Here is a 72,089-nt window from a genome sequence, read left to right on the forward strand (position 1 = left end):
TTCATCCAAGTTTCTTAGATAAATTCTTAGAAACTCAGCCCCAAATATAAGATTCCCTTTATAACTTCCTTTATTCTTTATACCTTAATCAGACACTCTTCTTTTTTTTCCATCATTCCACTTATTAAAGCAACCAAAAGGTTTATGGAGGGAAATAAAAAAAGCAATAATTTAAGTACAAATGACTGAATTGCCTGGGTGGAAAAATCTTGTTTATCTAAGCTAAAACTTCTTACAGATGAAGAGCCTGAAAGGCAGAGGTAAAGTGACTTACCCAAGGATGTAAAAGAAAGTAAGCAGCAAAGCCAAGATTCAAACCCCAGGTGACCTCAGTCAAATCGTTTCACTGTTTCCTTTAGTCTAACTTAAACCCCATGTGCTAGACAATTTGGAATTGTGAATGTGCTACTCAGGATTCTGTAGTCATGCAGGCAATAAAAGGACTGAACCAGCCAGTGATCACTTTTGAACACATTACAATGGAGAACCATTTACTGTAGTTTCATTCTATTCCTTATTCAGTCAGGTGCCTATCTTAAGGTAACTTGGGAATAGTTGACTTGCCTACTCACTCACCCCTAACCCACTCGTTTCCCATAAAAACTTGCATTTCCTCCTTCAAAGGGATCCAGAGATCAAACTGTATGGATATATAAACTAGGTCTTGATAGTAGATATTTTTATGATGGTAAAAGTGGAGATGGATGATTGAGGACTCCAAAATGACATAAAATCAAGTATTTGTAGGGCCTACAGATAGAGTATTTCTTCTACAGGATTATTTTATATTGATATATTTACATGAAATTCAAAGTATTATGGCCCTATTATAAACTGTGATTACATCTAAACTAAACCAAACTAATTATTGAAGATCAAGAATGAGAACAAATGGCAATTTCACCAATGTTTCTTATTTAAGATCAAAATCTACTCTAGACTTTACTGTTTATGCTTAAAAATAAACGGATTGCTATATTTTTGTCTTTCCCTGATATAAAATTACTATGCGATTTTTGAAAATGCATTTACTAATTACTCAAGTTTTCTAATTTAGCTTAGAACTCTTAAATCAGGTATAGTTCATATGCATGCTAAGAGACTGTCTAGTTGCAAATATGACTGGTTCATCTAAAAAAATAGCAAGCAGAACCCCAAGTTGCTCAAAATTAATAATGATACTAACTTGTCTTCCTATGCTGCATAAAAAGCACATTTTAAAATAATCTTTTCTATGATTATGGGCAAGCAAGTCACATGACAAATACATAATTTAGTTATGGCATTGTACTATGTTAAAATCTTCCATTAGTTTAAGTAACAGTATACTTCAAATATAGATCTAGAAGTGATAGATTTCAAGAAAAAATTATGCCCCCATCCAGTGATAAATCCAAACTTCTGTAACAGGACCTTCATGGAAACACCTAAATTTTCATGGCAAATTATAAAGGAAATAGGATAGTGGGTGGTAATTTATTAAATTTCAGATTTTAAGAAGAGGGGAAAGAATGAAATCCCCCCCCCGCCCCCTTTTAAGTTCTCAAAATTTTAAATATGCTTTCCCAAGGCAGCTTGGTAAAGCAAAGAGCAAGCCTCTAAAGCCATTTAAATGGGTTCAAGTCCACTTTCTGACATGTTCTGAGCAAACCTGATAAAGTAATTTCACTTGACCTTGGTAACTGTCATAATCAAAGGGGAATAGCTTTGCATTATGTATTCCCTATACCAATGAAATCTTATTTTTTAACCTATATATGCATACCTAATTTTTAAAAAATAGTAGTCTAATTCCATAAAATCAAAGAAAGTGTTCATATTTTACCCCTACAGTTCAAAGTGCTTTTAATAATTGCATGTTTTTACTAAATTCTATTACAGACACTAATTTTTAGATTTATAGACTTACATGGATCCAAGTCCCCCTAAAATCTTCAAGCAGACTACAGAAGAAGGCAACAGGCCAATTGCAAAATAAACGAAGGAAACTGATTGGGTTTACTGTGGTACTGGGAAATTCAAATATTTTGTTTCAAAGATAAAAGGAAAAGTTTTCTATTTTAAATGGGCAGTTATAATAAACTGGTCAGTCATTTAAATAAATTTAAATGGACTTTTCAGACTTTTGCTGAGGTATAAATCTCTCCCACATTTAAAGCAGAAAATGTATGACAAAAAAACATAACATTAAGCATTAGCAAATTAAAACATCCATATTCTAAAGTGCTATCTTTGATAGCTCAGTAAAAGATTAGCCTGTCTAGGTAGGTTCCAGATTCCCTCTCCCCCAACACAAAAAATAAAACCATGGAATTATTTCATAGGAATGATCACACAAAAAATATGGTGGTATTCTGTGTGGGGGATTATGGAAAACAAAAATATTAATTTGAATTATTTTTAAACATGTGAATGGTGATGAGAAAATTAGCATAGTGTAACTACAATTCACTGAAAAGCAATGAGCTGAGGTAGCATGAGGAAGGATATGACTACCTATACAAAACACTAATTTATTCCAGTGGCAAACATGAAACTCAAGACTTTATGAATTTCAATATAATTCTAAAAAGTTAAATCTCAAGTGAGGCACATGACTAATTCATCGATTTATAACTGAATAAAATCCTACCACTTACAGTAAAAAAAAATTATTTGTGTTCCAATAAAAAAAAAGTTATATTAATTTACCATAAGGTAACCTAAATTAAAGTTTTAAATTTCTATACATATGTTTATTTTGAAAAATATACAAGCACGTTGGATGATTCAAATCAGACCTGGTTACTTACAGTTGGGGCACTGCAAATTGTGAACTAATGAGCCAATGCCCTAATAAGGGAAAATAACTGGATTTAACTGTGGGGTTTGTTTTTTTTTTTAAATTTAAAACCAACAGCAGGTTTCAGTTTTCTTGCCTCCTTGAGGTTCATCCTGTTAATGAGCCACAAATTAAACCCATTTTATCACAAGATACTTGCATTTGAGAATTATGGATATTACTAGAGCTTTGTTATTATAATGGGACATAGGACAGCATAATTAATTAATGTCAGTATGTCAGAAACAATAGAGTAATAGAATCTCAATCAAATTTTAAAAACTTACCAGTGGTAAACTTACAGTTAAAAACAACCCCTTTAAAAAGGCATTTGTAGGCCATCAGATCATATCCACAATAATATGGGGAAGAGATAACCAGACTCTCCCTCCACTTTTATTTGTTATTTCTTCCCAAACAGACATTCAAACAATAGTTAGAATGGCCACCTCCCAACATTTTTTAAACAGCACCTCCAATGGGTGAACAAAGTAAGAATAACCTAGAGTTCAGTTGAGTAAGCCACTGTGGAGCCTTAAGTGGTCAGGTTGTCCAATTTCAGAGTGTCTTGTCTTCAACTTGTACCATCATTTTAGTGGAAAAGTATAATTTTTATTTTGTTCAAATGAGATTCCTCTCCAGTCAGGATTTGTTAGTGCATTCACTGAATTTCAAATTCTTCTTTTGTCAAACTGTGAAGAAAAGGAATGGTAGCTAGAAGATGAATGAGATTCCAGCTCCAGCTGCAGATGGAATGACAATACACTCAGGACAAATACCTACATTTTGATTTACAAAGCTAAACAATCTTAAATCTGTAACTTAATTACAAATGGACTACACCACAACCTTTTCAAATGGCAAAAATACAAAAAGGTTTAAGTGTTACAAAAATATTTCAGAAAAAGTGCATAGTCTAAGTGCATAGTAAATGAAAGCACTGGAAAATATTTGCCAGAAGCTCAACTTGGTAAAATCTTTAACCAAGCCAAACTTTTTTTCTTTCCTTTTCGTTTCTTTTACACAAACCATACTTAAAAATAGCTTTATGAGAATGATTTCTAATTAAAGGACCAAAGAAAGGGTTTATTAAAGCAACTAACACCATAACAAGATTAGAAAGGGGGGAAGGGAGAGGAGAAGGAATCATTACAATAAGCTGACTACCCCCAAGAGCTCATTTATTAAGATGTTTGCAGTATTGAAGTTCTGATTTTATATATATATATATATATATATATATATATATATATATATATATATATATGTATATATGTATATATATATATATATCTTAATGGCTGAATGTGGCAATCATGAAATTATTGCTAAGGCAGTTTTCAAATTAAAAAAAATGGAATTAAAGGGCACAAAATTATACCTTAACGTGTGTAATTTACAGTCTTAACAAACTTAATGTACAAAACACCACATTTACACATAGGCATCTGGTAGCATTTTCAGACAATTTTTTTTTAATTTATTCTGACATGCTATATAAATGAATAAATTACACTGTTTAAAGGATTACCAGCAATCAGTTTTTTTTTTTTTTTTCTTTCCGCTGGGTCAGATAAAGTGAAAAAGAAAACACGCAAATAAGCTGGAAAATGCACTCACACAGGTTGCCTTGGAGGGCTAGGGATAGTAATCATCAGAATACCACAGTGTGAGGCAATCTAAGAACAAGAAACAATCTGGTCATAGCCACTTCACAAGAATTTGAAAGAAAATCTCCTTTGTTTGCAAAACCCTTTAACACTTCCATTCTTATTTTCAAAAGGAACAACACAAATCAGTCCAGCTGTTTAGTCAATGGCAACACTAGAGCTACCAACACCAGTCCTGCAGTTGCGCTACTAGGCATTGATGCAAGAACTTAAAAAAAAAAAATTAAGAATGCCTTCTCCCTTGAGGAAAAAAAAAATACAAAATTTATTTAAAAAAAAAAAAAAGAAGAAGAAATACAACACTAAATCTAAAATGATTTGCAAAGGAATATGACTTAACAATGGCCATCAAGTAGTCTGTTAAAAAAAAATTGGGGAGATGTTGATTCTATCAATGAATTAGCCAGGCATTTCTTTAAAAAAAATTTTTTTACAGAAACATTTTTTTTTTAGTTTTTAATGAACTTGTAAACAAAAAAAGCTCCCATTTCGAAATAAAAACAAAATCCCAGGTCATATAGATGTTTACAGTGATTACATTGATCTAAGCAACTTACATACAAGTTTAGTTGTAAGATGTTAACTAAATTTCTGTGACGAATATGTTTTTCTTTTTATACCAAGAACATTATAGAGTTAATGCAGAGTCCTAAAGATAATCTAGTAGTCACTAAGTTTTTCTTATGTCTTCACTTTTAGATGCTGTTTAATTCTAGCACAGTAAGCAGGCAGAGTCTTTCATATGCTTAAAAACTGGAATCTTTGGTTGCTACCATGTCAGCTGACTTGCACACAGAAGCCAACAATTTTAAGAATGTGTAAGTTTACAACTTTCAAACCCTAGGAAGGGGGGAAAAACACAATTGTGAACATTTACAATTATCACAACTGTGGTTGAAAACTGTTCATGCCGTTCTTCTGAAACGAGATCTCAAAGCAGTGTAGTTCAAAAAAAAAAAAAAAAGGTAACAAAAAATTGGCATATGCACAATTTCTCCACCACTTGTGTGTCAACCATTTAGTTAACTTTTCCACTTGAAAAAATGCAATAGAAAACTGGACACCATGTTTCACTATCTCAGTTAATATTCACAATTACAGCGGCTACAACTCAGGATGCAGCATCACCAACGCTGACCAGAGCCAGTTTATACTGAAATTAAGTTCTTTACACCAAATAAATGGTTGCCCACAACCACTGGTACGTGTACATATGAACTAAAATTTCTAGATTTGGGGAGTAACAAGTCCTGCTCTGATCATCTGCTCTGCTTCATCTGTTCCTCTTCATGTTTAGAAACCTGCCCAAAAGAGACAGAGAAAAGAAAAACAAGAGTTAATTCAAACTGGAAAAAAAAAGAAAATATATTGAGAACAGGGGAAATGAGCCACACGAATAAGTATTAGAGAGACCCTCTTGTATTCTAAAAGTTAAGAATACCCTGCTCTAATTGGAGGGATGTTTTATCTATTGCATATTAAATTTTGTGGCTTTATATAGCTTTTCAAATTTACTTTAAAGTTACTCAGAGGTCAACACACAATTGTTTAGTAGTGGCCAATCCTCAAACCAAAGGGATTTTTTGATTAGGGTTTAGCCTAAATTATACATTGCTCTAAGAACTGTAGATTAGCTACTTTTCATCAAACTGGAATAAATCAGTTTTAATAAATAAAAAAACTCATTACTTGTAATTTCTGTTTTTTTTCCCCTCATTGAATTTGGTCCAAGGGATCTGGTCAAGAAAGTTTGGGTTGCATCCTTGAAGATTGTTGGACAACATAGGTCTTCCAATTAGTTAGTTTCAAAACCTATTATGAACACGTTGCTTAAATTTAACTAATTACCTAAAGAATTTCTCCAATCTTACAATGACCAAAGAACCAGATTTTTACGTCTTTTATGTCTCTAAACAAAATTTATTCTAGCACTAGAAGCCAAACAAACCAGGTAAACGAGCTAACCTGTCACTTGGCCTAAAGGTGCAGCTATTTTTTGATCAACAACTGACACTTGAATTACCTCTTAAGTTCTTAGATTTTCACTTTATAAAAAATTTTTTTCTTTATACTTGATACACTTTATGGAAGTCAAATTAGATTCTATTTTAGAAGCAATAAATTCCAACATTTTTGTTTAAAGGTCTCACTTGCCTTTAAAAATGACCACTAAAAGAAGCTGTATCAACTGTCAGTGATACTCAAAAATCTATTTTAGCAAAAATAAAGACCCCACATTTTCCAAAATCATGTTTAGAAATACTAAAAACTTTCATAACATACAATTATTTTTATTTATACTAGAAGAAACTGTGAGGCAAGAAGCACTGTGAAACATCAATCAAATATCACCTTAGTGGTTATTTGCTCCACATAAAAGAAAAAAGCTGGCATTAAGAAGAAATGATGGAAAAAGAAGATCTGGCACTCTTTCCAGACACCAGCATTTGAAAACATTGCATGAGGATAGAGACAAAGTTTACACTTTCTCCACAATACAATAAAACTAGAACTTCTAAGAAAGGGAAAGGAAGGAAACCCCAAATGCCTATTACTGTTAAATTTGTACAACTCCATAGAATAATCTCTTACCTCCACTTAACTTGAAAAACATCATCAACTCCTGCCCTTAACCCTTTCTTCACACTTAAGTAAACATTCTGCTTATTTATAAATTTTTTACATAGGCCCTACCTCCTCTTCCAGGAAATCTTCCTCAAATTCACCCTTCCTCTACACTCTTACTAATTTCTGTCTTACTATTCACTTGCTTAGCAACCATGTGCTTCTATGTGACATCTCTTAATCAGTTATGTATCTAACTGCTACCTATCTCTGGAACTATTTATCCATCCAAAATTTTATGTGTTTTATATTAAGATTATTGAGGGAAGAAATAGTGTCTTATACTACTTGAAATGTATGTACTTTACCAGTATGATTGGTACATACAAAAATTTGTTGTTCTTTAAATTAAGAATTTACTTGGGATAACCCAGACATGAATTATTAAAAAATAAAGCCTGTAGATTAATTCCCAAACCAATAATACATTTAAAATGGCCATGCTTAATGACCTAATTTCAAAGAATTAGAAACTGTACAATTCAAGGTGAACCCAATTCTTTCATGGCCAGCCCCCAAACTACAAGTTAATTAACTGGAAATGGCATGGATTTTCTTTTTGAATCATAAAGCCTGCAGTCATTCTTGAAAATTTTGTTATAACCAATAAATTTTTAAAAAGAAGCCTTGTGAAAATGTGAAGAAATCTATATATTTAAACAAGACTCTAACATTAAACTAGAAAGGGGGTTATACTTTCTTTTGTTGACAAAATAACTTTGCAGTGTTTTAAGGGTTAAATGTTGCTCCATTTTTTTAAAGAGGGGGAGGATAAAGAGGTAGGCCAATCTTGCTTCCCTTAAAAGCATGGCAAGCTATAATTATACAAGAATTCTGTTCATTTAATCTGATCTATTTTGAAAATTAGTCTGTGCAAATTAAACCACTTTCTTGAGAGATAAATATTTAAGAAGGGGCCACTGGGTCAATGTTGTTAGAAGGAGTGGCAAGTTAATTCCAGATTCAACTCTTCAAAAGGGTCAACAGTAAGATACTCCACCCAAGGATGATTATTTCTCTAGTAAATTATCCTAGGATTTCAGTGGAGCTCAATAAACATTTATTTGGATGGGAAGGGAGATGAGAAGGATAGGGGAGGAAAGGAGAACCAATACGCATATCCACCATATATATAACATTTGGGCTTTGCATCTCATCTTCCAAGCATTAAATACTCTCTTGAATTCTTTTCCCAGTTAGCATAATCCTTTATTCCTTGGCTTTTATCTTTCAGTCCAGATGAAGCCAGGATCCTCCTGGCTTCCAAAAAATAAAGGTTGTTTAAAGATGCCATCTTCACAGAAACTTCAGCTAAACTAGGAGCTAAATCCTTTCCCTCCTGGAAACAGTAAAATCAGAGCTTGAAGTTAAGGTGATAGATAATCCAGACGTCAGTGGTATGCATCTGGCTATTTCTCTATTTTGAAGTTTTTCCCAAATCTGTAAATAAATATTAAAAAAAATTATTAAGTTCTATAAGTTAATACAGCCCCCTAAATTTAAATACACACACACACACACACACACACACACACACACACACACACACACACACACACACAAATTAGCCCATACCTACTCTATAAATTTCCACATTTCTCACTTAAATAAAAACAATGACCAAATTTAGCATCAACTGATCCTTACTTATCTAGTATAGGAATCAAGGTCTTTTATACATATATACCTTAAAAGTTTAGGATACCCTGATGAAAGATAAAGTACAAACTCATTAAAAACACAAGAGTTTTCTACTCTTCATTATTTAACTCTTTCAGTTTCTAATAATACAAAATTTAAAATAAACTATGAAAATTCTATAATTTAAACTACAAGATAGCAGCATACAAAAGTGAATTAATAACAGCAATGCTGCCTTCCCACAGAAACTTAAAAATATATCAAGTGGGAAGAAACGAAAAGAAATAATCTTATTCTTATCTTCACAGCAAAAACAAATAAAATACAGCAAATACATTTATTTTATTTAGCTCAAGATGACCACAATAAAACTTAAATGAACTTAAATGCTTTCAAAGCTTTACTAACAAAGGTCTTTATTTTACAGATATTTGTTAAGTTTTTTTTATTTGAAAGTGTAATACCTGTTGTACTGACTCCTCTCCCAATAGGAAGACTCTCTGTCTGATAAATCGTTGGACTGATTCCTCTCCCAACTGGAAGTTACTCCACATCGTCACTGTTACCCCAACATCGTACTCCAGTTAGGTATTCACAAGGCCTTCTCACTTGCTATAGAGCTACTCAGAAATATAGCAATGCCAAGAGTATGAACGATTCGGTGAGTTTTTGGAAAAGATGAGTTCAAATCACAATAGATTCTTTGACATTTATCTTCTTTCTTGCTGGTTTATTTTTAATTCTTTGCAATCCAACTTTATTGTTCAATTTTTCTAGATTCCAGTAGGTAGTCACAGTTCTTCTGGCACACCTCATTAGATTCAAGAGATTTTTTTTTCCTGAGTAGATTAGCACTTCCAGATCTTCATTCAAGATCTTCGCCTGTGATTTGCATTATGTTGCTGAGTAACCAGACATGTTCCTAGCAGTAATTGGTGAAGTCAGAAAAGGTTATGCTAGACAAAAACTGAAGCTGAAGTCCAATAAACATTGGAGGGTAAGAAAAGAAACTGGTAAGGTAGGTATGATGAAATAGTATCATTCCATTTGTTCTGAATGCCAATATCCTCCCAATATAGAGAAAAATCACCTCAAGTCAAACTATATTATATACTGGCTTTGCTATCTAGATTATAGCTGTTTTCTAGCATAAATGCTAAGCATATTTAAACATTACACTGGAAAGTCTGGGAGCTAAACATACTTTTATATATAATTTTTTCACACTTGAAATATTACTTAAAACACATTTTTGCCTTTAATCTCTACCAAAAGATATTAATGGCATTACTTTATAATACAATGCAAACTCAAATGAATTATATATTCCATTCCAGAATCCAGTTGAAATATACCTAACACAAGGCATTAGATGACTCTCTCAACCACTTCAGGGATTTCCTTTATCATCATAACCTGTAACAACACTTTGTTACCTCAAGCACACTCCATTTTTATCAGCTCTAATTTATCTTTAAGTTCTTTCTTATAACATATGCCTGAAATATGTTTATCTATTGTCTATCTATAGGTTCAGTTCTGTTCTCTGGAACAAAGACAATCTACTTTCTCTTTCATAGGATAACTTCTCACGCAATTCAAGTTATATTCACTATATCATCTTGCCCACACTTCCATCTCATGTACTCTTTTCTAGGCAAAAACACCCCCAGATTCCTTCAAAAGACTTCATGTGACACAACCAAAAGACCTACCCTGCCTACCACTCTTAAAAAACACTATTATAGCATCAAGTTGATCAGGAGAGGATACTAAAAATTTATATTACCTCACTTGAATTCTGAGGACAAACTTCTATTAATTCAGTTGAAAAGTACATTCTCAAACTTATACTAAGCCTAAAGATAACACAAATTCTAAATTCAATTTCATATTAAAAATTTATTTTAAGCCAGGTTTTTCTAAACCTGTATCTGTATGATGGATTTTTAAATCTAAATTTCAACCTTACATTTACAACTATTATTTTTATGTTGCTAATTACTAAAGATATTTTTGAATCCAGACTTTGCCAATCCAGAATATTACCTGTTCCTTCTAGATTTTAAGATGCAAACTTAATGAGTGTTTCATCAATGTCTTCAAGTTGTTCATAAAAAAGTTGAAAAGGATCCTATCTGTGACATGCATTAAAAAAGGGTATTCCAAAAAGTTTTAAAGCTTTGTTTCTAGAACACCCTTTATGTGTTATTTTTAAAAAACGTTAGATATCTTATTTGCTTACTTTATAGGTTCAACTCATGTTATCTTTCTAAAAATCAATATTAACTGATCTTGATAACACCATTTTGTGTATTTATTTAAGCACTCATTGTTAAAAATTAATGCCTGTCAAAATTAAGTTAAGCTCATATAGCCCTTATAAATCAAAAGCCCCAGTAAACAACAAATGGTTCTTGATTGGCAAAATCAAAAAGCATTCTCTAATATAAGGACAAAAGTTGTATTTGTTTCTACTCTACTAAGTCCCTGAATTTTTCTTTTCCAGTTTCTAAGAGGGAAATGAATTATTTAGTCCCTTAGAATTAAATAGTTTTATCCTGTACCTTCTCTCAGTAAACTTCATTACTTCAAGAGTTAGACCCTTATTTACTCAGGTTAATTGGAACAGATCTCCTAATTTTTCCTTTCCTTTAATAAACTCAAGTTCTCAAAATATAATTCACTATTACTACGGTAGATATTCAAAGAGAAAACCAAGTAGTGTCTTCACTGGGTATAGGACAACATAGGCAGTTTCACTTCATTATTTAGTTACAATATTAATATGACAACCCAGCATTCTTGTCTTAAGAACTAAGGAGGAAAGTTAAGAAGGGTTGACAGTTGACTAAAGAATAAATGACCAGACAACAGAAAGTTTCATTTAGTAACTTGTAAAAATACTTGTTAAAGATCTGTTCACTTAGAAGGTTCTGTCTCTGTCATAATTAGTTTCAAAGTAGAAAAAAAAAGAATAGTTTGCTTAAGAGAAAACATTTTTTCTACAAATTAAAAATGGAGAAAAATGAATACATACTAAATTAGGATTTGTTTGGTACTTGGGTTTTACAGGATCCAAACAAAAGAAAAGAAATATTGGATACTTAATCTTTAAAGGTTAATTCTGAAGGCTGATGAGCTTTGTTATAAGCACAACTTTCAGAAAAGGCAAGCAAAGTTCAGTAGCTAGAAAACAAATAGTATTCCCCATTTTAAAAAAAAAGCTAATACTGCAAGAACAGTTTTAGGCTTTGAATTTTCTTTAGCTAGTCTATATTCGTTTTGGTTTTAAGCAATTCAACTTCATTTAGAAAATGTGAAACAGAATTTGGAAGCAACCAAAAATGTTACCAATTTTTAATCACAGAAAAATGACTAAAACCCTCAGATTTACAGTCTTAAAAATTCTAGGAAAATATTGTTGAGAAAAGACTATCTTCAACAGTTATCTGTCATTTCTTGGTACTCCGATTCTCTAATTATAAAAGCAAAAGATCTTGTAATGCCAATAAAAGATTTCCCTAGTTGCCAGCCCACAGAAACTACTGCATGTCAGCACCTGGCATAAAAGAGATTTCAAGTAACAGCTGTTTTGTCATTTGGGATGTGAGGGCATTTTGAGCACAAGTAATATTTTACATGAGGGCCAAATATTTTTTTCTCCTAGACTGCCTTTTTGAAGGGACAGGCAATGAAATGTGAGCTCCTTCAGTTAAAACAAAAAACAATTAAAAAAAAAAAAAAAAACAAAACAAAACCTGGGGCAGCTAGATGATGTAATGAATAGAACATCAGCCCTAGAATCAGAAGGCTCTAAATTCATAATCTGATTTCAGGCACTTAACACTTACTACCAGCTATGTGACCCTGGGCAAGTGTATACACATTCTCCCTTATTTTATAAATAGAGAGAGGCCCCATCTTTTTTTGTTAAGATGAAAGAATAAATCTGTCAGAAAAATATCACTGTACATGAATTTTCTGCAAAAGTTAAAGAAGTTTATTAGAAAAATCTCCATCACAAAAAAGTTTAAACAACTTTTCATATTTTTTGCAAGGAAATATGAATTCAAAATGCTCAAATCTTTTTTTTTTTTTTTTTTTGAGTTCTGGAAACAAAAGGTCTTATTTTTGTTTGTTTATTGGCAAAGAAACCCACATTATATGTAGCACAGAAAGGACATTAGATTTACAGCTGGGAAAAAAGCAGAACTGGGCCCAATTCCCTAATAATAAGAGTTGTCCCAGAGTGGAGTAGTGGACTTGCATTAAGGTTCCTTTGTCACTAAAACAGTAACAGTGTTAAACGGTTTACTTCCCAGGAATATTTCAGGAAACTCAACCTTTAAGTAGTGACTGTATCCAGTGGTCTCTACAATAATAAAATCTTTAGCTCGGAAAGCCAATGTTTTATACTAAGTCTTTTAAAAAGTTACCCAGATTCCTGAATTAAAATGCTCTAGTGTTGATATCCCAAATTAATTTGTAGTATATTCAGTTTCCAGAAAAGATGTTAACTATAGCTTTTGAAATTTCCTTTGTTTATTTAAGTAACAAATTATTTCATTTTTAAGGAAAATTACACCGTAACTTCCCCATCTTAATAATGAGTCCTAAGTCATGGACATCAGTTATTTCCTTCAACATTACTAATACAATCAGTATTAATCTAATACATGGAATGTTTAAGAGAATAATGAAATCTACTTCATATTAGTCATATAAAGACTAAATCAAATTATTAACTATTTCTTCAAACCTGCATTACTAACTCTATTTGTAGAAATAAGTATGGAATAAGTAAGAAATATATTAATTTCATTGAATCTCAAATAAGAAAGGAACCTCAGAGGGTCACCTAGTCCAATGTCCCAATAAATCCAAGAATCACAGTCCTATATAAGATCCACTGACAAGGCAGTCAAGTACATTTATAAATTTCTAGTGATAAGAAACTCAAAAAGATCAAAAGACAAGGCATTCTAACTCTTAAGCAGAATTATTGGAGCTATACAAGATTAAGTTTAGTGTTTCTGCCACATGGAAAGCAAGGATTAATATTCCCTTTTGTTTTATTTCTTCTTGGCTAAATAGCCTTAGTTCTTTCAACTAATCCTCGCAGCTCTCCTCTGGTCATTGTCCAACCACAAATTAAAAGTAATCTGAATTTTACAAGAGCAATTATTAACAATAAGAAACAAAGTGACAGTCGCTGGTTTAAATATTAACCTTCCTGAGAAACAATTCTAGTTATATCCAAACTCTACCCAAAAAGCTGACTCATCCAAACTCCCACAGTTTCAATCCATATTTGGTTTCTCCTCTCTTTTTCTCAGAAACCTATTTTTGGTCCATTAAGTAATATATCCTGATTTTACTATGTATTCTCTAATACCTATAAACTTCAAATTCAGGAGCCATTTTTGATGTCACAAAAAGACCAACTCCAATCTAGCTTAGGGGGCAGGGAGGACAAATTCTTTTTAAAATGCTGCTAACATTTTTCTCTCCTATTTTTAATTGGCTTGAACTTTTTGTTTACCATCCTCTCACTACTTTTCTTTGACAATTTCATTACAAATTTGTCATATACATTGAAGATTACCCTTTTGAGATGAGAATACACAAGTAAATTATGGCTTCTAAAACTAACTCAGAATTAAGCTCTTTTATCTTATGACTTGAAAGTTGTTTTTAAAAATTTTAATCAGACTACAGACCAAGTACAAACTGTAGACTATATTCAAACTAAATTATCCATATAATAATAAAGACATTACAAACTAAAAAGAAAAAAAAATCAAATACCATCACCATTTCCAGGATTGTCAAACAAAATTTCCAGTAGGCTCCCAAAGAAAAAAGAATGCATAAAGAAAGTGGGGTCTCAAGGCAACTGATATAATGAATACAAATTGCCATAAAACCTCAACTCCCTTAAAATAAAGTAGTAAGTAAAGAGAGAAGACACCAGTTATGCAGCAGCCCTTACCCCATGAAAATAGGTATCTTCAAGTTGCAAGCTCTTGACATAAAGAAAATGAACAATGAATCTCTATACTATAACCCGAGTAACTTATTTTCCCTAAAACCCTTAAACTGAAATTCCTCAGATATTTGGAATTAAGAAAATAAGATAACTAATGTAAATTATGTAAAAGTATACATATATTCAACTCTTCTATTATTTAAATAGTTAATTCAGTAAAATTCTTCACAACTAAGAGGCATATTCATGAGTATGAATATTCCTAGTATTGCCATTCACCTAGTAAAACAAAAATCATACCCATATTTTTCTATATTTACTGCCACATTGTCATGCAAAGAAAAAAATCTTAACACTGTTAGTTTGAAAATACAATGGCTAACCAAATCTATTTCTAAAAGGTGGGGAGGGGGGAAATAACCCAACAAGTGTTAGGTCTAGGATTTTGGATAGAATAATTCATTGATCACATTCCCAACACCAAATCATGGTTCTTATTTGGAAAGGGGGTTAATGCATGAGTAAAAAAGATGCAATTGTTAAAAATGACCCAACATCCCAAGAGAAATGATATAAATATACACACATATATATGAAGATATATATATATATATACATATATATGGACACACATACACACACATATATATATATACATATATATATATGAACAAGGACATTTTGGGTTTAAAGTTAGTAGTCAAATTTTCCAAGGACGTCTAATTTTGTTTTTTTAAATCAAGAGCCAAATGTGTGTGTGTATTTTAAACCACCTCCTTGATCTAACACTGTTATAAATTACTGACTGACCCAAATTGTGTGTTCAAATTTTTTCCCTGTAACGTCACTTGGTTCTTGGCTACTAACCTTTCATGTTACTCTTGGTTTTGTCAGTTTGCTTGCCTGTGGGGGTTTGGGCCTGCTGACCCTGCCCACTGGAAGAGGCTGCCTGCTGGGCTGCTTTCTGCTTTAACATTGTCCAATCAAATGTGTAGTCATACTGGTGGTTCAGAGTCCTAGAGGAGAAAAACAATTTTCTTTATACCTGATAAGTGTTATACTCAAATACCAAATTCAGACAGTTCATAATCTATGTCTTCACTCTACATCTCCATATAGAGAACTAATGTTCTCAAGAGCATTCCACAGCCTATTTGTTTTCCTCTCCTTTTCTTGCCTTCCCTCCCCCCAAGATGGCTAATTCAGAAATATGTTTAGCATGACTTCTTATATTTCTTGTCTTCTCAATGAATGGGGGAAAGATGATGGGAAAAGGGAGAGAAGTTGGAACTGAAAATAATTTTTAAATTTTTTATGAATTAAAGTAAAAAACATCTTAACAGAAGAATTGGTTTTTTGTTTGTTTTTTACTTTCTGCAAATTAATTCAAAACTAGCCTAGTAATCTCATCCTCTCTTTAGATATAAGAGGAATGGTATCAAAGTATTCTTACAAGTACTTTTTTGTGTCTTAAAAAAGTACAGAGATTAACTTTCTATACTTTTCCTCCCCCAAAAACCCTCAAATGACAAGCCCCTAAGCCCTGAAAGTGCTATTTGTGAATTTATATGTAAATATATAAGCATATAATTGTACATGTATACATATTTTAAAGCATAAACTTTGAAGTATACACATACTAGTGTATCAAAAGATCAAAGTTGGTAATATATAATAGTATCCCAATAACTCTAGACAAAATATCATTCAATACTGAACTACTATGGGAGAATTAATCAAAGTAGCAATTAATCAAAATGAGCATTTCCAACTATAAGACTGATAAATCAAAAAGATCTGGCCTTTTTTTTTCTTTTAAAGCAAAGTAGTAATAATAGCTAGCATTTACATAGCACCTAATTTAAGAAGTGCTTAATATATTTTTTGTAATTAGAAGAGTGTGAGTGAGATAAGTAGTATAGGTATTTAAATCTAATTTACGGATGAATAAAAGGAAGCTTGAAATAATTTTAATGTCACAAAGCTAGTGAATTGTAGCAGAAGGACTTTTTAAACTCAGCTCTTATAATTCCAAGTGCAGTGATTACACCATAGCTGGATCCCACAAAAAATAATTATAAACTATGTTTATAGAAAAGCCTATAAGGAAGATATCTGTATTGCTTGGGAAAACACCAACATGGAGTTAAAGGTTTATGAGAGAAACAAGCAATATCAGCCAGAAGAACATTTTCTCTATGATTAAGGGACAGTTAGGCAATTATTCGCTCCTAAATTCCTATACCTTAAGACATACTTGAGAGCAATTAAAAAAAAATTGTTGTGTAGGGAAAAACACTCCAAACATCTCCAAGGTATACTTATATTACTTTTAAACATTAAAAAACAAGAGTAAAAAAATCTGTAGCTCAAACCTCAAACTCATGCTGAGATAAAGCTAAGTAAACCAACTAAGCCTAAATTTTGTCATGAAGTAGTTAAGAGATGAAATCATTCACATGGTTGTGATCCTGTTTTTATCAAGCTACATCTAACTAGTGATTGTGAAAGCACACAATCCCTCTTCATTTCAAGATGGAAAACCAAGTAGGCATGATAAAGTATAAAAAGAAGAGAATATTAAGAACAGAAATGTAATCAATGCTTGGCTCAGATAAAGACCTAAAGACTATAGGGATGTTCCTGGGAGAGGGAAAAAAGGCAAAACCTTAAGACCTACGATTCTTTAGCTCTATGCACAGTTTGTCTTTGACAGCAGAGTCAATCTGTTTCAAATTTGAAACAAATTCTACCTTCAAGTTTCATACCCTTGAGAAAAAGTAGAAGTAGCCAACAAAATCCAAATAAACATCTGGAAGTCTTTAGTATAATAATACTGAATGCTTAGCAACATTAATAATTTATCATAATTCTGTATGCTTAGGAATACTAATAACAATAACCAACATTTACATAATGCTTATTATGTGCCAAGCACTGTGCTAAAAATTTTACAATTATGGTAGCAGTAGGTCTTCCCTCTAAGCTAACAAATGATGTTGGTAAGCATCTCAATACACACAACTAAGTTCAAAATTCAATGCTGCTTACATAGAAAAAAAGTCTGTCCTCCCCCTTTTCATTCCACGATAGTTTATTATAGTATAACCCAGCAAAAGACCTTAAAGTTCTAACTCCATGAATATCATTTGCAATCAACATATTAGTAAAAGGCTTTATGATTAATAACATTTTCACAGTAATCCCATATAATATCATCAGTAGTCTAATGATAGACGTGGAACAGATATTTAAGAGGACAATTTGCCCAGTGTCAATAACTAATAAATAGACAGGATTATAAATCAAATTTCCTGTGTGCCAATCCTATGTACTATGTAATGCCTTCTCAATTTTCTATGGAATCTGTATATTCTCAAAAGGTTTCCCACAAAACTTTCAGGAATCATCATTATAATTATTTAAATAGTCTTAAGGTTTACAAAGTTCTTTATATATGATCCTCATCATAACTTTCTGAGAGATCGACTATAGATGCAAATACATTCATCTTACAGGCAAGATTTAGATAATTTCTCTTTCATTCTGCCACAGTATAATATAAGTAAAATGAAAGGCTGAATATGATGTAATTTGGATGGGATATCTTAAACTATTTTAAAATTTACCTGAAAAGAATACGAAATAGTTGCCTCAGATACATATAATCTGGTGCTTCTTCAAAACGCAGTCCACGACAATAGTTTAGATACATGGCAAATTCTGCTGGAAACCCCTATAAGATCAAAAATAAAAATAAGTGAGTCAAAGAAACATACTGCATGTTTTAACAGAAAATATTCATATGTGATTTAATAACAATTAAGTAGGATGTTTACTATTTCAAAGTCTGAAAATGAAAAGTAACTACTCTAAAACTTGCTTTGCCTACATTGTGTAACCAGTATCATGTTTCTTTGTTTAGTCTTTAATACTACTTATTGCTCAATGGCAACAAACTTCCTACCCTCATGAGTGGTAACCCACTGCTAAAATGTACTTATACACATAATTTTAAAGCAAATTAGCTATAACGTTAATGCTTCTAATGTGATAAATATATTCCCCTTCTACCTAGGACTTTGATAAGTGTTCTTTTTTAAGAAACTAAAAGAAATGAAATGCTTGCTGGAAGTAAATGGCACATTGCCATAAATACTACAAAGAATTCAATTCTTTAGTTTTGATGATACAGGAGTCGAGATAGAAAATGGGCACAAAGCAAACACTTATTCCCTGTCCTAATCCATTCTTACCTTTACCTTTCTGTCCAATTGTTTGCCTACCTCCAAAGTCTTCCCTTAATAAATTCCTTTAAGAGAAAAATTCTGGATATTTAGAAGCATACAATATGTGGAATAAACCTTATCATCTGCCTTTCCATCGTAGGAAAGGAAAAGTGGAGATATGTAAAATAATTTTACTTCTTTAGACACTTTTCACTTTCAGAGACAACTTGTTAATTTAGAACCCCAAGACCATAATACCTGCAGAAATACAAACACCACAAATATGTATTAGGTCTATTTTCCTAACAAAATATTAATTCCTTTAAAGCATATATCATACCTTATATTTCCCGGAATCAAAGATATACAGTAGAACACAAAACTTGGTATTTCAGGAAACTTTTACATTACACACAAATTATTTACCTATTCTTATTATATAAAATGTATGATGAAATATTTAATAAGGTTTTTTTCCCCTAAGCTAATCTTACTCCCTTCAAATAAAATATGAGTTTTCTTTCAAAAGTACACAGAAACCAATGGACTTTCTGTCTACTCCTATTCTTTCTTTACTGTTTCTATCATTTCTTTCTAGTCCAAACAGACTAAAATATGTTGGCATCATGGGCTACCTTAAATTACCACCCACTTTTGGCCAATTCACTGAGAAGTCAATTAAAATGCCATGGCATTTGCATAAAACAAGTTCATAAAGGTCCACCCCGATAACACATTCAAGTTTTAATGATTGTCACAAATTGTCTTTCTTTGATTGCTAATCAATTAAATGCATTAGTTACAACCTCTTACCTTACATAAAACTTCAACAGGAGTAGACATCTTCTTTTCACTAATCTTTTCATACTTTTGTTTTTTTGTTGCAGCCTATGGAATACAAGAAACACAATATAGTCAGTAATAGATTAAACAAAGGACAGCCACAGGGATGGGGGGAAAAAAAGCTAATGAAATAAATGTAAAGTTCATAACATTTTAGCCTAATGGCTTATTTTGTTTTGAAATTTATATTTTATCAATCCTGAGTTCTCAAAAGTATTCCTAAAAGAATCTCTATTCTGGCAGATTATACAAAGCTGAAAATTTTCAGGGATATACTTGTGCCAGTTGTCAAAAGGCAAATCTGGCAAAATTTAGAGAAGGGCTCATTAGCAGATTGGTGGACCACAGTTATCATTAAGTCCCCCATGTTATGAAAGTCTGCTGTTCCAGTCAGAAAAATTACCCATAAAGACTTTAATATAAATATACCAATGACACTACAAACTGTACAGCTGAACTTTCCATGAGGAACTCACTCTAATGGGTCAGTACAGTCCCTTTGTAATAGCTGAACTGACTCATACCATGGGAAAACAATATTCCAGATTGTGGTTAACTTCCTTCTCTATCCTGCCAGATTAAGTAAAAGAAACATGGAGATAGTAGATAGAGTGCTAGCAAGACTTGGGACAGAGTCTTGTTTCCCACCAATATTGGCTATTTAATCCTTGTTAAATCTCTTTCATCCCCTCATTATTCTATGTAACTCTCTGAGACAGTAGTTATAAAAAGTTACAAAAAATTTTTTCACGTACACATACTAGTGATTTTTATAGATATACCTCCAAAAAACACTGGGAGTAGAAGGATCACAACAAAATAATGGTTCTAATTTAATCTTGTCTAATGTTTTATTAGCAAAGCAAAATACTCTCTTCTAATACAAGAAAATAGATTTTTGATAGAAAAAAATCAAAACTAGAAAGAAAGGTTTTCTCAATGCTCACTACTTATCTTAAACTAATATAAAACAATATATTTCTAAGGATGTGTTGTCAATTCATTTTTTGAAAAAGTTGAATAGCAAAAATTTTACCAATTAGAAAATACAAGTACACTCAAGGAAATGCTTCCAACTTTCCTTTACACAAAAAATGTTTATTGTTCATATGACAACAGACCTAACATTTTAAAAAAGTCAATATGGCAGAGTGGAAAAAATAATATGCTAATAGTATGAAACATATTAGGTCAAGTTTCAGCTCAATCATTTACTAGATGTATGAATGTGTTGCAGATATAACTTGGCTCTCTGGACCAGAATTTTTTCATCTATAAAATAACACGTACTTATGTTGCTATGAGGGTTAAATGTATTAACAACATTAAATAAATTAAATATATAAACATGTTAATATATAACAATTTATATAAATTATGTGTTACGTGTGCATGTATACACATACACACATAATATAAAAATCTAAAAATTCTATTTGTAAATTGTAAAGTGCTAGATAAATTCAGCTCCCACTCCCATGCAAATGAAGCAACAATTAGAGAGTATATAATCCACCAATGAAAAAGTCATAAGCTTCTGGCTGGGTCTCTGATAAAACTGAGAATGGGAAGTGGGAAAGGAAGTGTTAAAGGAGCCCCATTTATGCAGGAAGAGCCCAACATCCCTGAAAACAACACCATCTCTCAGACCTCAAGCTCTTGTTTCCAACTCAGTCTCATTCACTTATAGTTCAAGGACAACTTGAGGAAAGCGTACTTGGCAATTTGCAACAGGTGAGAGCATCACCCAAAACAGATGCAAACAAAAGTGGTATGACCTAGGTAGCTAAAATCTCTGCCATTTCATCTTTAGATGCTAGGAGAAATAACCCAGGACACAATGAGTCTGAACCCACTCAGATAACAAAAAAGGGACTGTTATGGAAAAAAGTCTTTCCATTCTTGCTACCAGCAGTAGCAACTACCACTAAAAGACAAGTAAGCTTCAATGTCCTGAGAATCCCTACCCACCTAAACCTCCAGAATTCTTTACTTTTCCCCAAAAACGTTAATTAAAACAGATTTAATTTATGGTCCTTTGCTATAAATCCTTATGGTACAGGAGTTATTAATCTTTTCTTTTTGTCATGGACCCCACTAACAGTCTGATATAACCTATGAATTCTTCATAATGTTTTAAAATGCATAAACTAAAATACATAATATTGTAAAAGAAGTCAATTAAATTAAAATGTAGGTATGATGTTCAATATCTAAAATACAAATTCACAGACTTCAGGTTAAAAGTTCCTGCCTAAGGAAATGGAAATTGAGTGGACAGCCATCAACTGGGGAAATAATTGAGTAATAAAATAGTATCATTCTATAAAAGATGATCAGCAGGATGATTTCAGAAAAGCCTGGAAAAACTTGCATGAACTGATGTTGGGTAAAGTGAGCAGAACCAGGAAAATACTGTGCACATTAATAGCAAGATTATAGATTATGCGATGATCAACTATGACAGACTTAGCAAGACAATTCCAATATACCCAGGAATATGCCATTTGCATCCAGAGAGAGAACTATGGAGACAAAATAAGGACTGAAGCATACGATTCTCACCTTTTTTTTTTGGTTTGCTTTTTTTTTTTTTTTTTCATATTTTTTCCATTTGTTCTGATTTTTCTTTCACATGACTAATATGGAAATCTATTTAAGATGAATGTACATATATAACCTATATCAGATTATTTGAGGTCTTGGGGAAGGGGGAGGGAGAAAAAATTAAGAACTAAAAAAAAAAAAAAAAGAATCCCTGCCTAGCAGGAATATGACGTACCTTTAATCCTTGCCAGGGCAGGCTGGTCCTATTAAAATACATCAACACATATCCTAGAGACTCCATATCATCACGACGACTGAAGAAGAGGAGAAAGAATTTTAGGAATATATATACACACATATACTATTTTTAAAAGAATACCTTTGTGAATTGACAGGATAAGCTGTCAAAAGAAATTCAAAAATACGAAAGAAAAGCTCATACCAAGTTGTTTTTTAAACAAATGACTAGATTTTAAATGAAAGAAATTTTATTAGTCAACGAAGCAACAAACTTTCACATGACTTTAAGGAAAAGCAAAACAATTTAGACAAACAATTTTCTTGAAAGCAGAGGCATTAAGTACCACAGCAATTCTGAAAACTTTGCATGAACATAGTAAAATTAAAACTTCAGTGTGATCAATAGCACAGCAGGATAAAAAGTACAAATTAAGGTTTTTAACCTAACAGTATCTAGAATGTTCTAAATGCTTCAAAAACATTCCTAAGTAATCACAATCTAACAAAATCATCTTCAGTGTATTTGAATTTTGAAGCATAATCTTCATCAAATGACAACAACCTTACTACAAGTTAAAAAAAATCTTCAAATGTGCTTTAAGTTCACACGTATAGACTAACAAAATAAAACACTTTTATGTACATAGCAAAAGCACATAAAATGCCACGGTTTTAAAAATGACTTAAGACAAAAATAATCACATAATTTAATACATTTGACATAGTTTCTCATTCTCTTGTATGAGAAAATAGTAAGATACAGACTTAAGTAACAAATACATGCAATGGAAAGGAATCAGTTGAATGGCCAAACTCAAAAATTCATTATTAATGATTCAATGTCAATCTGAAAGTCAATCTCATAATAGTAAGATACAGACTTAAGTAACAAATACATGCAATGGAAAGGAATCAGTTGAATGGCCAAACTCAAAAATTCATTATTAATGATTCAATGTCAATCTGAAAGTCAATCTCATGTCTCAGTCATATGTATACTGGCCTTGAGCAACTTTTTATTTGATAATTTTTATTGATAATTTGGAAAAGACCCAAAGTTTCAAGGAAAGGCAGCATGGGATAATATTTAAGAATCTAATTCAGAATTAAGATCCAGAATAATTCAGAATCAAGCCTAACTTCTGAGAATTTAGGTGTATGCCAAAAGCAAGCCATAGCACCTTTCCATAAATTACAGAACAATATTCAAACTGTGATTTTCTCATAAAAGACTTTCTGTATCTGGCCAGAAAAAAAGAAGTGACCAATAAAGGCAGACAGCATTAGATAAAGGAGGAAAGACTTGCTAGCATCCTGGATAAAAGATTAAAGATCTAAAAAGATAACAGGCTAAGTAAAACACTCATTAGGATCTATCAAGATGTGATTTAAAAGGCATGTAGAAAATTTTGTACTTAGTTTACGCATGCGCACATACACAAAATCTACTTCAAAAGTACAACATTAAAAAATTGTGGCTGGACAAGAGTTTATGTAGAATCATCTTTGGGGTTTTGATGGACAATAAACACAATGAACAATTATGATGGATAACTAAATTAAGGAAATCTAAAGGCTCCCAACCAGAAGAATAATTTCCAGAAATAGGGAAATGATAAATAATACTGCCTGTAGTTCAGAACACTAAAGAAGTATTGTATTTAGTTCTAGGCACATCAGAAAAAAGGCTTACAAGATGATGAACAGAAAAACAAGGTCAACAAAGAGTCCTGAAATTAAGTCACAAAAAAGAGTTTAAAGGGATTGGAGACATTCAGAAAAGAAACTTAAACGATACATGGCAGCTATTTCCAAGTATTTCAAGGACTATCATATGGCAAAGGGAACAAATTGTATTCTGCTTGCTCCCTATAGAAAGAGGCATATTTAGTCTAAAGCAGAACTTCCTAATAATTAAAGCTATCTAAAAGTAGCACTGGATGCCTTAGAAGGTATTAAACTCTTTCCTGCTTGAATTTTCAGGTATGTTCTAGAAAGAATTCTTGTTCAGGTATGAATCAGGATAGCCTCTGTGGTCCTTGACAACTGAGATTCTATCATACCCCAAATTATAATATTTAGACTAGACTACTGAATGACTTAAGTTTTGAATTTTTTAAATAAATTACTTATTACCACAGAATGATCAGTCAAGATGGAAGGACCATAAAGAAGTTATTTTACAGATGAGAAAACTGAGACAAAGAGAGGTTACATGACTTCCCTAGGTTTCTAAGTATTTAAGATGTAATTTGAATTCAAGTTTTCAAGACTCCAAAATCAGTGTTTAATCCACTATGCCACACTTAACAAAATATTTTGAGTCATATCAGTATTTCACTACTAAGATGCAGTAAATTACAGAAATTATATAGAATTATAGAAAAGAAGCTGATTAGATTCTAATAAAATGGCATAATTTTATTTTATATTAAATGTAAAATAAATTTCAAATAAGAAAACTGGTAGGGAGCTGGTAGGGCAGAGGAGGTTGTGAAGATCTAAAGACATGTAAACACTGAAGAATTAGAAAAGTTATACACCTACAACTATAAATGTATCAAAGGTCAATTCCTCTCTATAAATATTGCCTCTATTCAGTTTCCACTGTCAAATACTCTAAAGAGTTGCTTAGATACTATTCTCCCACTACTTCTCTAACACCTACTTTGGCCAGCATTACTTTTTCCTCATTAAAAATAATGAGGAAGATATTTCCTTTCAAATTTTAAAAATTCGTAATATCACAGATTTAGTGCTGGATGGGACTCCAAAATTCAAACAATAAAGTAGTAAAGACAAAATTTAATTTAATTCAAATTCTCTGCAAAGGATATCCTCACATGAAAAAATTAATTAAACTGCTCAAAACTTCAGAAATGGCTACTGTGTAAAATATCTGGGAAGTACAGTCAACTTTCATAATTACCTCTGCTCGATGCCAAGGTGTGCATTGATGCTAGCATACCGGGCAGTGCCAGTGAGATTTTTATCTTCTCTGTATGGTATATGTTGTCTTGTTCTGTTGTCTCTGTACTTTTTGGCCAAACCAAAGTCAATAAGGAATAACTTTAAAAAAGAAATGGAGACAGGTTAGATTTATAAACACTTTACACTTCAAATCCTTTCTTCTCATTCATCAAATGGTTACCCTTATTTTGATGCAAACATTTCAAAATAAAGACTTATTTTTTACTATCCTTCACCAATAAACTAATAAATAAAAACATAACTAGCTCAAGCATTTTGTCATTTGCACTATTCAGCATGCCAAGTTCATTCATCCTTAAATATATTTAGGCATGTAGTCTCTTCTTTATTGAAGGGGGGGGAGGGAAGCACCCCGCTGACATGCTAATTTCCATAATGCCATGAAACCATAACTAAAATATTATTTTTAAAGATCTCATTAATTTCACATGGTATTTTTTAATGGACAAAGTCCCATTCTGCCTATTAAGGCCATATATTGCTCAACATGCCCAAAATCTGATCTGAAATAATTATACATTTAAAAGCTTTACATAAATGAAAAACATAGTTGCAAATAAAATGTATAGCTCTTCTAATCATGCATCACACTGACTAATTCAGGTGACATTATGCATTTAAATCAGAAAGTTAAACGCCTATATATTAAGTTGGCTTAATTTCTAACAAGAATTTAGCTAAGCATTGAAAATAAATAAGCTAAAGTTAACCAAGAGACGAAATGAACTAAAAGGTTTGGATATTAAAAAATTGTTTTGGAATTTAACTGAGGAATAAAACTCACTAATTGTTCTCACAGAACCTCAAATGGACAGTCCCTGCCTCACTTTAACACAGTATCTATAATTTCTAAGTATTCTTGAAATCTTAAGACACTATTTTGGATTAAAATCTAAAATACATTTGTTTTTACAGTCTTCTGAATATAATTTAAGCTTTTCATGATAATTCACTATTATAATAAACATTATTTATGGTTTTATAATAAAATAGTATCTTTAGGAATAAAACAATGCTTGTATCAGCTTTTTAGTTATGCCTTTTTCCTTTTTTGTTATTTTCTCCCTATTTCTAATTTTCAGTTGACTTGAAAAGTAGTTTATCAAATCTTGTAAGAAATATACAAAATAAAATTAACAATTTCAATCCTATGAATTTATGAAGTCAGGATATTCTTAGTGAGCTCTTTTATGACATAAAACATAGGAGATTGGTTAGTTTACTAAGAGGTCTATATATGGCTGTGTTCTGAACTACTGAGAATGGCAAAAATCTGACTCACAGTAAAGGGAATTACATGTTCCCTTTCTTTTACTATAAACAGACTAACTGATGTTCTTATTAAGATATAATTGAGTATTCAAAGCTTTCCAAATAAGATTTATACTTTCTTTGTGGTAAAGGATCATAAATGCATTAAATATTAAGAAAATAAGATTAACATAAAAGATTTTTCTTCATATGGAAACAGACGACTCAAAACATTTAAACAAGTTTAAAATGAATTTCTGAATAAAAACGATAACTATAATTTCTAACTTCGGTTCACAAAATAAAATTCAATGTGGAAAAGAATCAAGAACCAACATTCATATTTTCTCTCTCTCTCTCTCTCTCTTTCTTCTTCTTCTCTCTCTCTCTTCTTCTCTCTCTCCCTCTCTCCTTCTATTTACAAAATGAAGGGATTGATTTTGAATGTTTTTAAAGTCATCCCTACTAACATTGCATGACACTATGTATGTATATATTTATAACCTATAAATAAAATTTAAATTCCCCTTAACACAAAATCAACACTGGGAAACATATTAGGAATGAGGAAACTTAAATAAAACAAATCTCTACAGTTGAAATTTGATATAGTTGCTCCTTTTGATACTCTATAGTATATCAAGTAAGCAGTAGCAGAAAGTACTTGCTAAAGTGCCATCCCTGAACTAAAATCAGGAAGATTCTAGAGGGGAAGCTATGCCTCTTAGAGAGCTGTCAAGCTGCAATGATGTAGGAGTCTGTGTACTAGGAGTATTCTACACCGATTAAAAAAAATCACAAGTCGGTACCCCAAAAGAGAACAAAAGGAGGAGCAATAATTCAATTTTATAGTTTGAGTTTTATATATATATAAAAATTAAGTATTAAGTACAATAGCTGTATGCATTGTGACAGATGAAAAATACCTTCAAATTGACAGTTTTATTAAAAAATCAATACCAGCATTAAAGACCAGGACATCTTTTCATAGCTTATACTCATTACGAGAATATTCTCAGTGAAAATACGCTATCTTCCTAAACATCTAAATAAGTTAACCTAACTCTATTGTCAGGTTAAGATAATTGAATTTCAACTTCACTAGCAAAAATCAAAGAAAATTTTAAGACTTCCTATTATTTTCACTACTAAAAAATGTGCCGGGAAAACAACTGGATAGAACACAAAAAATTATCTTAAGTGAAGAAAAGGCAAACCAGAAAAGGGGGACCCAAAATATAAATTATGTCATGTCTCTAACCTTCATTTTAGTTATGTCAACATAATTCTTCAAAATAGTGGAGCATGTAGACATATAACACATATGACTGCTCTGATACTGCTTTGAAATAGTATCTTCAAAGTAATAACAAAAGCTCATTTTATGGTCATAAAATCCCAACCAAACTGACATCCATCCAATCACAAAAGACCCATCTAACAAACTTTGCTTAAATCCATCGCCTCAACTAATCTAATTATTTCATGTCTATCCAGTTCTCCAATCCTTCTTACTTTTCCATCCAGAAACACAACTACTATTTAAACAAATGGTACAAAATGTATCAGTCAATACAATTTCACCTAAAAAACTGTTTCTAAGAAACCAAATGACCAAAAAAGGTCACACCAGTACAAAAAAATGTTCTGAAACCCTAAATAATGTGTTAGGTGCAAGAGTCTTTCTTGAGATTCAATAAAATAAAGACATTACCAAATAAATCAGGTAGGGAGATCATCAATAATGAATCTTAAGCTATCTTTGGATAACCCTACATATGCAAAATTACACTCATTTGATAATTAAAGTTATCCAAAGGTTTCTACAAATTGCCTAGAAGGAAAATGTATATATGCTTTGAAAAATCTTTTTCTAAAAAGTTATCCCTGAGATAAAGGTAAAGAAATGACAACATTCAGTGGGGATTTTCCATTCAATAAATACACTTTTCTCTTCAAGACTTTGTACAACTTTAATAAACAGAAGAAAATAACATGGTCAACTCAATTATATATAGCCATTTTTTAAATTTAAAGTTAAATTACTTCATGTTCCACTATTCCTAAATTTTATCTCTCTTGCTCATCCAGCTGAAAATATAAACACAGTTTCAAATTAACTAAAAAAAGGAAAAATGCTACAAAATCTGTAAAATTTAAGTCAACTCTTAATTATTTATGCTGATGAATAGGGAACATTTAGGTAGCAAATAATTAAGAAAAATGTCTACTAATCTATTTCATGGATTTTTACCAAGTAAATATACTTTTCTTATGTTTCTGCTTTGGCAAGAAAGGAATATAAAGGAAAAGTTGACCTAAAAAAGTATTTTAGTGCAATATTAAAAGCTCAGTTTGGGACTAATTTGGTCTATGTAATGCACAATAAAATCTTAAATGAAAGCTTATTAATGTTCATTCATTAGACTGGAAGAATTAAAAGGGGGAAAAAAAAAGAAAACATATTTCAGCCAATGTTCTTCTTCATCAGCGCAGCTAAAAAGAGTTGATTGTATTTAGACTCTCAAGCAGCCTTTTAAAAGTACATGCATGATCTTATGACATATGAAAGCCATTCAACTTTTAGTTTGTTCTTTTTTTTTTTTTTGGTGGAAAAAAAAAATCCAATGAAGGAGGCAACTAATTTTCACTATTTTAATAAACAATGAAAAGGTATTTTATAGCACATGCAAGAAAGACTATAGTTCCTATTTTCTAGTATTCTATCAGATACACAGTTAGGCAACTTTTAATTTATCTTAACACATCTCATTTATCAGGATTATGAACATTCTAAATATTCTGAGATGTGAGAGCATAGCATAAGAGTATTGGACTTGTAGTCAAAAGACTCAAATTTGAGACCCTGCTCCACTATTTTCTTAGCTGTCTGACTTTTCTTGTACAAACTAATTTCCCTTCTTTGAATCAGCTTCTCACCTGTAAAATAAGGGCAATAACTGTACCACACAGTATGAAACATCTGCAGCTATAAAGTATTCTATCAAGTTTGGTTACTAGTATCACTGAGATACACTAATGTAGTACTTTTTTTTTTTTTTTTTACCAAAGTTCCTGGTTCCAAAACATTTAGTGTATTGAACAGCCATTTAGTTCCTAAAGTAGAGAGAAAGGAATATAGAACTAGGATCAATTGTTTTACCAAATGCCCAAGAACTGAAACTTAAATTTACTTACCTGAAATTCATTAAGATTAGAAAAGGGGACACAAAGGGGGTTTTCCAGAAGTAATTTCAGAAACAAAGTATTCAGATGCAGCTATGGTAAGCTATGTTCCCCCATGCATTAAGATCTATTATTCCAAATACCATTTTAATAAAATAAACAGGGCTATTCCTTTAAATTCAACCCAAATAACACTCTAAATAATTTTTGATACCAGAACTACAACAGCATTTTCTCATGTAGGTAGATGTTAGATATTTAAAAATTAATCCTATTTACATACTTTTCTCTAAACTTTATAGTTTAAGCAACAGCCACAAGGAAATATCTTAGTAACGTTACATGTTTGCCAAGTATGTCTGAATAATGCCAACGTAAGAGGTGCTTGAGCAAGGTCTACATTCTCCAGAAATCAAACAAAACAAAAAATAAAACCAAAAAAAGCACATGAATTTGGGGTTGAGGTTGGAATAGGAGACAGTTTCAGACCTGGTTTAATCCTGAGAAAGATGGGTCCTGAGAAGTACTAACAGTCATGCTTCTTTTCCTCTTCCCCACTGGAGATTCTAAACACTAAACAGACAATAGAGGGTGGCAGTGCATCAAACAGGATTGCTTACATTGCAACAATGGCCGGCGCAGACAGGCAACACCGAGGCATCAGAGAAAGAAAAGGGTAGCCAAATGCCATCCTTCTTCCACCAAGCACTGGAGCTTCTCAGTTTTTCAAATATTGAGAAGAATCACATGCTCAAGAAAATTTGAATCCTAGAAAAAACTTAATTTTAAGTGTCACTTTATATAGTGCCACTGCTGTAAACAGGGATAGCAATGGTGACATTTGGCTCTATTTTAAAAAAGGAATTTAGTCTTTGCAATCTTTTGTACCACAAACTGCCCTTCCCCCAAAAGACAGTATATAGGGGAAAAAATCTTCAGTAAGGAAGAGGTAGAAGGCATTTAGTCACCTTAAAATTTATTTTCATAAGCATGCAGGGCTGATTATTGGCAAAAGTGAATAAATCCACCTTTTAAAGACAGGAGCAGTGACTCCTTAATATCCATTCATAACAATTTTCCAAATAATAAATTTGGTTAAAAAATCATTTACTTAAACCACAAATTTTTCTATTAATAAAAATAATAATCTACTGGAACAAGATTACCACAGAATCCAGTCTTTATTCAGCTGGTATTATTAACTATAATATAGTAAACAGTAAAAAATAAATAGATTGCCTACAAACAAAATACTACTTTGTATTTGGAAACTGTTAAAAGGAATTAATTCTTAATGTAAAATTTAAAAGCAATATCTGTTGCTTGATTTCTACTTAAACAAAATATTGCAATTCTATGCCAGATTCTCTAAAAATGTGTAAGACAAATTCTCATACTTTTTATGACTGACCTCCAAAATGAGAGGACAGGACTTTTAAAACATCATGGGAGTAATTTGGGCTTCTTATTACATCTATATGACTAACAAACTATTTCTTAAAATGCAAAGCAGCATTTTCTGGGCCATTACTCCCATTTAAAGTAAAAAACTAGGTATTGCAATGTCAAACCCAGCATGACTGCACACAATGGGTATTAAAAGGGATAAAGGTCAAGTTAATGAAGATAGGTTAATGAAGGGAAGGGGACTGGGAAATGGCCAAATTAGGGAAAGATTGAGAAATCGACAAAATTGCCAAAAAATTAAGTTTTTCCTTCAATTGAATTACTATCAGATTTTTTCCAGGACATTTTAAGACCCTGGTTTTATTTATAGTAAAGAAATAACTAGTAAGTCAAAAAATATGTAACTTGGGAATGGGGCAAGATTTAACAAGTTACATGTAGATTTTTGAATACTGTTAAAAAGCTCAGTTTCTCAACCAGAAAAAATTTAATTCTATAAAACTAAGTCAGACCGACACTGACATCTCACACATCAGCAACCAATTCCATGTCTAATGCTCCAAGTTGGCATTCATACAGGCAAACAAAGGTAAACATTTGCAGCTAGAGCTTAAAAATATCAAACATTGTGATGGTTTAACAAAACAATGGGAATCTTGCTTCCAATTTAAAAAAAAAATCAATGTACAGTTGTCCTGCAGTTGAGAATTTCTATCAGAACACAGCATGCTTAGTGCATTGCCAATGCTGCCTGTCTGCCCGAGCTGAACATTGAATCGGTAAATTAAGCAATTCACTCAACAAAACTAATCATTGAAGAGAAAAATTCTATACGATTATACAGTTTTTGACTGCAATCATGCATCACTAACTAAGACCCACTCACCACATAAGTTCAATAGCTATCAGAAATCCCAAAATATGAAAGAGATTTTATGACATAATAAATTTCATTAAAAAAAAAAAAAACAACCCTCCCCAAATTTAGCATCTGGGCAAGTGTAACATGGATAAAATTGTCTATTACTTATGAAATAGGCTCAAGGAAGACACTCATAACCAATATTTAAGGACTAAAGAATTTCTGATTACCAACCATGCTCAGTCAGCAAACTTTAATGCTTTGGTGACAAGTGGGTCAATAGCTTCAATGCTGGCACAAACACATATCAGGAAATCCAAAAGTTAGAGCCAAGAATTTAATATCAAATTCTAACACAAAAATACATGGGGACTTCCACTATTATGTGAATATTGGACACAATAGTTCAAAAGTGAAGCAACAGAAGCAATTAGGTTTCTTTACAGAGCACTTGGACTTTTAGGTTTAACACAACTTCTATAAGGAGATCTAACTAACTTTCTTGGCTGAAGGAGTTGGGAAAGTTAACAAGTTAGGAGTTAGGTGATTTGCTCTTTGTGGCACAATCTTCAAAAGTGATTACAAACAATTAATTTAAGTACTAAGAATTTTTTTTAAGCTGAAATTTTATCAGAAATTAGAGAGAGATGCTTTGTTCTTTCATGCAAAGAACACCGGACTAACCTTATTACAGTGACGCCCAATACCCATTAGGAAATTATCTGGTTTAATGTCTCTGTGTATAAAATTCTTTGTATGCACAAATTCAATTCTACTGATCATCTGGAAAAAGAAAAAAAGAACTGAGTTAAAAAAAAATACTAGTTTTAAACAAGTTCATTTGACAAAAAAGTTTATAAGCATTGTAAGATATGCCCCCATCTCCTTCATCAACCGTTTTTAGGTCACAAGAGCAGCATTTTACAAAATTATACAGATAAAGGAACCAAACACATTCTTGAAAAAAGTCACCACATTGGTCCAAGAGTTCTTAAAAATATGGAATATTAAATGCCAACAGAACCAATAGCTAGTCTTTTTCTATTAACAATTGATAAGATCATTAAAGGATTTCTTTGTGGTATAATGAACATGCACACACATACAACTATTGCATAAAAACCACATATCCTTTTAATTCTTATGAAAATTTTTTTTAATATCTTAAGTGAGAAGAAAGAGAAAATACTTAGAGGAAAAAATATAGTTGGTGGTATATAGGAATATAGTATAGTTTTCTGCCTCATTTCATATTACTTCCATTAATATACTCTCCTATCCAGTCAAAACATTGTGCTGGCTATTCCTAATATGGCTTCCCATTTCCCATTTCCATACTTTTGCTTGTTCTGACATACAATAAATAATTCAATAAATGATAAATGAATTATAAAACATATATATTATTTTATTATCTGGATTTTTTTGGTCTTATCTCTTCATGATTTCGCCTTCTGTTTTTCAAACGCCTATTTCTTGCTAAAGAATTTTTATTCTTTTCTTTATTTAAAAACTGGTATATCCCTCTCATAATCTTACCCCTAAATCGTGACATAAATATCTTCTGAAATTAGGACTAAAAATGATGAAAAATCTTTAGTGAATACCTATTGAGTACAATGAGCTTAGGTATTATATATGAGGAATACTTTTTTTTTTTTACTTTTCAGAAGAAAAATGCTACCATGTTCAGTTCATTAAAATGCCAATTTTCAGCATGTTAGTCAAGTAGTAGACAAATTATAATTATAATTTACCTCAATTTTTTATTCTCAATAAAGGAATATCAATAATCATAATGATTTTACTTAGGACTGTCTAAAGTACAAATACTGCTCCTGACTTTCCAGAAGTTTTGATGGCTCAATGTAAAAGCGGTGTAACTATAAAGTGCTTTATAAATGTACATTATCACTAAATCCTATAGATCTGAAAAACACTACTATTAAAATTTAATCTGTAAAAAAAAATTAGTTCTTAAGATAAAAAAGTTGGATTTAAGGAAATGTTTCCTTCTCCCTTACATAAACTTTTCCAAAGTTCTACCAAAAGTTTTTACTATCCTCTCAATTTCCTTCTTACTCTTACTATATTTCCCCAAACACATCAATACTCCTTGAATAGTTTCAATATATTTTCCTATCTTTGATTTTATACTCAAGTACCAATCTTACCTCTAATCTTTCCATAATTTGCCATTTTATATAAATGTTTAACTTTCCCCCCCAAGATTCCCTCATATCCATCAACTATTGTGTTCCTTTTTCCTATTTTTTATTAACCTCAATGCAATAAATATATCTATGAAAAAACTGGAAATTTTATTTCAGAGAAGTCTGACAAAAAAGTAATCTAAATTTTTGGCCACTCCCACATTTAGGCCCTCTCAAAACAAAAACTTAAAGACCCGATTAGCAAGAAAAAAGCTCAAAGATCTTTCTCATATAATGTTAAAGTCATAGGCAATAATATAGCCCCAAATCCTAAATTTATAGTTGAGTGACTCTGATGCTCACAAACTTAATAGGTATCTCAAGTAACTTGAAATTCCCTGAAAGAACCCAAGACTTCAATTCCCACACCAGTGTTTTCTACATAACATCATATTGCCTTCTCTTAATTCCTCAACCTGACAAAAAGCTACAGAATCATGACAGCAAAGTAGAGGTCTGCTTTTACCCAAGGACTTTCTTACCCTACTCTAAGAAGGATAAAATTATCTACGCATATGAGTCAGTCTAATAGAACTTAACAAAAGAAAAAAGTATTTGTTGAATGAAAAATAGTAGTTTCTTTTTTTCAAGATATGGAAAGTTTGACAGAACAGTTAAAAATTGTCAATTTTAGTAATAACTTTTCTTTACATACCTGGTCAGCTAGCATAAGTACTGTTTTCATTGTGAACCTGCGGGAACAGAAATTGAAGAGGTCTTCAAGACTCGGTCCAAGAAGATCCATGACTAGAACATTATAGTCTTTTTCTTGACCATACCACCTGTAAAACAAATACATAAAAATGTTTATTGTAAAAAACATATAAAATTTCCCTTTAATTGTTGAGATGTAAACTAATTTACATAACCTCCGGAAATCATCTTTTATTTTTTAAAAATGTCTCATATGAAAAAGCTAACAAGATATAAAGAACATCAGAAACCTGGGCTTCTTTTCCACCAACTACTCACATTTATATATATAAAGAGAGAGAGAGAGAGAGAGAACATGTATGACAGTGATTGCAAAAACACTTTCCATATAAGCACTGGCACTATGAGGTCAAAAAGAAAAATTTTATGAAATTCCTACATCTGCTTTTTAAACTGTCAATTTCATACACTCTTCAAATTGTTATTAATTTCACATATCAAGATCAGTGTATGCATAGCAACAAAGCAGTTCCTCAATAAATTTTTGGTGACCCAGAGATATAACTACTAGATAAATATTCTAAGGAAATTAAAGACAGAAGGAAATACTTATGGTAAAATTTCTTATAGCTAAAAGTGGGTACTTCAAAATCGTTGAATATTGCTAAGCAAAGGGTTACTAAAATTCTTCAAAAGTACCCTTTAAAATCTTCAAAGTCTATCTCATAATCCTTTTTCTAAATTACATGATTCTGTAAGTACTAGCAGTCCAAAAAATCTTTTAACAGACAGTATTTTAACTTCCTTGTTTTTAAATAGTGCTTCCGTATTTAATGGTACTACGCCCTTTTTTTGCTTCAAAAGTACAATATTTCAATTAAGTGAGTTAGCATTAAGAACCTATTATTTGAAAACACCTTTTAAAGGTAAGTTCTGTTCAAAGTTCCTTATAAAAAAATTTTTCCTGATCCTCCTTAATGATTTAAAATTATCTCCAATGTGTTTAGTATGTAACATTTGTACACAGATGTCTTCTCCATTTGATTTTGAGCTACTTCCTTGAAAGGAAGGGAACTGTTTCTGCCTTTCTTTGTAATCTCCCTTGCTTAGCACAATGCCTGGCACATAGGAGGCATTAAATACAAATAGTTGACTTAGCTGATAATTTAAAATTTTAGTATACAATCAATAGAAGCTAGAGATCCTAAACTCGTCTTTTTTCATGATTCCATGGCCTTCCAGGCTAGAACATATTAAGTGCCACATGAGCAAGACCAATTTCCTATACTTCCCCTCATCACTTAGAACCATACACAGTAGCAGTATCCAAAAAATTACTGCTGACGCTTGAGTGTCTTAATAATCAAATGGATTCCAAATATAGGTTGATCTCTATTAAGGGGAGAAAGAATGGAAGAGGAGTTAATTCTCAATATTTGAAAATAACTATCAAGGCAACCAAAAGAAACTGCAAGCTCACTTTATATATAACATGAAGCATTTACTGTGTAGTAGACAAAGATATAAAGAGAAATGAAATACATATTAATATTTACTCTTTAAACTCAGCAATATTATAAGCATATAATCCCATGGAAGGCAAAAATAATCAATAAGGTATACAATAAAATATGCATAGCAGCAATAACAAAAAATATTTACTGACAATAGCATGATAGAACAGTAGTGAATAAATGGAGCAGTACTAAAGAGGACTGACTACATTTGGAATAACTGGGTTCATATATCTGTCACTTTTTACCTATGATGGTGGACAAATCACAACACATGGCTTAAATTTGACTAGATGACTTCTGAGATGCTTGCCAGCTGTAAATCTATCATTTAATAAAGGGCCTGCATATACAATGACTAGGACAAACAATAACATTAAAAAGCAGCAAAAATCAAATTAATTGCAATGTCAAATCTTAGTCATGAATAATATGATCAAATGCATTTCTTAATTTTCCCTATGTTAGTTAAGATCTTTTTATCAATTTTGCTTAACTTCGATTGTGGTATAGAAGAGATGGTGAAGACCTCAATTCTAACCCATGCTCTATCACTTACTGAGTTCCCTAATGTATAGAATAGCAGTTGGATTAAAGGACTTCTAAAATGCCTGTGCTATATAATACATAATTAGATGTGTCACTATAAGCAAGTCTCTTCACCTCTCTGAAACTCCATTTCAGGATTTAACTATCACAACTTTATAGAGTTAAAAGGGACCTTACACATCAACTAGTCCAACACTTTCATTTAACTTGAGAGGTGAAGTGATTCACTTAAATCTGAATTCCGTTTTTGGCAAAATGGCTACAATCTTGTCTAACCAAACCCAGTTCCCTCTTATCACTTCAAAATAGTTAGAAATGTACCAAATAAATTAAAACACAACTGAAAGAGGAGACTAATAAACCACCACAATAAAAGCCTAGGGCAGGGGGAGCTCATAAGGTTGTCAAATTTAAATGCAAAGAGCTCTGCCTACTAGGTATCAGGTACTGTGCAAGTATTGGGATAGTGCGGACAAAAAGGGGCGTATCCCAGTCTCAGCACTCAAGCAGGCTGGAACATAAAATAATAAAAGGAATGTAGTAATAAGGCTAGAAACATAGATCAGAAAAATTCCATTTTATTCTAGAGGCAAGAGATTTAGCCTTTGAGCAAGGAAATGCCATAATAGATCTATTTTTACAAATATTATTTTAGCCTGAGGAATATCACTTTATGAGGAAAGGGAATGATAGAGGGAAGCCGATCACAAGAAAGCTATCACAGCAGTCCAAGTGGGAGGCCTAAATATCGTTGGTAATGTACAAATAGGAAACATGGAGTATGAATTGACAAGCCATAATCAACTGCTTAGGATGGGGAGAAGAAAAAAGATATGGAAGGAGAATAGAAATAGAAAATGAATTGACAGAAATGGTGAGGTTGCAACCTTCAGTTGTTAGTGATGCCTTAACCAAAATAGTGTAGTCATTTAATCTATCTCTCAAATTCTGCATCTATAAAATAGTGTTATATGAAAACACTTTTCCTCCCAGACAAAAAATTTTTTTTTTTACAAATCAGATTTTCTAAGTTGTTGACTGAAAAATAACATTGTTCTCAACTTTCTAAACTCAGAAAACTCAATCATCTCTCTTCTTAACTCAATTTCATGGAAACCAACTTTACTATGAAACTCCTACTGCTATCTATTATTCCCATCCCCTTAATTGTTAATGCTTTCTGTGTGCCTAAGAAGAAAATATTTAAGCAGTTTTTCTTTTTTATTTCTAGTTGCTAGAACAATTAGTACTTTGCACATAATACTTGATAAATACTTGCTGAATTTAATGTCTAACTTCTTAATTCTTGTTCAACTTGGCATCATTTATTCAAATTGGAAAATCTCATTAATTTTTATATCTTGTCTTCTTTGCTTCCACATACTAATATTCAACTACCAAGTCCTATTAATCTTTTTTCATGCCTCTCAGTAATTCATCTCTTTTTCATTCCTATATTAATTCAAGTGTGTTTCTCCTCAATCCTAAACTACTACAACAGTTTCCTAACTGTGTTCATGCCTCCAGTCTCTTTTTCAAATGTTCAAGTCACTACCCTGATATAAAAACTTTCAATAGTTCCCTTTTTTCTTACAAGATAAAAGTATAAAATATTTAGCCTGACATTCAGGGCTCAACCAATCTTTCCAAATTTACCATTTTACTACTTTTTATTCAAACCAAAGAACTTAAATGCTTAAGAAATTGTTTTCCCAACTATAGCAATGAACAATAGAGGATCTTTCCATTGGTGGGAGAGCATTTAAACTATTTGCACAATCGTTCAATATTAATCATGTTGTAACTTCTTTATTGTTATTTACAGTAGAGTATATTAATTTCTTGGGACAAGTAATTTTGATAGGGTGTGATTTTGTGACAATGGTCATGTTGTGTGTCTTTCTCACATAAGATAGAATCAATGTTTAATTCTGACTAGGTAACAACTGTCAAGCTGGATTTCCATGACACACCATCATTTCATTGCTCTCTTTTGCTGTATTTATTCCTTGAAAAAGTAAAAGTTAATATCGTGCACTGTTGGTAGATATCTCATTAATCCAGTCATTCTAACTAACAATTTGGAACTATACCCAGAAAGTTACCAAACTTCGTTTTAATCCACCTACATTTTTTTTTTTGTTTTGTATTTTATTTTATTTTATAAAACTTTATATTGACAGAATCCATGCCAGGGTAATTTTTTTTACAACATTATCCCTTGCACTCGCTTCTGTTCCGATTTTTCCCCTCCCTCCCTCCACCCCCTCCCCTAGATGGCAAGCAGTCCTATATATGTTAAATATGTTGCAGCATATCCTAGATACAATATATGTGTGCAGAACTGAGCAGTTCTCTTGTTGCACAGGGAGAATTGGATTCAGAAGGTAAAAACAACTGCGAAAAAAAACAAAAATGCAAATAGTTCACATTCATTTCCCAGTGTTCTTTCTTTGGGTGTAGCTGCTTCTGTCCATCATTTATCAATTGAAATTGAGTCTTTGTCAAAGAAATCCACTTCCATCAGAATACATCCTCATACAATATCGTTGTGTTGTCGAAGTGTAAAATGATCTCCTGGTTCTGCTCATTTCACTTAGCATCAGTTCATGTAAGTCTCTCCAAACCTCTCTGTGTTCATTCTGCTGGTCATTTCTTACAGAACAATAATATTCCATAACATTCATATACCACAATTTACCCAGCCATTCTCCAATTGATGGGCATCCATTCAATTTCCAGTTTCTAACCACTACAAACAGGGCTGCCACAAACATTTTAGCACATACAGGTCCCTTTCCCTTCTTTAGTATTTCTTTGGGATATAAGCCCAATAGAAACACTGCTGGATCAAAGGGTATGCACAATTTGGTAACTTTTTGGGCATAATTCCAGATTGCTCTCCAGAATGGTTGGATTCGTTCACAGTTCCACCAACAATGCATCAGTGTCCCAGTTTTCCTGCATCCCCTCCAACATTCATCATTATTTTTTCCTGTCATCTTAGCCAATCAGACAGGTGTGTAGTAATCCACCTACATTTTCAACTAAGCCTATATACCAAATAAATTGAAGAAAGAAGAAAAGGACATTTATGTATAGCCCCAAACTGGAAACCAAAGAGAGACCTCCTCTATTGAGCATTAGCTAAACAAATTATGGTATATGAATGTAATGAAGTGTTATTGTGCCAACAGAAATTATGAAACAAGCAATTTCAGAGAAAATTAAGACCATCTTTATGTTTAGGAATAGATGGCAATGATTTATATGATGATAACATTGTGGAGAAAAGCACTTTAGGGTTCTGATGGACATTTTGATTAAATCATGAGTCCACAACAATGTAGATGAAACTCATCTCCTAACAGAAAAGTGATCAATTTAAAAGACATAAAGACATGCATTTTCAAATATAGAAAAGACTATGCAAAACTACAGTACTGAAAGCTTTGGTTTATTATTTTCTTTTACATTTGCTCAAAAGGGGACAGGAAGGATGGCTTAATTCTTAAACTACTACTTATTTAAAACTTAAAAAGAAAAAAAAAAACTTTAAAAGTCACACCTCTTGAAGATCACATTTCTAAGACCACTAGTAATACTGCAGCAACTATTAATGTAGGAATGCAGCATCTACTAGTGTAGGAAAGTCACATGTTTTTGAAGACCATGCAAAGAAATTAAAAGAGGATTGGCCAAATCAGAAGAGTAAAGCAAATCATGGTTACAAAACAAAAAAAACAAAAACATCCCACCAAAATCTGATAAACTATTGCTGCAAAATAAAACCTCATTTCTCAAAAAACAAGCCAAGATGTTTCAGAGGGACCAGGCAGCTCTATAGCAAGCACTGACTTCTTAAAAACTGACTTCTTATTAAAAACAACTAATCATTGCTATAAGGAAGAAATTTGTCACAGACAAGATAGTACAGAATACTCATGATTGGGAAATGGTAATTTTTACTGTTGAAACTTTTTAAAGGTTATACTGAAAATGTTGTCAGAAGAGTTAGGTAAGCCCAAAAAATGTTTTGGAGATTTGGGTACCTCTCTGGTAGTCACATCAATTCCAAACATTTCAGCAACTCACTTCCACTTATTGTTTTTACTTCTTCCTTGAAATATCTCAAGATTTAGATTAATCCACAAGAATCACAGATTCATTCTACCTTAATCTTCCTAAAACTGATTTTATCATATAATTTTACGACTATGGCTATAATTATCTAATCTAATCACAATTCTCTACAATTTATTTCTCAATTCCCAAGCACAAAAACTTCCAACTTTAATGATGGTCTCCTTTCTGTTCTTTTTACCCACAAAACTCATCTATAACTACATATTACTTCTCATCTATAAAAATCAGGGGTTGTATTAGATGTCTAGTCTCTTCAAGATCCTAGATTCCAAGATGTTGATCTAGTTATTGACCTTTCCCACCTTACAATTCCCACCTTACAAAGAAACAAGGATCACAATACTGTCAAACTAGCAAACATTTTCGTGTCTCAGTTTTCTTCTCAATACATAAGGGGATTTAGACTAAATGACCTGTGACTTTTCCCTTCCTTTCTTAATAACACAATTCCTAGATTACCTTGGAAACATTTCTCAACTTTTATTTCATCTATAAAAAATAGTTCATAATAGTTTGGATCACAGCCCTATTTATAAAATATTGAGTGTGTACCACATCTTTTTAATTTCTTATAAAGAACTAGTTAGTAATTTTTGAATGTATGTTATAGCGACTATTAGATAAAGGCACGTAACGTAGATAAAGTGCTGGACCTGGAATCAAGAAAATCTGTGACTGGAGGCAAGTTATTTAATCTGCCTCAATTTACTCATCTTTAAAATATATTCTTCCATAATTTTTGAGATAACAATAGTACATATATTCCAGAATTTTTGAGATGAAATACTATTTGTCAAGCTATGTAAAAGCTATTATTAGACAATAATAGGAGACAAATCTTCTATTTCTTTTTTTTATTTAACTGCCACTTAACAGAGAACCTGACAAAAAGCTCCAAAAAGGGCCAAAGTATCCTTTCCCAAAAATAAACACATCCCCCTCCTTTTTAAACTTGTTTGATATGTTGATGAGAAAATTAACCATTTGCAAGTTTTAAGTAAGCTTAGCTGTAACAGGACTGAAAGACATATAACGTGAAATTTCTTACCAACCCAAGGTGTGAAATCTAACAAAAAATTTTTTATTAACAGGGAGATATTTCCAAATTTTCCCCCTACTGCTACCAGTCCAATTCCCTCTTTTACCAGTTGAGGAACACAGTCTGCATGCAGAAATGCCTCTTTGATCTAGCTATGTCCCTACTAGGCCAAAGAAACCTAAGAAGGGAAATGCCTTGAAAGCATAATAGTGAAGAACTGGAAACTAAGAGAGTGCTATCTAACAGGGACTGGCTGAACAAATTATGTCATGATATATTAGGTCAATTCAAATGATAAAATGGGGTTGTTCCAAAGAAATCTGTTGAGACATGCATAAACTCACTCAACAAACATTTATTAAACATCTACTACATTCCAGGTACTATGTTAAGCAGGGGAATTGATCAATTTTTTCACTAAGTAGCAACAACAAAAATTTACACATCATTATTAAAAAAAAAAAATCTGTAAAAGACTTGTGAACTGACAAACTGAATAACAACTACAATTCTAGAACTTATTGAAAGATCCTACACCAAAGACACATTATAAATGTTCATATTCAGACAATATGAGATTTTGTTTTGCTTTAAATGTATGTTACAAAGGCTTTCTTTTTCTTTTTCTCTCCCTTCCCCTAATGGTTGGGATAGGAGTATAAGGGGAAACAATATAAGACCAAAAAGTAGCACAGACAAGACAGCTTTGAAATGTACAGGCTGAGTATTTACATACTTGAAAAATAAACAAGCTGTTACATTATTAGAGTTAGAGTTTCATATATAATGCTTTTTCTATTCTACCATGTATTCAAAAGTGTCATTTTATTTCCTATTTTAAGTACAGAATTAAAAATGTAAACAGATAGAAGATTTACGCATGTGGCTCATCAACATAAATACAATAAAAACTAAAATAGATTCAGAAAGATCCAGGTCAAGATCCAAACTCCACATAGATGTTCTAAAACCATAGCGATTCCGAGATTGCAAAAAGAAAAATTACATTATGTTCATTATTTAGGAAGTGATCACTGCAGTAAATACCAACTGCAGTAGATACAAGAAGATTTAACTCATATTTCCCCAATGTCTGGCAGGAAACATTACGAGGAGATACTTTCCAGAATGACCAAACAAAGGATGTGAACAGACAACTTTCAGATGAAAAAATTAAAGCCATTTCTAATCATAGGAAAAATGCTAAATCACTACTGATTAAAGAAATGCAAATTAAGACAACTCTGAGATACCATTTCTTACCTATCAGATTGACTTAAAAAGCCAGGAAAAAATGATAAATGTTGGAGGGGATGTGGGAAAATTAGGACACTAACACACTGCTGGTGGAGTTGTGAAATGATCCTATCACTCTGGAGAGCAATTTGGAACTATGCCTAAAGGGCTATTCACCTTTGATCTCACTGTCTGGGTCTATCTCAGAAAGATCATAAAAGGGGAAAAGACCCACATACAAATAAAAATATTTTAGCAAACTGGCACAGAATTATAAATTGAGTAGATGCCCATCAGTTGGAGAATGGCTGAATAAGTTATAGCGTATGAATGTTCTTGTATTTTTTTTCCCTGTTGATCTGATTTTTCTTTCACAATATGACCATGAACATGAAAATGTTTTAAAAGAATTGCATGTTTAATCTATATCAGATTGTTGATGTATTTGGGAGAGGGAGAGATATGGGAAGGAGAGAAAAACCTAGAAGACAAAGTTTTACAAAAAATAAATGTTGAAAATTATGTTTACATGTAGTTGGAAAATAAAATATTTAAAAATAAAACAACATCCTGGCTGACTGTGTAACCCTGGGCAAGTCACTTAATCCCAACTGCCTCAGGAAAAAAAACTTTTAAGACCCAAAGTCATATCACAAGGAAATAACTTTCAACTTTTTCCAAAACTTATGTGTGGCCTACTTCCAAAAATGACCAAAAAGCCTCTAAGGTATAGAATCACATGGTTTTCTCCAAAAACAAAGGCTTTTTAACCTGCCAAAAAAGTTTATGTAGAGTAATGCCATGTTTGCTTCCTTTCATTTAAGTCTATCTTTGGTAACATTCTACTTGCAAAAAAGAAAATGGACTTGATAGTGACTTATGACAAAATTACAACTTAAAAACTTGTTTCACAAACAAAAAGCTAAAACTTCAGAAATATCAGTTATTAGACCAATATGAGGAAAATCAGAAAACTATATTCCACCTATTTTTTGTATAGCCAGTAAGCTAAGGTGGTTTTTACGTTTTTAAATCAAGTTTTATTATCTGGATTTGGTCCTTTGCTGTGGTTTGTTGACTTGTGGTCTAACTAGGCATAATTTCTGAAATATTCTCCACAGATACCCCCAAAAAATTACCTTTAAATAAACTACAAAACTATCAGCAAGTTCTCAATTCTGACTCAAGCCCACAAAAAAACTAATGACAGACATGGTCAAAGCAAAGGATTCTTCTCTACTGACCCACCTAAGAAAGCTTCAAAAAGAAAATTAAATTAAAATTTATTAAGTCTGATCAAGAAAAGAAGAAAGATATATCTTCTCCAAACAATTTTAAAATACAAGCTCAGACTAAAGAGGACAGCAAAAGTTCTGGGACACTGGAGCACATTCAATGCAACTAGGACAGGATCTGGAAGCAGATGCAACAACCAGCAGCAGCATGGGAGCTCTCTGTCCAAAGATGGTAAAGGATTCTGTAAAATGATGTGAAAAAGATTACAGGAACTCACTGCATGTTACTGGCAACTCTATTTAACCATCCTCAGTTTTTTGTACAACACAGCCCAAGAGAAACGCTTGTGGTCAGTCACAAGGAAAAAGGGGACCTAGTCACAGGGTCCAGAGCCTGGAGGAGTTCTAGCAATTTTAGGTCCGGGGAGGGGGGCGCGCCTTCCCTAAATAAAGTCCAAAGCACAGATCAGGAGAGCAGTGAGACCACACTCCCAAGATCATACCATTTTGGGAAGTAGTGCAGAAGTAGCCCTGAAAACAGCAGTACAAAAAGTATGAAACTTTGGACAGTGCCAAATTTTAAAGTCAAGAACAAAAAAAGAAAAGAACTTGACCATAAAAAACAGGGAACAACACTAAGACAAAACTTAAGACACCAATGTGAAAACAGCTAGAAGCAAACTAGTTGAATCCATGCCCAACAAGAATTTCTGGAAAAGTAAAACAAAAAGCTAAAAGGAGAAGCAGAAAAACTGAGAAAAGAAATGAATTATGCAAGAAAATTATGAAAAGTGAATTAAGAGCTTTGTAAAAGAGACACCAAAAAACTAACCCCTTAAAAAAAAAAAAAAAAAAACAGAATGGTGTCATGGTAAAAGATGCACAAAAATTTACTAAAGAACAGATTTTTTTTTTTTGGGCTGAGGTAATTGGGGTTAAGTGATTTGCCCAGAGTCACACATCTAGGAAGTGTTAAGTGTCTGAGACCAAATTTAAACTCAGTCCTAACTTCAGGGTTAGTACTCTATCCACTGTTCTGAAGAACAGAATTCTTTAAAAAACATTTTGATAAAAGGTACATAGGCAATGAAATAGTATTAAAAATTTTATGGCAAATTTTCATGACAAAGTCTCTTTTCCCAAATACTGAGTCAGTCTTAAAAATTATGAGCTATTTCCCAATTTACAAATTGTCAAGCAATCTGAACTGGCGATTTTCAGAAGACAACAAAGATCTCTACAATGATGTGAAGAAAGGCTAAATCGCTAACGATTAGAGAAATTTAACTTAAAACAAATTTTATAAGTATTAGTATCAAATCTAGCATAAAACAACTAATGCCCTGTACTAAAGTTTAGTTCTTCAAGTTGTTGCTCCCCTCATACCTACCAGAAATGACAAATGCTGGAAAGGATGAAAGAAAATATATACACTAATGAATTGTTGATGGGAGTTGTGAGCTGGTCCAACCATTCTAGAAAACAAGCTGAAACTGTACCCAGAGAACTATAAATCGATACATACCTTTGACCTAGCAATACCACTTCTAAGAACTTATATATACAAAAATATTTATAGCAGTCTCTTTGTGGTGGCAAGAAAATCAGAAATTGAGAGGATTCCCATAAATCAAGGGAACAGCTGAACAAGTTGTGGCATACAGTTATGATGAAATACTATTGTCCTATAGGAAATGATAATAGAGATAATTTCAGAAAAACAATGAAAGACCTATATGAACCTATGCAGAGTAAAGTGAGCAGAACCAAAGAACAGTAATACTGCAATAATGATCAACTGTGAAAGACTCAAGTTACTCTCTCATCAACACAATGATCCAAGAAAACTACAAAGGATTCTTGAGGAACAATGCCATCTACACCTCAGAAAAAGAACTGAGGAACTCTTAAGTGTAAATTGAAATATAGATTTCTCACTATTTTTCTTGCTTTATAAAAAACCTGGTATGACTAATACAGAATTTTTTTTTTAGTAATTTCTTATGTATAAATGATATATTATTTGCTTTCTCATTGGGTGGAGGGGATTATAATTTAAGGGAAAATTTAGAATTTAAAATAAAAAATATTTAAAATTTTAATTCAAAATTCACAAAACTAAATAATTATAAAAGAAATTTAAATAATTAAAGCTTTCAAAATGATTTTTTAAAGTGTATGTAACATTTACACATCTGTAGTTATTAAAGGTTAAAAATGCAGTAAGAGTTTTGAAGCATTTAAAGAAAATTGTACAAGCTTTAAATAGTCTTCAGAAAGCACATACCATTTTCCCACACAAACATCTATAACAGTCACCATATGCAAAGTGCTATGCAAAAAGCTGGGGAACACAGAAGCTAAGCTCTAGCCTAAATGAACTTAAATTCTACTGAGAAAAATATAAAATATAATATAAAAATACAAATAAAGTTAACTTTAATAGAATAAAGTGCTAATATAACTGAAGGGGCCTGGAGATTACTTAGGGGGTGGTACCACCTAAAGTGTTACTCTGAAAGTTGAGTTCAGGATTCTCTAAGGCATTGGAGCAAATTCCAGACACAGAACATGGAATTGTTAGAAAAGTAATATCAAATAAGACTAGAAAGGTATGTGGAAAGCATTAAATGTCAGGCCAAGCAGTCTTTGAGATTTATCCTAGAAAACATAAGAAGGAACTAAAGATTTTTAATTGGAGGGACCTGTGCATTAGGAAAATCAATTTGGCAGCTGTATGGCTTTGGGGAGGGAAAGGATTGTAGTTAAGAAACCAAGTAGGATTATAAAGAACAGTAAAAATGAGAGGTGATTAGAATCTGTACAAGTTCAATTTTCAGCCATTAAGCTGGATGCATAATCTTTCACATAACCTGATTTGATAATCAATATTTTTTCCCAAAGGACTGCAGCTTTGAGAATTGAAAAGGGGGCTAAGAATCATTCAGTCCAACAATTCTGAAATGTTTTGGTCTCAGAACCATTTATAATCTTAAAAATTATTTAGGATCCCAAAGAGCTTTTTTCTTATGTATTTAACACCTACCAATATTATCATATTAAAAACTAAAATTGATAGTTTTAAATATGTATTAATTCATTTAAAATAAACCGATACACATTAAACATACTTTGAAAATCAATAAAAAATTATTTTTCCAAGGCCTAAAAAAATTTACTGAGCAGCACTTACATTAGCATCTATCTATACTGCAAATTTCTTTTACATCTGGTTTAGTAGTAAACAATTGGATTCTGCTTCTGCATTCAATCTGTTGTAAAATGTTTTAAAGTATTATTGAAGATGATAAATGTGGAAATGCGTTTAGAAGAATTGCACATTTGGTCTATATTAGATTGCTTGCTCTTTGGGAGGGAAGGAAAAAGAGGAGAAAAGGAGGGAGAAAGATTTTGAAAACAGGATTTTGCAGGAGTAAATGTTGGAGACTAATTGTAATTGTTCATGTATTTTGAAAATAAAGCTATTATTTAAAAAATTTTTCTTAATGTCAAGAAAGTCTGGTTCACAAGGATATGTAATTACAAGACAACTGAAACTGACTTGGGATGGGAAATGACATCCACATCCAGAGAGAACTGTAGAAACTGAATGTGGCTCAAAGAATAGTATTATCACTTTTTTGTTGCCTGTTTTTTTTCTTTCTAGTGGTTTTGTTCCCTTTTGATCCCTTTGATTACCTTGCACAACATGACAAATAAGAAAATATGTTTAAAAGAATTGCAAATATTTAACCTCCAACAGATTACTTGCTGTCCTAAGAAGAGAAAAAGGTAAGGGAGAGAAAAAAATCTGAACACAAAAAAATGAATGTTGATCAATATCAATATTAGAGAATTGCAGATTAGACAACTCCGAGGTACCACTATACACCTCTCAAATTGGTAAAAATGACAGGAAAAGGTAATGATAAATGTTGGAGGGGATGTGGAAAAACTGGGACACTAATACATTGTTGGTGGAGTTGTAAACTAATCCAACCATTACAGAGAACAATTTGGAACTATGCCCAAAGGGCTATCAAATTACATATCTTTTGATGCAGCAGTGTCTCTACTGGATCTGTACCTCAAAAAGATCATAAAAAAGGGAAAAGGACCCAAATGTTCAAAAATGTGTGTAGAGGATGCCCAACAGCAGGGGAATGGCTGAACAAGTTATGGTATATGAATGTTATGGAATATTACTGTTCTATAAGAAACAATCCAAAGGATGATTTCAGAAAGGTCTGGAAAGACTGACTAGAACTGATATTAAGTGAAATGAGTAAAATCAAGAGAACATTGTACACAACAAAACAAGATTATGTGATAATCAACTCTGATGAATTTGGCTCTTTTCACCACGAAGTGATTCAGGTCAATTACAATACATTTGTGATGAAGAGACATCTCGATCCAGAGAGGTTTATAGGGACTGAATGTGGATCACAGCACAGTATTTTCACCTTTTTGTTGTTGTGGTTTGCTTGAGGTTTTTTCCTCATTTTTCCCCCCTTTTTGATCTGATTTTTCTTCAACAGCATGATAAATGTGGAAATACATATATACAAAAATTGTACATATTTAACATATTTTGGGTTATCTTTTGTCTTGGGAAGGAAGGTGGAGAGAAAGGAGGGAGAAAAACTTGGAACACAGGATTTTGAAAGAGTGTTGAAAATTATCTTTGCATGTATTTTAAAAATTAAAAGTTATTTTATTTTAAATGTTGAAAACTCTTTTTACATGTATTTGGAAAAAGAAAATATTTTTTATAAGGGGAGGAAACCAAGGATATGAAATTAGGAAGGAGGCTATTTTAATAAACAAATTACATTTGACTATTTTTGACCATTTGACCCATTAAAGACCCTCTGAAAAGGTTTTGAGGTGGGGGTAGATAAGAGGACTAATGACCTAATAGTCCAATCCTTCATTTTATAGATAAGTAGAAGATAACAGAGGATTAAAATAGTTGCATATAGTCACATAAGCACCGAGTAGCAGAGCCAAAACTAAAACCCAAGTCCACTAAAACAAAATCTAATGCATTTTCCACTGTGAATAGATTGCCTCCCCTTCTAACATTTCTTACTCAACAGAAAAATAATTTTCCAAAACTCAATGTTCAAATTCATACTAAAACTTTGAGGGAAAATGAAAATTCATACATAAACTGCATTGTAAAATTAATCTATACTGGAAGGATACTAGATGACATCAATATACTTACTACCTTCCATCAATATAGATCATAATCACAATATAATTTAATACATGGACTTTGGGAATTTCTGTGGCCAATTATTTCCTCCTTAAGTAAAAGCTGGAAGAGAATTAACTGCTCTAAACTTAACTACACTGATCCTCAGAGAAACATACAGAGTCCATAATCAAGCCACAATTCATCCAGTTTACCAGTTCCTTTTTCAAAGGCACAACAATTGCCAACTCAGGATCACCTCCACACAAAGCAGCAAAAAAATCCTTTAGTATAAGGATGCCCATCCATTTACTTTACAATGGCTCATATAATTTCTTCTAATTTAGATCCCAAGGTAAATCTATCTAGGTAAATATAACTATTCCATTGTGGTCATTCATATAGCGATTGATAGCAAGTGGTATAATGGGATCAAAGAGAGTGATCTAGGCTCTCTAGTCACACTGGCTCACTAATCAGCTATGAGTCACAATTTTTTTTCACATCTGTAAAATAAAGGATTTGATTAGATTATCTCCTTTTCAGCTCCAAAATCCTTTACTATTGAATTATTCCATTTTAATCCACAAGTGGAAATTCAACATAATGCATCTAGTTCTCTAAGTGATCTCCTATTAACAGAGTGTCACCTAATCCAGGCAAGCATAAAGGGGATTACAGGATTATCTACTTGTTTAGATTACTGAAAATTTTTTTCACAGAATACATTTTAAATTATTTAAACTTTCAAGGGAAAGAACTATTTTTATTCAAAATTCTGAAAATATTTCAAAGACTTAAAAATTATCTCACAAAAAGTTTATAAATTATATATCAAGTGCAGAAGAAAACTTAATTTTTTAAATGAATTCTTTTTGATCTCTCACATCAAGTTTCATCCAAGAGTAATAAGTGCTTTACAGACATTTAAATCAACCCTGAAACTTAAATTAAGATAAAATAGGACAATACTTTCGTATTTCCTTCCTTCATGGTTTCTCAAAGTCATATCCCCAAAATTCAATTCATTAATAGCAGGTAATAATAATGATGATGATGACACCTAATATTTATGTGGTGTTTTGCAGTTTCCAATGCACTTTACAAATATTATCTCATTTTATCCTCACAACCCTGGGAGATGGGTGCTATCATTATTTCCATTTTACAAATGAGAAAACTCAAAGGGTATGCTCTTTCCATTGTATTACTACATAGATATCTTCTATTAATTCCCATCAAAGACATCATTAAACATTTTAATTCCCTGTAACAAGATTGAGATTCTCCTAACTACAAACAGAACTTCGAATTTTATTAGTTCCCTTCTCCCAAGTTTGGAGGCTTAACATTAATAAATTCAGTACTAAATGTCATGTCAAGCATCTTGAGATGGCCCCAAAATGTCAAGAGGGAATTTTGCTTCTGTTCTCTAAAATAGTAGTATGCTTTTGATTCTATGAGCAATTCCCTCAAATTACCCAATAATGACCCTAACAGAGAAGTGTTATGTAGGTCAGTGACTTACAAACCCATGTTTAGGTCACTCAAGGCCATCTCAAATTATCTCTATGGGATGCCAGAAACTATTGAAGTTAAATTCATTTATAAAATACACATGACTTTTGTGCTTTTTGAGGAAGGGGGTAGTGTAAAACAGTAATAAAAGTGAACTTAAATCTTCTAAAAGTTTGGAAATTACTTCCTTGTTTAATTGTGCGAACTTGTAAAGATATTAAAAAAAAAAAAAAACCCTCAGAACCATAGAAAGGAAAACATGTTCCAACATAATACATCAAGGTTAAGACTAATCTTTCTTATAAAATCCTCCATTTGAACCTCAAAATAGTTTTATTACATCAGCACTACACTAACCTTACAATTGTGGTTACAAAGCCCCATTTTTTTTTTTTAAGATTCCAATTGTTGAAGCCTTGGAACTATCTATCTCTCTGGAGTCATCAATATTTCTCCTTCCTAAAGTCCCTAAAAACCAAAAAACTTAGGAAGCCAGGTGGTAATTTTCCCCCAATCCCACACAACTTAACTGCCATGACTCCACTTTACTCAACTGTTTAGTACCTCAAGTCTTAATACAAATTAGAGGGCCAAGAGCCATAAGTGCTCAAATCCTATATATCACTAGCAGACCACTTAAATGTTTTGTTTTTTAAATATTGATACCAAAAATTCAATTGAAGCAGCTTAAGCATTGGAGAAGAGCAAAGCATTTTATCAGTTTGAAGGCCTGAATTTGCATCCATATCTACTTAGGCAAATAACATCCATATTAGTTACCACTAACTTCAATAAAATAAAGGACCTTTTATTATCACCTCAAAATCTATTTTAACCTATGATTATTAAATCATAAAATAAGCCATCAATTTAGGAAAATAAAATCAATTTCAAGATTTTTATCATTTGACAAAAGTAAAATAATTCCAGGCCCAGTGCTTGCCCAATATCCAACAATATCCTGTCAACTTCAAGAGAAAAGACCCTTATAATACTGAGGCTTCCCTCAGAAAACTTGAACAATAGTTGCAAAGATGTGTTGCAATTTCTTATCATTGAACGGAACAAAGACATGGTACAGTTTTGATGTTTTAGGGTTTCAGGAGAGAGGTAGAGAGGAGGAAGTTAAAAGGAAGTTTTAAATCAACTGAAAAATTAAGCAAAAAGCAAACGTTTTCCATTTTGTGCTCAATGTGAAAATTCTCCATCATATTTTGGATAAGAATTCTAATGACTCTCAAACATGACTAACAAAACTACTTTATTCAAATTTTAGAATACTCTATTAAGAAAAAAATAATTTTCCAAGGAAACTGAATGCAAATCAACACATTCTATGTTCGCTTTTTTTTTTCCCTCTCTCATGGTTTTTTTTCCCTTTTGCTTCCAATGATTCATAAAGTAATGTGTATTAAAAATAAATTTTAAAAAAAGAAAAGAATTTTGTTTTTTAAGAAAATAAATTGGGTATGTTATAAAAGAAACCTGAAAAATCTTTTTACTACATTTTCTTCTTAAAGAAAAAAATAGCAAATCAATTTAAGTCATTCTGCACTATGAAATTTTACTTTTTGGACAACATAATCAGAGAGGAAAAAGGAGATGTAATTCAATTTTTTGTTGTTCAGTTGTTTTCAGTTGTATCTAATTCTTTGTAAATTCCATTTGGGATTTTCTTGGCAGATACTGGACAATTTTGAATTCAGGTCTTCCTGACTCCAAGCCCAGCATTCTACCTCTTCGCCATGTTTTAGGATCATATATTTAAAACTACAAGGAACCTATGAATTAGCCCAGTTCCTTCTCATTTCGTAGGTGAGGAAAAACACAAGGCCAAAAATGTTAAGGAAGCAAGTAATAGAATCAAAATTCAGTGTTCTTTCCATTCCACCTTCTCTCATTTCTCTTCTACAGACAGTATCAAAATGGTTTTTCATAATAATGCTTTTCATAATAAAAACTTGGTGATTATTTGCCAATTACTAAAACCCATTTTATTTTATTTTTCAACAAAAACAACTGATGATTAACCAAAGTAGCTACTGAATTTTCTGGTACATACAACTTAAGAATTTGCATTTTTATATGTGTATGTAAAAATCTGATCCTTAAGTCAAGACAGGCTGTCTATTATTTACTGATCATTAACTACCCGAACTCTGCAAATTTCACATTAAAAAAAAAAAAAAACCCAACCCAAAACAAAACCTGTATGTGATAAGGTACAGTTGTCATTTTCTGATAAACCCCAAATCCAAACTTTGTAAAATCCATTAAGTGTAACAGACAGATGGGAAAAAAAAAAAATCAGATTTTTAACAAACATTCCTACTTCAAGTCGGCCTACTTCCCCCCACCCCCCACCCCATGCACTTTTACAATAAAAATAATTCAACAGGTTAATTTATCAAGATGTGGAATAGTGATCAAGTTTTTCTCTTCAGGAAAATGAACTAAACTCAGATGTCCAATTTGCACCGGGGAGAAAAGCTTAAAGGACATTTATAGTTAAGTGATGAATGAAAATTATTAAATGTGGAAATAGCAACCATGGTTCAATCTGACAATTTCATATTGCATCTAGTTCAGAAACTACAAGAGTAATCATTATGCTGCTCCTAGACCCCCGAAGTTCTATTCTCCACCTTTCACAGGTACAATTCGCTCTAAGGAAATAATTAGAACCCAAGGAAGACAGACTTATTAACAGAGTAAGAGAAAAGGGCAGGAAAATGGGATTGAGTCACGTAGATCCGCCATTTTCTAAGCGGAGGAGGAAGACATGTTGGAACAAAAACACAACAAAAGAGCAGCCATTTCCCAATCTAGATCCAATAGCAATCCTAAACGGATAAGCCAAGTCCCGGAACCTTCCAATTCACTGCACAGGTTAAAGTAAAAAGTTATAAAAAAATCAGACATAACACACAAAAACAATAATCAATTTCTCCCCACAGGAATGAAAGCCATAGTTCCTGTAAAATTAAAAGCACACAAAAAAATGCCTCAGTAAGAATGTTGAAAGCCAAAAGAGAATCAGGAATAAAATTTAGCCATAAATTCATACACAAAACGTGGTTTACTTAAGAGTTTAATTGGGAATCAAAGCAAACGGTTACCCATATCATAACCTGAATGCGCCAACACAGAAACACTTAAAAGGTTATGACTCAGATGTTCCCGAACATAGACACACTGAAATAAGTCTGATTCAGGTATTCCCGTTAGATGCCTAGCTGCCCACTCTCCCCATTACTTCTGCCTTCAACGGCTCATCTGATTCTGGGTTCTTACCGTATGTGGGGAATGCCAACCCCACCTTGAAGAATCTTATAGAGTTTGCTCTCGTACAGCAACTGGGGATGCCTGGCCTTCTGAGATTCTAGCTTCACTGCCACTTCCTGTGGGGAAGAGAGGGGATGGCATCAACACCCCTAATACCAAGTTGGGGAGGGGACAGTTAGGGGTACTGAGGGACAAAAAGTAAACTTCCAATTCGAACAACCGAGTGACACTGGGAATTTGAGGCAAGAAAAATCTTTTCTTGAATTCATAAAAACGAGGCAATTGGCCTCAATAGAGCCTCTTCAGGCCAATGACAAAATCGTCCCGATTCATAATTATAAGGATAATAATAATGCAAAATATGTTCAATGTTTTCGATTATACGCAGTGACGCCTATGTAAAATAATTTAATAAGGGAAGGGGGATCGGAAGCTATTCGAATTAAGACTGGAAAAGGGAGAGGGAGGTTTCAAAAAAATAAGTCTCGATGCCAAAAAAATTCTGAGTTATATATCAATATTTAACTGGGGGGAGGGGAGGCAGGGAGAGGGCAACGTATTTTTCTTTAAAGGTTTAAAAGAGATTTTAAAAGGCTCGGAAACTTAATTATCGTAGCTATTTCCCCCTATCCCAACACGAAGCTCACTGGGATTTGTTTTTTTACCCTTTAGTGGAAAGATCCACAGGGCAAAACGAAAACTTAGGCCGGGCCGGGCCTCCTCCCATGGGGCGACGACGAGGTACCCACGTAGCCGGGAAAGAAGGGCAGGGATTGTTCTCCAGAGAAGGGTCGTTGCCCGCCCCCCCCCTCCCGCCCCTGGCTTAGAGCGACAGCCCTCCTCCCCGCGCTACCCTCGAGTGATTACCTCTCCGTTGGTGATGTTTATGGCCAGATAGATGTCCCCAAAGGAACCGGACCCGATCTTCCGCACCAGTTTATATTTCCCTCCGACAATGAATTCGGCCTTGGAGCCGCTGCTGCTCGCCATCCTGGCAAGAGGAGGGGGGATACGGGGACCTAGGTGTCCCGGGGCCAAGGGGGAAAGGGACGGGACCAGGCGGGTCTCACCCACCAGGCGCGACCTTTTAGACACCGGAGATGGTGGCACTTTCCCCAAAAAAAACAAATTTCAAAAAGAGGCTCTTTCTCCAAGTTAAGACGACGCTAAGGCGTCCCGAGGGAGCCTTGTAGCTGCCGTCGCCGACGCGCCGAGTTCCGGCTTCACCCTCCTCAGGCTCCAGGGAGGGTAGTGGTTCCAGGCCGGGCAGTTTTTCCCGGGTGTCTCCCACCCCCGTTAGAAGGTCCCTACGGGTGCAGGGCAACCTCCCGAACCAAAAAAGGCGCAGTAAGTGGGCGTAGCCCACCTGCTGCTAGCGCCGCCGCCGGGTCCCGCCCGCTAGGACCACGGTCACTCGGCCGACGCCGCCATCTTGTTCCTTTGGCTACAGCCGACACAAAATGCCCCCAGCCCACAGAAGCCGCTTCTTCACGGCGCAAAGGACCCTGGGAAGGGAATCGCCGGGCGCGAGACACCGTGGGTGACGAGAGGAAGGAACTAGATTGGTGTGAGCCTCGTCTCACGCTGGTAGCGTCAGCCCGTCGCCAGAGGGTTTGCGCATGGGCGTAACTTGGGACGAAGCGGGGGGAGGGGCCGGAGAAAGCCGAGGGCGCATGCGCGCTGCCTCCCCGGCTAGTACTTGGGCGTTTGCCCCGGGCTTAGGGCGTCGTAGTCGGGGCCGCGGCTGCCGCCGCCTGGGAGGGTTTGTGGCGTTAGTCATCGACGGGCCCCAGCTGGCCTCCCTCCTTCCCTTTCTCGACAGCCTACTTTTTGTGGGCTCAATCCCCGAGGGGTGGGCATGACCCACTCAGGCTTCTTTAGTAGCGATGGGTAGAAGACCCACGCCGCGGTGTGAGGCTAGCGCGGACCCCCCAGCCTGGCCTGGCCTGGCCCGGCCCGGCTCGGCTGTTGGGAGCTCTCAGTCTGCGGTCTCAGCCCCGCCCCGCCCCACCCCGGGGGTAAAACGACGCCGACTCTGGGCGGAGGTAGGGAGAAAACTGTCGGCTGGGCTGTCTATCTAGGTGGAGAGCAGCGAGGAGGAAGCGATTTCTTAAAAGATAGGACAGGTGAATCATAGAGTCGGTCTTGCGAGTGTAAAGGGCCTTGGCCTACGTCATTGAACCCCAACTCTCTCATTTTCCAAATGGGGACATTGAGGCCTTTAGATAGGAATTGACTTTTTCAAGGTTGAACAGCGAGTCAGTGACAGCTGCTTCGAGCCGCGCGGCTTTTTGCGGATCTCAAATTCGTTTGGAAAAGAAACTACCTGATGAAACTTTGACAAGGTGGATTTTCCCAGGGAACCACCTAGAGGGTCATAAACCCCGGCCTGAGCCTCTTTCTGACCTTTTTTATAATCCTTTGTTCCTCCCCAGGTTTTGCCTCCCGCCTAATAATACTGACAATGCCTTGCTTTGTACAATGCTTTGTAAGCGCTTTACAAAGGTTATCCCTTTGATCATTGCCTAGCTCTCTGCTTCGCGACCTAGCTGTGTTCATTGTTCCCACATCAATGCTCTATTTACTATCCAAAATGACTTTTCTACAGTGTTTGTGTCCTCATCAAGTCAAGTTACAGCCTGGCGGAATTCTTGTTTATGAGTGTTTATCTTTCTACTTGCCCATAACAGCAAAAGAAATTTTAAAATTTTGAAATTTAAACACTAAAGAAAATAAATGATTCTGCTATGGACATTGTACCACTTAAGGATACAAAGCATAAGTCATAGGTCAAGTGATGGAAGGTAGCAAAAGATAATTTTGAAGCCTAACCGAAAATTCAGAGAACTGAAAAGAAGCATAACTTTATATAAAACTTACATTTATATGACTTTGAGTTTTACAAAGTAATTTCCCCTCTACAAACATGAGATAGATACTTCCTTTTTACAACTGAAGAAACAAGTGTCACAGACTTTTCCTCAGTTCATACAATGGCTCAGTGGCAGAGTTCTGGCCTTTGAAATTTTTTCTTTTATTAAAGCTTTTTATTTTCAAAACATGAATGGATAATTTTTCAACATTGACCCTTGCAAAACCTTGTGTTCCAAATTTCCCCCCTTTCTCCCCAACCCCCTCCTTCAAATGGCAAGGAAACCAATATATGTTAAATATGTTAACAATTATGTAAAACCAATTATGTATACGTATTTATACAATTATCGTGCTGCACAAGAAAAATCAGATCAAAAAGGAAAAAAATGAGAAAACAAAAGGCAAGCAAACATTAAAAGTGAAAATGCTATGGTGTGATTCACACAGTTCTTACAATCCTTTCTCTGAGTGTACATGGCTCTCTACATCATAAGATCATTGTCTGACCTTTGAACTTAAGGAAAACTAAGTTTAATACTGATTCACACATTGAATTAGCTTTGACATGTTTCCTGATTTATAAAAAGGGATAATAGCATCTACCTCACAGAAGTTAATACATATAAAATGCTTTACAAAGTGCTATGAAATATTAGCTATGAGAGGATCTGAAGAATGACAACTAGGATTTGAATTTAGTCATTTCTAAGTGTATTTTCACATTTCCTCCAAAGTAGGTCTGAAGCAATATAATCAAAGACATAAGGATAAAAAGCCAATAAACATTTTGATACCTGTTATACTTCAAAGATATTTTTTGTATTTAGTAATCTAGCAAGATACCAACTCAGCCCTATGGTACTTAACCAAGAAGTGATTAAAAAAAAAAAAACTACTCAGTTCAAATCTCCAACAACAAAATGAAAAAAATTAACTTCAGGTTTGTCATCTTTAAAATAAATAGTATGACTACCTCCAATAAGGCTATTATGAAAAATGTGCTTTGTTGAGTAAACTATAAAATGTTACATAAATGCAAGATATTACAGTTTATAGAATAGAATGGAAAATTGATGCCAGCCTATTGATAATGATCCCTTCCTTAGGAAATAAAATTTCCCAAAGCTATATTCTTCACTTTCATCTTAAAAGTCTCTTAATTTCTTGAATATTGAAAGGTCCTGCTTCTCCCATCAATGGCTCTTCCAAACCCTAACAGAGTACTAAGGCTCTACTCACAGGATCACAATTGGATTGGATGCAGAAAGGACTTTCAAAGCAATATAATCCAACTTCCTCTTTACTGGGAAGTAACTGAAGCTGGAGGTAGACAGGGGAAGGATAGAGGAGCTTTACATCATTTACCCAGAATCAACAACCTTGTCAATGCCAGAGACAGATTTGAATCTAGTTTTTGCTGACTTCAACATTGTAAGATGCCATAATGTCTTTCTTACTCTTCTGTCTTTATATTCTTTCCAAAGTACACCCATTCTCATGACCTTAACTGGCACCTTGATAGCTTATACCTTTATGTAATGTCTTAACAGTCAATGAAGAGCTTTCCTAATCTCATAATATAGATAGTATAAGTTCTATTTATTGCTTACTTTAGAAAGAAGGCTGAAAGATTGTGGCTTAAGCATAGCAACCCATAATTTACAGACTGAGGATATAAACTTAGTTCATCTAAATCCCATTTTTTTTCTACTGCACAGATGTGTCCAATTTCATGTCCTATCAAGATCTCACTTGTACCCCAGTTCAGCATCTCCAATTTTACTGAACTATCTACTTTGATATCCATCCACCTAACCTACCTTCCCCTAAAAATCGTGTCCCAACCAAAAGCATTATCCTCTGTATATTTTCTCTCTATTCTCTTTTATACTTTCCTCTGCTTTTTTCTTCATATAAAAATAATCCCTAAAAAGGCAACATATTTAAATGAGATAATATGTGAAAAGTGCTTGGCAAACAAAAGTTTTATAAAAATAATAATTATACTGGAAAACAGTTGGACTTGGTATCAGGTTGAAATTCTGGCTCTCTCCTGAGTCTATTCCATCACAGCCAAGGTGGCCTTAATGTCCCAATCTGATCCATGCTATTCTATCTCAAAAACTTACTCTAGATTACTATTACTCTTTCATATACATTTACATTTCAGCCAAACAGACTAATCCTCATTCCCAGATCATTCTACCTTTTTTCACTTTTGTACCTTTGTATACATTATACTGCCTTGGATAGAGAGGCTAGTCTGGAGTGAGAAAGACCCAAATTCTAATTTAGTCTCAGGACTCTATGTAGCTGTGTGTTCTTGGGCAAGTCACAGAGTTGGATATGACTGGAAGATGAATGAAAAACTGAACAGATTGTGTGCCAAGAGTCCTTTTTAAAATATTTCTCAGCATTCCATAGATATCAGTGCATCATATAATTTAAGCATTTTCCCTTTTCCTATATTACCACAGTAATTAGTGTCCCAGTTTTCCCATTTCCCCTTCAACATTTATCTTTTCCTATCATCTTAGCCAATCTGAGAGGTGTGGAGTAGTATCTCAGAGGTGCCTTAATTTGCATTTCTCTGATCAATAGTGATTTTCCCATACACAGTAATATTCCAGGTACACATCTCTTCAATGATATATGCTTCTAGTGTGTAGTTTCCCCATTTGTAATCTTCTACAAGCCAGGCAGTTAGGTGGCACAATGAATAGAGTTCTGGTTCAGGAGTCAGGAAAACCTGAATTCAAATCCAGCCTCATATTCTTAACTAGTTGTGGGACCCTGAGCAAGTCATTTATCACTTCCCCAGTTTCCTCAACTGTAAAATAGGAATAATAAGACCATCTATCTTCTAAGGAGTGATAAGGATCAAATGAGATAATATTTGTAAAGTATTTAGTATGAGCCAGACATTAGGATACAAAGGAAGTTATAAAAGAGTCTTTGGCCTTAAGCAGCTCATAATCTACATAAAAATAAGATGAAAAATTTGAGAGGGTAATCTAAATCACTATTGATCAGAGAAATGCAAATTAAGGCACTTCTGAGGTATTACTCCACACCTCTCAGATTGGCTAAGATGACAGGAAAAGATTATAAATGATGAAGGGGAAGTGGGAAAACAGGGACACTGATACATTGTTGGTGGAATTGTGAACTGATCCCACCATTCTGGAGAGCAATTTGGAACTATGTCCAAAAGGCTATCACACTGTGATAACCCTTTGATCCAGTAGTGTTTTCTATTGGACTTATATCCCAAAGAGATCTTAAGGGGGGAAGGGATCCACATGTGCAAAAATGTTTGTGGCAGCCCTTTTTGTAGTGGCAAGAAACTGGAAACAATGGATGCCCATCACCTGGAGAATGGCTGAACAATTTATGGTAAAGGAATATTATGGAATATTATTGTTTTATAAAAAACAATCAGCATGATAATTTCAGAAAGGCCTAGAGAGACTTACATGAACTGATGCTAAGTGAAGTGAGTAGAACCAGGAGATCATTGTACATGGCAAAAACAAGATTGTATGATGATCAAGTCTGATGGACATGGCTCTTTTCAACAATGAGATGATAGATACCAGTTCCAATGATCTTGTGATGAAAAAGCCCATTTAAACCCAGAGAGAGGACTGTGGGAACTGAGTGTGATTCATAATACAGCATTTTCACTCTTTTTGTTGTTTGCATTTAATTTTCTCATTTTTTTCCTTTTTGATCTGATTTTTCTTATGCAGCAAGATAATTGTATAAATATGTATGCATATATTGGATTTAACAAATATTTTTGACATGTTTAATGTACATTGGATTACTTGCCATCTAGGGGAGGGCGTGGGGGAAGGGAGAGAAATTGGAACAAGATTTTGCAAGGATCAGTGTTGAAAAATTATCCATTTATATGTTTTGAAAATAAAAAGCTTTGATTAAAAAAAAAGTGGAGGGGAAGGAAAGAAAAAGATGAAAAAGGTTGAGGCATTACTGAGAAGAGGCAGGAAAATGATCTAAGGAGAAGAGAGTTTCTTAAACAGTGATGGATATGGGAGGAGTTTTCCAATATTCATCTTCTACCCTTTCCAACCAGAAGGAAGGAGGTGCTCCAGGGGCCCAGTCTAACATCTTCAAAAGACTCTTAGACATTTTGAACTTAATGTGCCTTAGATAACTTAAGTTCATCACGTCCAAATTGAACTTGTTTCCTTCAACCCTTCCCCCTTCCTAACTTCCTAACTATCCACCAAGGCTTGAAACCTTGATGTCATCCTTGACTCCTCCTCACTCTTCTATGTTGAAACAGTTGTCAGGACACTCACTGTTAGTGGAACTATGGACTGATCCAATCATTTTGGAAAGAAATGTGGAATTATATCCAAAGAGAAAATGGTTTATACCCTCTGACCCAACAATACCACTATTAGTTCTGTTTCCTAAGGAGATTAGAAGTGTAGGAAAAAGAATTTATATGTTCTAAAATATTTATTGCAGCTCTTTTTATAGTGGCAAAGAACAGGAAATTGAGGGATACCTATCAATTAGGGAATGGCTAAACAAGTTCTGGTATGTGATTGTGATAGAATGTTATGCTACATGAAATGATTATCTGGTTGCTTTTAGAAAAACATGGAAAGACTTTAATGAAATAATGAAAAGTAAAATGAGCAGAACCATGAAAATGTTATACACGGTTGAGTATTATAAACATTCAGATCAGCTACAAAGAATCTATGAAGGAAGCTGCTATCCATATCCAGAGAAAGAACTATTAGATAGAAATATGAATAGTATAGTTATATATATATATAGTTGCAGCTAATGGTAGTTTTCTCTAGGATAAGGTGAGGAGGAGGGGAGTGGGGAGTGGGGAGTGGGGGAATGCATATTAGAGAACAAAAGAAAACTTAGAAGGAAACAGAAAAGCAAGGCAGCTTTGAAAATTATATATATTTATTATAGTTTTTCAAAAAGTAAATGGTATAAAATAGAAATTCATGGTTTTATACTGAATCTTCTTTTTATATTGTATTGTGTACATGGAAATGGTCTTTTTTTTTGGTCTTTTTTATATTTGAGTTCAAAATGATTTTAAAAAAAGAAACAGTTGCCAATTCTTGTCATTTATACTTTGATAATCTTTCTCATATATATTCTGCTCTATCTTGTGACATTGCTACCATCTTGATGCAGAACCCTATCACCTCACTCTGTACTATTATAATAGTTTGCTGTTTGATCTCCTTGCCTCAAGACTCTTCCCCATTCAGCTAATGCTCCATTTGACTGTCAAACTGATCTTCCCAAAGCAGAAGTCTGGCCAAGTCACTCTCTGCACCCCTACCTCCTCAGCAGTAAACCCCAGTGACTCCTTATTCTCTTTAGGATCAAATTTAAAATTCTTAGTTTGACTTTTAAAACCTTCTATAACTTGGAATATTATTGTTCTGTAAGAAATGGCCAGCAGGATGAATACAGAGAGGACTGGCGAGATTTACATGAACTGATGCTAAGTGAAATGAGCAGAACCAGGAAATTATTATATACCTCAACAATGATACTGTTTGAGGATGTATTCTGATGGAAGTGGATTTCTTCGACAAAGAGAGCTAATTCAGTTTCAATTGATCAAGGATGGACAGAAGCAACTATACCCAAAGAAAGAACACTGGGAAATGAATATAAACTGCTTGCATTTTTGTTTTTCTTCCCGGGTTATTTATACCTTCTGAATCCAATTCTCTCTATGCAACAAGAGAACTGTTCAGTTCTACACACATATATTGTATCTGGGATATACTGTAACCTATTTAACATGTAAAGGACTGCTTGCCATTTGAGGGAGGGGGTGGAGGGAGGGAGGGGAAAAATCGGAACAGAAGTGAGTGCAAGGGATAATTCTGTAAAAAGTTATCCTGGCATGGGTTAAAAATAAAAAAAATTTTAAAAATTAAAAAAACCTTCTATAACCTAGCCCTTTCCTACCAACTTAGTCTTCTTATAATTTACCCTTCCACATACCCTTAAATTCAGTGACACTGGTTCCTATGAACCAAGATAATCCATTTCTCAACTCTGGCATTTTCAGTGTTCTTGCCCCATGCCTGGAATTTTGTCCTTCCTCATCTCTGACTCCTAACTGCTCTAGCTTCCCTCAACTCTCTGATAAAAATCCCACTTTCTACAAGAAGCCTTTTCTGATCTCTTTAATCTTAGTGTTTTTCCTCTTAAATTATTTCCATTTTATACTGTGTATATCCCGTTTGTATATAGCAGTTTGTTTGCATGTTGTCTCAACCATTCAACTGTGAGCGCCTTTAATATTACAAGCTGTTTTTTGCCTTTATATCACTCATAATAGCGATTATTAGCACTTAGCATAGTGTCCAACATATAAACATCAATGTTTATTGTTGTTAAGGAAAAACGTTTAGTTTAAAAGCATTGCAACACCCTACCAAGTATCTGATAGCTATTTCCTATCATCTTCCAACTCAATTTTAGGCCTATAATCACAATTCTGATACAGCTATAATAGATTGTAGTCATATTAGGAAAGCTTCAGTGCAAATTACTTTTTGTGTTATTTTGCCCATAGCTATGAAAATGAAGAAGTGCAATATTTCCTAGAACTATGTCCCCATGCTGCTTTATAGTTTTTGATTGATTTGAGGGGGGGAAGAGAGAGGTTAAAAAAACCTTACATATTTTCCTTTATGCTTCTATAGAACTTACTAAATGTAGTACTTATTAGGCAGCTAATCTGCCTTGTATCACTAATTATCCTGATATATTATTACAAATTGCCTCTGATCATAATTATTCCTCTACATTTATTATAGCTCCTATTCCATTGGAAGTTTCTCAAGAGCTGTGATTTTTTTGTCTTAGACATCTTTGTATCCCCTAGAGTACTTTTTGCATAGCAATACTCATTGCTAAGAATCCATTGAATTAAAAAAAAAAAGAATCTGTTGAATATATGGAGAATTGGAATCCTTAGTGGAGAAGATGAGACTATAGGCAACTGAACAAATTACTTGAGTGTGTATACCAGAAGAATAAGAAATAAAAATGGAAAAGAAGGAGTTTACAAGGGAATGAGAGAGGAGGAAAGCCAGGGCAGTACATTGTATCAGAGCTGGTTCATAGTACAGCTGTAAACATTAAGCAAGAAGGAGGAGAGATTATGACCATATGCCCTGGTAAAAATAGAGACTGCTGTGAAACTGAAGGCATGTCACTCAAATTGACAGTTCTGACAGTTGTGATTCTGTCACCCTCCTCCACCTTATCCTAACACCCAATTAATCCACTTCCTGGAAACTGCCTACATCTCCACTTTCATTTGAAAAATTATTTTTCCTTGAGTCCTTGAAAATGCCCACCTTCTGTCTTCCCTGGGACAGAACCCAACCAATTTGTCATGGAATCGAGTACTATCAAGCTTATTTTTAAGGACTTAGAGATCATCTAGTTCAATCATTTAATAAATGAAGTGAAACTCAAGGAAGAAAAGTAACCTGGCTACAGCAAACATGTTGAACCAAAACTTCAGCCAAGTTTTTTGCCCTCAAGTCCAGTGCTTTTTCCACCATACACACAATTGTCCTGGTCTCTGATTTTTATATCACTGACACTTGACCACAATCAGCAACATTTACCATTTGCTTCTTTTCACCACCTCATCAGTCAGAGAGTTTGTAGGCCAGTCATATCTGACCTAGGGTTCTATAGGCTGAGTTTCCATTGGCATCCCCCTTAGCCCACTCTGTCCCCACAGGAAGAAGGCCTCTGATGGAAATAGTGCTTACTCTGCAGCAGTAGCTGGCCACTCAGCAAACTCAGAGTGCTGCTTGCCAAAAGCAACTGACCTAGCTCACAAGAGAATTCCAGAAAACTCAGTGAAAATGCTATGAGCTAGGTTGCTCCCACTTCCCTTTGAGAAGAAAACAAATGCTTCAAGAGCAGATAGATACAAATGGATCACTTTTCATCAAAATATACTTGATATACTTGAGAAGGTCTCAGGCAACTTTCCAGACCACTTCCTAAACTTTCTGATCTAAACCAGATTACTTTTTAGCCAAAAAGATTGTTGTATCTTCACAGTAATTACAATCTATCAATCGGCTGACCTGCATACCAAAAACCCTTTGCTGAGGTGCTGGAAAGATTTTATTCAGTAACTCTAGGAGGCTTTTCATGACCTAGTTTACTACCTTGGAGTTATCCTTGATTTTTCCTTTTTCTTAAACCTCTAGTTACCAAGACCTTGTATATTCTACCTTTTCATTGAGTGGAGACTAATATGAGGGTATACAAGCTAGAGAGCAATCTAGCAGAATTTGAGTTTAGACCATCATTTACAACATAATACAATGGATAAACGACCCAGATATAAAGGGTAACAGCATAAAATTAGAGGAGTGGGGAGGGTGATACTCTTCATAATTATGGATAATGAAAAAATTCTTATCCCAACAAGGAATAGAAAAAAGCACAGAAGATACAATGACAATTTTGATTACATGAAATCAAAACTTTTTTTTCCTTTAAATTAAATCAATGTAGATAAAATTAGAAAGGCAACTTTTAATTGGGAAAATTTTTGTAGGGAATTTCTCTGATAAAAATTTGACCAAATATATAGAAAACTGATGCAAAAAATGTAAGAACAATAGACATTCCCCAATAGATAAATGATCAAAGGCAATTTTCAAAGAAGAAAAACTAAATATAATTATAGGGGGAAAGTCCCTAAATGTCTAATAAGAAAAATGAAAATAAAAAAAATTATTAAACCCCATTAAACCCCAGATAACCCCAAAAAAGAAAGAAAGAAAAAAAGGATGACAGAACAGTCACACAAATAAAATGTTGGTGGGACCATGAAATGATCCAATCATTCAGCAATACAATTTGGTACTATACTCAAAGTCATTAAACTGTGTATATCCTCTAGCCCAGCAATACAACTATTAGACTTACATACCAAGAAAATCAAGGAAAAATGGAAAGAAAAGGATATTTATAGCAGCATCTTTATTGTAGCAAAGAACTGGACATTTCAATTAGAAAATTTCTTTATAATTGAATTAGAAAGTAATGAAATATTATTACATCATAAGAAATGAAGAGAAATTTCACAAAAAGTGAAAAGGGAACAACCAGGGAAATAATTTATACAATGCCTACAATATTGTAAAGGAAAACAACTGTGAATATTCAAGATCTATGATCAATAAAATGGCCAATCGTAGCTCCTAAATATTGATGATTAATCATGCTTTGGTCCTCTTAGCAAAGAGAGGATGAACTAGAGATGTAGAATGAGACGTTTGTAGATATGGCCAATTTGTAGATTCATTTTTTATCACTATAAAGATTTGTTTTGAATAAGAGGGCCTTTATTTGGAGGAGGGGGAAAGTTAGGAGGTATAGATGGAAAGAAAAGAAAGAAAATAGCATCAACGAATGGGGCAGGGAAAAACAGAATAAAGTTCAGAAAAGAACATAGACAAATGGAAATATTAGAAATAGGTTGACAAATTTTAAATATAAAATCTGAAAAATCTACCACATTGTATATTGTAGACAGAATTTTGTATTCAGTCTTTTTTTTTTGTTCTGTTTTTCTTTGTATTGACAAATGCTTGTGTTTGTTTGTTGGTCAAATTCATAATAATAAAAAGGGAAATTTTAAAAATCAAGATAGCATCTGTATGGAACATAGATTGAAGAAGAAAGATTTGATGTCACAAGATCAATTAGGAGGTTATTCGAGTACTCCAAGTGAGAGGTGAGAAAGGTTCTAGGGTGGTGGGCTATGTGAATGGAAGCTAGTTGGAAGACATATTGTAGAGATGGAATTGCTAACAGTTAGCAACTTATTGTATATGAGAATTGAGGGAGAAAGTTATAAGGATGATTTCAAGGTTGCAAACCTTGATAACTGGAGGGTTGGTGATATTCTCAACAGAAATATCAAAGTTAGAAAGAGAGAAGGGTTTAAATGAAAAATGTTTTAGATATATTGAGTTTGAAATGCTTATAGAATATTAGGCCATTATTAGAACATATAAGTATGGAGAGATTGTTCTTGATCCTTTGCCTTGGTCTATATTTCTAGATTAGGGGATTTCCATTCTTTTGAAAGTTTCTGGATCTACAGGTCGCATTTTTCTCCCCTCACTCATAGAAAAAGTTACCTCAGAAGTCAATACAGACAATTCCTTCTTATACCATTCAAATGAGTCTGTTTTCAATTTTATGCTATCTTAAATCAGTCTCACTCATCCCCACACATCGCCACTTATCACAATCTTATAACTTGCATGAAAATAGTAATGGTATGATTATCAAATTTTAGAATGACATGAAGCTAAGAAGAATAACTAATGTAGTATGTAATTGATTTGGGAATTTAAAATCTCCACTGACTTGGACAATTGTACCATTCTAACAAGATGAATTTTAAGAGAGATAAACATAAAGTCCTACACTTAAGTTTAAAAAAATGCACAAATGCAAGATGGGGAGGGAGGGGGGAACAAAGCTTTATAACATTTCAAATGTAAAAAATACCTAGGGGGACAAGGCTGGTCAACTTTAAATTAAATATGAACTAAGATTTTGACTAGATAGCTCCCAAAATGAACACAATCTTATACTGAATTAATAAAAGTATGTCCATAATAAAGGACATCTTGGTTTTACTACATTTTGTTCTGGTTAGATCACAATTGGAAAACTTTGTGCTGAACTACTTGTCATATTTTAGGAAGGACATTGACCTTCAAAAATAGAATGATAGTTGTCTTGACATAGATGAAAGATTTTCATGGAGAAGAAAAGTTTTATATATTTATATGATCAGTTGACTTTGCCACTGCTGCTGAATGGTAGTGGTCAAGCCAGCCAACCTAGAAGAAGCAATAAAGGCATCTTCAGGAAAATAGCATGTGCTAAGTCAATTAGACCATTACCATCCCCTCAATCATACTTTCTTCAGACCCTCACAGAGGCAGCACAGGATCTGGAGTCCACAGACCTTAGGAATACCAGTGCCCCTACACCAGTGGTCCTAATACCAGCCTGGGCCCTCATGGCCACAGTCTACGAAGCAACATTTTTGTAGATGTTAATTGTCAAGTCTTCTTCAGGGAATCTTCAGGGCCTCTCAGAAGGCACAGTTATTGAAAATCTAGAAAAGAAAGTTCTTGCCACCAAATACTTTGGTACTATATCAGAAATAGATATGGTTTATCAATGGAAATAATATTAAAGAAGATACATTACCATCCAGTTTGGTAATGCACCCAGAAGACTATCAAGTTTTTAGTCTGATTTGCAGCTTAAACCTTTTATGCATTGTCTCTTTATTAAAATAGAAGCTACCTTGACAACAGAAACTGTCATATATATATATATATATATATATTTCCAGTTATATCCTCAGCACTTAGCACAGTTCTTTGTGACTTTGGAAAAGATAAGTAGTACCAACTCCTCTAAGTCACAGTGAGGTAAGTTATAGTTCAATGAATATAAGGAAGAACTTTCTAACAAATAGAATTATCTAAAAACGAATGGATAGATGAGGTAATAAGTTCCTCAATACTAGAGACAGGAAGAACGGCCACTTTTCAAGAGTCTTACAGAAAGGATTCATGCATCCCGTAGGGATTCAGACTAGATAACATTTAAGCTTCTTTGAAATTTGTGTTTCTATGGCCAAAAAAATTAATAGATCTCACTTTTTAAATGTGTGACTGAAAATACCTTTATAGTTAGTCATTGAAGTAACAAGATGGGAAAAACCTGACAAGTTTTATTAACAGTCACATATTCTGATTTTTAAAAAAAATATTATCATTATGAGAAACTTCTGAGGAAGGCAAAGATAATATATTTTTCTAAGGAAATTAATCTTAGATTGTTTTATGTGAAGTCCTATTTAGAGGTAAAGAGCACAAACCTAATAATACTCATGGATCTTCTGACAAAGAAGGTTGTCTAAATGGAAGCAGATAGCCTCATCCCTACATCTCTACTTCAGCAAAAATGTAAAAGTAATACCAGACAAAAAAATTATCATAAATCCAATGAACAATTGTAGTAAGTGGCTTATCTACCCAAGAACTGTATAAAAATTCAACCAGAAATTCCCAAGCAAAAGCAAAGGGGTTCCACCAGTAAATATAGCATTTGTGCTCATACAAAAAAGCCAGTGTCCTCCCGGTGCAATAGAAATCAGGAGGAGGCACATGTAAGTTCTGTGTCTTGAGGCAAGAGAAGAGATTCTCCCAAGAAAACCCTATTAGGCTTCTAGAAAGAGACCAAGAGCAGCAGTAACCAATGCTGTGTGTCTGTGATCATGGCAACACTGACTCTGGGAAGCCCCAGAGCTCTGGTCTTTAAGATCTCTGGTACTCTTTCCATTAGATATTAGCTAGCTGTCAATATGTTGGATAAGAGCTGATAGTTAAATTTTCAGTGTGACCATTTATACCTCCAATCTGAAAAGACTACAAATAAGGACTTAATTTATTGTTTCATTGATTGTCCACACATAGGAAGTGATGGAAAAAATGTTAATAATACAGATTAAACTTGTTTATGGAATTTTTGGAGAGGCACTTGCTAAAAACATTTCTTAGCATAACCTTATATAGAGGGCCTTAAAGAGCCAAGACTTTCAAATCCAAAGATTCAAGGGGACTTAATCCTGACAGCAGGGGTGACCTAGTTTGAGACCTTGCAAGGCAAACTTTTACATCCAAAAACATACCAGAGAGCCAAGCGAAGCACTTGCACAAAGTCCCAATTCAGTAACTAAGGCAGGATAGATGAGTAAACAAAAGAATACACAGATGGCCCAAGAATTATAATAGATCCAAATATAGCTTAGGATAGAAATACACAGATGTCCAAAGAATTATAATAGATTCAAATATAGTTTAGGATAGAAAATGGCAAACCTTACCTAAGTAATGGCCTCTCTGAAAATTATGACAGGGTAATCAAAAATCAAATGATTCCATAATACAGAATGAAATATTATAATAACATCAAAAAACAACTGACCTAGAAAACAAATCAAAGAGATATAGTTTAAGAATCATTAAACTTCCTAAAAGCCATGAGAAAAATTTTAGACATTATATTCCAGGAAATCATAAGTGAAAACTGCTCAGACCTATTACCACCAGAAGGCAAAATGAAGAAAGAAAGAATACATATGCAATTTACTATAATGAACCCCCAAAAGGAAAGTTCCAGAAATGCCATAGCCAAAATCTAGAACTTCCATGTCAAAGAAAAAATACTGAAGAAGCCCAAAACAATTTAAAATACAGAAAAGCCATAATCAGAATCACACAAGAACCACTTCTAAGGGGAAGTAATTATAGATTGTGACATCCCAAGAGGCAAAAGACTTGTGCTGAAAAATCTGAGTATTATATTACAAGTGAACCTTATTTTTTTTCCCTGAGAAAGAACACCTCAAAGTTAGGTATTGAAATATGCTAAAATCAACAGGAAAACAAGTGGACATGTGGAGAGAGGAAACAAGAAGGAAGACAATACCAAACAGAATCACTGTAGGCAAAGCAAACTTCTCAATCCTAAATGGAGAATTAAAAAAAAATAAGTAAAGAAATGAAAAAAAATCTGGAAATTAAGGGGGTGCTCATCACCTAAGGAATAGTTAAACGAATTATGATCTATTAATGTAATCAAAATTATTGCACTGAAGAAATGATGAAAGAAATTATTTCAAAGAATCCTGGGAAGTTTAAACTGTTACAGAGTAAAGTAAATAGAGCCAGGAGAACAATTAATACAAAGACAATAACGTTATAACAAAAAATAACTTTTGTTTTGTTTTTCTATTCAATTAGTATTTATTGATTATTGTTCAATGAAATGATAAAGATAAAAAAGATTCAGTTCTTGAGCTTAAAAAAGTCTTTTTTTGTACTTAATAGTATTTTTCCGATTACATTTAAAGATTATTTTCAACATTCATTTTTTTTTATTTTTATTTAATAATTACTTTATATTGACAGAATCCATGCCAGGGTAATTTTTTTACAACATTATCCCTTGCACTCGTTTCTGTTCAGATTTTTCCCCTCCCTCCCTCCACCCCTTCCCCTAGATGGCAAGCAGTTTTATATATGTTAGATATGTTGCAGTATATCCTAGATACAATATATGTTTGCAGAATCGAACAGTTCTCTTTCAACATTCATTTTTGAAAGATTTTTCCAAATTTTTCTCCTTCCTTCCTTTCACTCCTCTCT

General features: G+C 33.4%; 1 protein-coding gene across 5 annotated transcripts; it reads right to left on the reverse strand.

Annotated features, from left to right (window-relative positions):
- Window positions 1-4,268: 4,268 nt before the first annotated feature.
- On the reverse strand, window positions 4,269-56,390 carry CSNK1A1 (casein kinase 1 alpha 1). Of its 5 annotated transcripts, XR_007950769.1 has the most exons (12): window positions 55,765-56,390; window positions 54,907-55,013; window positions 35,174-35,300; window positions 32,990-33,088; window positions 30,526-30,609; window positions 25,538-25,677; window positions 22,604-22,682; window positions 19,792-19,866; window positions 18,379-18,485; window positions 15,617-15,765; window positions 9,222-9,679; window positions 4,269-8,556 (listed from the first exon to the last, which is right to left on the reverse strand). XR_007950769.1 is itself a non-coding variant. In XM_051978677.1 (11 exons), the coding sequence occupies exons 1-11, from the start codon at window positions 55,885-55,887 to the stop codon at window positions 5,785-5,787; spliced, it is 1,098 nt and encodes a 365-aa protein (XP_051834637.1). In that variant the 5' UTR covers window positions 55,888-56,383; the 3' UTR covers window positions 4,269-5,784. The 5 variants fall into 5 exon arrangements, 3 of the variants coding, with proteins under 3 accessions (XP_051834637.1, XP_051834639.1, XP_051834638.1); XR_007950770.1 differs by lacking the exon at window positions 30,526-30,609 and having other exon boundaries at window positions 55,765-56,383; XM_051978677.1 differs by lacking the exon at window positions 9,222-9,679 and having other exon boundaries at window positions 4,269-5,792; window positions 55,765-56,383.
- Between the last annotated feature and the right edge of the window lie 15,699 nt (window positions 56,391-72,089).

Source organism: Antechinus flavipes, chromosome 2 (genome assembly GCF_016432865.1).
Source record: "Antechinus flavipes isolate AdamAnt ecotype Samford, QLD, Australia chromosome 2, AdamAnt_v2, whole genome shotgun sequence".
Taxonomy (NCBI): domain Eukaryota; kingdom Metazoa; phylum Chordata; class Mammalia; order Dasyuromorphia; family Dasyuridae; genus Antechinus; species Antechinus flavipes.

Bases quoted from the DNA above. Each gene is read 5' to 3' on its own strand.
- CSNK1A1 (XM_051978677.1), bottom strand. From the start codon at position 55,887: ATGGCGAGCAGCAGCGGCTCCAAGGCCGAATTCATTGTCGGAGGGAAA. The intron at 35,301-54,906 runs GTAAGAACCCAG...TTTGTTTTACAG, and splicing joins GTTGGCATTCCCCACATACG to GTGGTATGGTCAAGAAAAAG. The intron at 19,867-22,603 runs GTACGTCATATT...TGTATTCCATAG, and splicing joins TGCCCTGGCAAGGATTAAAG to GCTGCAACAAAAAAACAAAA.